The following is a 72,089-nucleotide window of genomic DNA, read 5'->3' on the forward strand; positions in this document are numbered from 1 at the left end:
GGAAATCATTCAAAATGTAACCTTTATGTAAAGCATAAATCAGTCACTGTCTAGACTTGCAGAGGTCATGTGAAGTTGCAACATGAATGCAGAGTTAATAAAAAAGAAAAAATTGTATTAAGTGTTTTGCAACCACAATGGAAGTACAGTATGCCCTAGGTTTGTTAACTGTTTTTAAAAAACAGAACTTTTGTTCTAGATGCACTGACCATCATCTTAATGCTATGTACTGTTGGGTAGCACCTGTGTAACTGCTCTCTGTCTTTTCTTTGGAAATGCAGTACCACAAGTGGATTTTGTGGAACCTCCCCTATTTGCTGCTTCATGCAGTCTGTTCTCTGCACAAGGAAGGTAGAGGAGAAATTATAAAACACCTACAAAATAAAGGCTTTCTCAAAGACAAAAGTATTGTAATTTGCCCGAAGATGGTTAAGATTCTGAGTCAGCCTTATCACTGTATTCAGTAAGCAACACATTTAAAACTGGTGATCTTTCACATGCGTATTACACTAGCATGCCTCAAACCTGAATAAACTTTACACAAATTGAAAACCCTCCAGCAGAATGTAGATTAGAAGGACAAAGCATCTGATGGGTAATTACACCAGAGGGCAAAGATGATTATCAAAAAGCAGCATGTTACATGTTTGCATCCTTTTAGATGAGCTACATCTTCATTGCAACTGAAAATTAAGGAATTCTCAGAAAATAAATACAGAGCCTGCTGGACTTTGTTTGCTATTAGCAAACAAACCGTCCCTTGACTAGAGTAAAGATGCATCTGATAAAGGTAACTCCTGAATAGTTACCTTGAGATAAATTTTCCATATGCCAGAAATGTTTCTCACACAAGCTTCTTGTTCACAAGCTTCTCATCACAGTTCTAAAAATTATGATTGTTTTCACTGAACAATGACATTTTGAGCTTTCTATGGCATATTTAAAAATCACATCTGAGGTCAGAGCAGTTCTTATAGTACAGCTTTGGTCTTTAATAAAAGTCCAAAGGTCAACTGCATAGTTGGGTACTGAATGTTTAAGACTAAGTGCATCATACTCTGTTTAAAAGCCTCCAGTTATCAAGCATTGTCAGATGCATTATATCTAGGATTGGTTTACACATCTAGTATTTTGCGTGTGTTCCGTCATGAAGGATATTAATACACTTGAAATACCAATGTATTTCAGACTAAAGTTCATGCCTAGAGTAAGCATATTGCCTTTGAATATGTTGTCTTTTATCTTGTAACCAGTAGTAATAATAGGGCATTCAGTAAGTGATTTAATTACCAACCACAGCAGAATAAGAAGTACCAGCACAAAGATAAAAGCCTAAAAATATAAAAAGTTGTACGTTTCCATCTTACTCTCTTCTTTGTTTCCCTAGATGGTGTGTTTTTCAGGTTTGTGAATGTAGCAGATTAACAAATCAAATCCTTTACCTCTGTGGGACTAGTGAGAAGTACTTCAAAATGTAATCAGCATCCTCAACAGGCTCTCTGCACTTATTAACGAAACAATTTTGATATCAAATATGAACACCTAGTGCAGAATGCAACACCACGTGACTAGAATTCTGCAGTCAGCACAGTTCTTTGTCCCCAGTCTCCACTCCTACTTGTAGTAAATTGAGACATGGGAGACAGATCTTATTTCAAATGTATTAGAGAATTTTCAGTTGTGCACTACCATAACTCCTACTCATTGCAAGATCAGGGCCAGTACTTGGCTTCGATTCCTAACCTGAATCACCAGATTTTTTTTTCCTCTCTTTCTCTCTCTCTCTCTCTATATATATATACACACACACACACAATATTTATTTTCACAGTTGGCACAAGTGAAAAACAACAAAAAAGAAAACCAACATCAAACCAATCAAACCATTAGTCTTTCTGGGGCCATACTTTTTTTTTTTTTTTTTTTTTTTTTTACACTGTCCAGTTACTACAGTACCTACAGCCAAGCTTTCTGACCACTTGTTCTGTCTGGGTCTTGAATCCCACTGTCACGGAGCAGCACGTGTGGGCTGCTCCACAAGGGAAGGCAAAACAGCAGCTGCCAGTGCCAGTGCCAGCAGGGCAGTGGCATCACTGGTGAGGGTGCAGTCCCACAGTACCTGAACAAGAGCAGGGCAAGTCTGATGATGGTAACCACATTCACACATGTAATCACATGTTCTTGTCCATAATCACTGTACAAGACCACGGTGATGAGGCACGTTGATGTCTTGGGGAAACCAGGAAGTAAAATGTCTGCCTGTTGGTCACTACTGTTGAGTCACAGCTGACTGGTGTTAATCAAATTACCCATGTTAATCAGTATTCCCTGAATCTTCTTTCAGAAGAGCAGCTAATAAACACACAATTCAAGTGAACATTTGATGAGGGTCAGCTACACTTCACATGGGCTGAAGAAGACAGTAAGCAATATAGCCAAACAAGAAATAAAAATTGCTTTCCTTGCATTTTCTTTCCTTCACAAAAAATAGATTTGTTCACTTCAAATCCATACCAGTCCCCCCCCCCCCTTTTTTTTAAAAACAAAACAAAACAAAAAAACTAATTCAAAGTATCCCTGCAGTCCATGTATTAAGGAGACACTATTAGATTGGAAGCTTTAAGGATATTTCCTTGTATACGACAGCCTTCTACAGTCTATAAGCTTTACAGTACTCTAACCAATCTAAAGTTCAGTGAGGAAAATTAGCACCTCTGTGTTTCAGCTTCCTGCTTCTACTTTGATTCCTGATGGGAAAAAATCTTTTGGCTTGGAAAAAAATAATAATAATAGCTTCTACTTATGGTCTAACCTTAAGAGGAAAAAAAAAAACAACCAACAAATTCACAGAGAAACTAACAGTTCTTCAGTGGCCAGGATAATTATTATCAGCAATTCACAATATACCACAACAAGCACAGCAAAACTCCTACTCTAGCTGTATTTAATTTTGTTTATTGAGGCCAACAGAAATCTTTCCCCATATCAGAACCTGAAGGAGAAATTACTAGCAAATTCTGGCACATGGTCACATTCTTTTTAAATACACCATTATACAAAATGAGATTCCTGAAAGTAAAGAACTTCTATAAAATTCAGACCACATCATTCAAAAGGTTTTGTGGAAAGAAAAAAAAAAAAAGGAAAAAAATGGGAAAAAAAGGCAGTACAATTACAGTCAGTTACAAATCAAGAGAAAAAGGAAGTGGGAATATCCCTATCACAACCAGATCCCTACAATGTATATCAGACACTGCATCGTGTAAAAATAGCGTCTGCTCACATTTTTCATTGAGTTAGAAATTCTGTGTTGCTGCCAATTTATTTGTTTAGATAGACTGTTGCTACATGCAGGGTATGAAAGAATATATTTACTGCGTTACAAACAGAGAAAGGAAATAATACAAGGAAATAATAGTATCAAGTTATATACATCTGACAATACTATTCACTTTAACACAACACGTATACTAAATTGGAACTAAATTCCACTGACAGTTGGCTCAAAGGAATTACCTGCACAAGGCCTAAGAAATACATCAACTGAGCAATAATGGACTAAAACCAGCAGAGTTTACATTAGTAATCACTATACCATAAGGATAAATCTAAGTTGTGAAATAGCTATAGTACTGCTTATGAAAATAGATTTCAAAATGAGAGCTAAGTTTTCTCTTTGGAATATAAAAATAGCATGTTTTCCACATGCTAAACACTTCTGAAGACATTTGAGCATAATTATGTACTATTCTAAAATCACACATCTCAGAAGTATTAAGAAAGTCTGTGTGATGTGTAAGACTAGTGAAAATTAACAGGAGATACCTGATTGCCCTACCTGTACTCTGTTCATTTACTTGTATCTCTCAGGACTATCTAGTATAGAGTGAAATCATGTCTCCACAAACATCTGTAAAAAAGGTATCAAAGTTGTCAACAGAGAAAAAATTACACATGTGCTTCAAGTAGCTGTCACTTATAAAAACATGAGTGCATTCAACTTGTCTGTTAGCTTTCTCTTAATTTAGAATTTCTGCCAAAATTACACTGGCCAGAGGCTCACACTTCCACTTTTATTTTGAGGCTATCTAAAGATAGGTTTAAGGACTAACATAAGCCTTAAATGTTTCAAAAATTACTCATTGCATACGGAGGAGAATTCTAGGTATTCTAAAAGAGGACTATGTATTTGACTCAGCTCTGAAAAGCCCCAAAAGAACAGGACAGCTGCAGCAGTTTTATACATATAAACTGATTTTAAAACTAATCTAGAGTGTTTCAGCAGTGCTTTTGCCCTTTTCTCTTTTTCTGAGACTGAGGACCTATGAAAGTAAGCCAGTATGACTTTTTTTTTTCCCCCCCAAGACCAGGCAATTTCATCCTCATATAGCATAAAGGTTTCACAGAAGAGGCATAACAGTTTTGCCAATAGAACTAGGTGAATTAATTAAATTTGTGCAGCCTTTTAACACCTAGGATTGGCTTCTGTTTTTAGGCATGATTTTTTTATTACAAATTTTTTAATCATTGTATAACTCTGTCAAAAACATTTTTATGAAGTGCTCCAAACAATACTGTATGAAGCCTAAAATACATAAGAATTGTTTTGCTACATTTTGTAATTTACTTCAGTAAAAAATAGTCTAGAAAAACAATGTATACAAAGTAAAACCTAACTGAAAATGATGCATGATAAAATTCTTATTAGAGCCTTCCCACCACCACTACTTTAAGTTTTTGGGATCTTCAGCATACAGCCTTTCATAAAAACGTATCTTGTTCTCTTATCCATTTTCATTCACTTCCAGTAATAAGTAGGGTCATCTGGGCGACCTAAAAGACAAACAGTTGTGAGGAGCCAAATAAGACACCAACAACAGCACTGAAAAAAGTCTAATAACAAAAAACAAACAAACAAACCAAAAAACAGTGAAAAGCTACAGTACTCAAACTGCTCATGAAAGACACAAATTAATGAAACGTGCCTGAAAGGCAAGAAATACTTTTCATTACATTTTTCAGTCTTGGTAACATTTTCAGTCTTGTTTTCAGAGTGTTTCCAAAAGTATATCTTCAGATTTATAGGTGTCTCTGAAAAACCTGTCCTAATTGTTAGACGTTTCTGAGCGTATGTTTTACTATCTGAGCAAAACTGTTGACCACATTTATTGTGGATCTTTATTTATATGACTGAAGATGCAGACAGGCATCTACCACAATTTTATAAAGTTTGGAGCCCCTTGTTCCTCTTTCAGAAAAATTTCCTCTGTTTTTCTGTTTGTATTTCTTCTCTTAGTTGTGAATTTCCTTAGATAGTTCAATGGAATTTAGAGACAAAAACAGGCATTAGACAATTTCAATCCAGAAAGAAGGCACAGAATATTTCTTTTACAGTAACACAACAGTAATCTAGAAATTAGATTCATCTAGAAATCTAGTATCTGGATCTAGTAGATAGAAATAGATATCTACTATAGAAATCCAGTATCTGAAGACTGGCTGTCTACCAAACCCACAGATTAACAAGTCAGGAAAACAGATTTAGTCCATTTTACGAACATTTTGCTTAAAAGGCATTTGTTCTAGTCTACCAATCATTTGGCTTGAGGAAATAAATTCAGGTAACTATTGTAAACTTCTCCGAAACCACCCAAAAAAGAAATAGTAGATAGAAATCTAGAAAGGCTAGAAATACTACACATTCTGCAGTATGTAAAGTATTGTTATTTTGATAAGATACACATTTCTGGTGTAATCTACCTTAAAAAGAAGTTAGGGTCTGATGCAGGGTAAGATTTTGTGGTCTTTATTATGTAGGTGATTAAAGTATCATAATGATGCATTCCAGGTTCAGTGATTTATATACTAACTATCCTGGTCAGCATTTGTGCTCTGAACCTTCTGTTATGCAAATCTTAATGCAAGCATTATTGCATCTGCTACTCTCTGTCAGTAAGGGTCATGAGATAGTTTTCAGATATAGATCTAATTTTCAAAATGTTTATAAAAATAATAAACATGGCAGTAAAACAGAAGTATGACACTGAAATATAGTTTTTATATCAGTAAAATCTAGAATGATGATCTTGAGAACTATTAACAAGATACTCAATGTTATTCAAAACAAAAAAAGAAAAAATGTTTATCATGTCTCAGCTAATAACATCATGGTTCTGAGTACCTACAAAGTTTTGTTCTCGTTCAACACCATTGACATTGGTGAAAGTCCTTCAAGTAAAATAATTTCCAGGTCTGGAATGTAAAGAAACTTAAGGAAGTGTTCTTACTGAGAAAAGCTTACATGTCAAAAACAAAGATCTGTCACAATTCCACATAAGGTATTTTAATGCAATTTCAAATGGTTTGGGTTGTAGTGGTATTAAATTGTGAAATATACTTATTTTCTGAATGCTATGTCAAAGAACAAGACAATTAGAAAATCTGTAATTTTTGACTCAACTTATGCAAGGATCAGGTCAAAACATCATATGCACTGGGTACACTAAAGAGTTTGCTGATTCTTACAGAGATTGAAAACTAGGGAAGTGGAAAACTTCTAAAAGCTGACTCTTATGAAAAGCTGCAAACTGTATCAGATTTAAAAACATGCTCTTAACATTTTGATGCCTTTTTTTTTCTGCTGCTCAATCTTTTTTGCGAGTGGGAACAGGACATCAGGCTTTCATTTTCCTTTCATCATACACTTCCTATACAAAAGAGAAGAGTTTTTTACATAACTTAATCTATCGAAAATGCTGAAGTACAAAACTGAAGATAGGGTGATTCCAAAGCACATAAACAGAGGAAATCCCATCAGTTCCATAAACATCCACTTGAGCCAGGCCAATTAAAAAATCACTACAAACCCAAGAAAAGAATGAAATTGTTGAAGATTACATAGATGGATACAATTTTCAATTAGGCTGTTGAGATGCAGATCAGTAACGAGCTAACTACAGTTTTAAGTGTCACCCACTTTCTATGTGACTTAAGTGTTGACATTTTTTTTTCCTGATACAATTTTTACACTTCATGATTTAAAATGGGATTTGTACATAACTGCCTATTTTTTTTTCTTAATGACAGCGATTAAGCAAAGTACCTCTGATTGTTTTAACTGAATGGATATGCAAATGAAAGACATGAGAAGGATATTGTGAACTCGTAAAAAAAAAAAAACAAAACAGAACAGTTTCTTAAAAAACATAAGTAGTGTGTTTTTCATGCTGTAATGCATGAAGAGGGGTTTTTGTTGTACCAATTTATCAATATGATCTGACAATGCTGTTAAAAACTGCATGTGCTCTGTTCTATGTTCCTTTAGTATTATATTAACTTTATTTCAAATTAATTAATTTTATAATTAAGTTTATTACTGAAATTGAATCAAAGTGAAGCCTACCTATTTTTTAACAAAGAATTATAAAGATAAGTCTTTGAATTAGAATTTCGGGAAAGTGAAAAGAAGACTAGTTCTCCTAAGTATTATTTATTGCAGAAGTAAAGCATGACAAGACTCAGATTCTTTCTCTCCTCAGCAATGATGTGGTTCATCCCGCACATTCAACTGAGACAGAACTGCTTAACTAAAAGAGCCAAAAGCAACAGCAGCTTTTGGCTCTAGCAGAAAAGCACTGCATTTTACAGGAAGGTCATTTTGTTTCATTGGCAGGTGATATTTACAATCAGTGATGTCATGTTTCAAACTTTTCAACAGGTTTCAGTAACAATGGTACAACCCTTAAAATTAAGATATAATCTACACAAGACACAAACCACAATTCAGCATAGACATTCCACATGATTCATGGTGTGCAAAGTCTTATAACATAGAAAAGTATAACAAAAGTGTGCAAAACTTGTAGTTTAAGTCTTAAAACTTATATTTACCACATCATTATATATTCCTGACTATACTTCAGAACATCCAGTGTCAATAGCACAAAATAACGTAGGTACACTTAGATGCTACTCTGCTTCAGTTGGTACCTTTAACTTAAATTTTAGTGATTTTGGTCTCATTGTAAGCTTAGACTCAACATGACAAGGAATTAATTAACACCCTAAATAGCCTCAGCTTTGAGTCATTTCCTTTGCAGTCATATGGTTCAGTTACTCTCTAAAGTTTGTAAGAAGAAATTTTCATAGACATAATGATCCCAACAATAACTATCCCACCATCTCAGTTTGCTAGGTCATCACATTTATTCTTTACCGAGGAGGAAGGTGGAATCTTCGCCTCCGGTCTGGATGTCCCATTCTATGTTCTCTACCTGGAGGAAGCAGGAGAAGAATTAAATACTGTTAATTAACATTAAAACAGGAAAACAAGCACTTATTTGGACAGTCTGCAAGAACAAAAATGTATTTATGTTTTGAAAAAAAAGCATGTTCCTCTCCAGTTGGTATGTAATCATGGACAGTATTTTGAGATGTTGAAGGCTAAAGCACATGATGGAATTGCTCTTCTTTTTACATGGTTCCATCAGACAGAGTTCTGGTGTTTACCTTACCACAGGCAGATCAGAAAAACTATAGTCTTGCCAAGTCCCTTGTCTATTTCTAATGTATTAGAGTATTGTCAATTTTAACCATTCATATAGCTATTTCAAGTGGTCCTACAGACACTATCTTTACTATGTCTTTCTCCTGTCTTCAGCTCACTTTTGTGCTTTTCCAGACAGGTTTTCAAATACAAGTATGACAATCATTGCTCAGATTACTGATATGTTTAAATAAAGTTATAGAAGTATATGACAATACACAGATAAGCTTAGACTTTCTTTTGTCTATCTTCTGTATATTGATTTAGACCTAGGTAGTAATTTGTATTATAAGAGAAATAAACGTTTATCAGTTGGACTGCTGAAGAGAGCGACAGAGATACATGGCAATAGTGATTTCCATAGTTCTTAGTGCTCAGTTTATTTTCAGCTATTTACAGAATGAGGTGACAGTGGGATTCAAGACAATATGAGTGGTCTTAACTGCTAATTAATAAAGTTTTATCTAGCAACAGCTAGCACGTGATGGGCTGTTTTAGCCATGAACCTAGAATTTAGACAGTCATTCTTTGTTACAAACATCTCTGGTACCTCAGGGAATACTTTTAAATGCAAAGCACAGAGACTAGCAAGATCTGCAAAGCCAAAATTTTAGACATTTTACTGCTTAATAACAGAAGCCTAACCTTAGCTTTAAGTTAGATACCTAGAACCTGTTTAACAAGCATCATAATATTCAGGCACTCAACAGGATATACAAAACTCAGCACACTCATTGGGAAGTCTTCTAAATTAACAGACAAGAAACACTGTGGATAAAACTTCTACCTCTCTGAAAGGCTTTGGTGTCCTGCTCTGTTACTTGGATGCAATCTCTCAATTTGTGACACATGGCCAATAAATTTATTAAGAGAATGATTGTTTAAAAAAAAGGGCAAAACAAACAAAAAATACAAGCTGAATTCCTTTCTCTCAAAAACAAAAAAGGTAGAGAATTAAATGCTAATTACAACAGATTAAAGGTTAGCATTCAGCACAAAATGAGATAGCTAAATGTGATTCTTTTTCTGCTTGAAGGTATTGAAATCATCATTTCAAAGAAATACTGCTGCTTCTTCGGTTTATACTTTCTGGTTGGAGGCATACTTTCCGCCACTGTTGAAGCTGAGCCATTGCCACAAAGTTCTTAAATGTTAACTGGTAAGAGTAAGCAAGGAATGCCTAATCACTGGGTACTTTTCTGACAGAAGGTATGGGTCCCATGGTTACTGTTCCATTAATTTTTAAGGCATTTTATCCAGTGATTTTTATATTATATGCAACAGCAGCAACTATAGCAGTATAGCATGGGAAGATAAGGGATAGAATTGATAGGTATCAGTAATATTACTAGGAAGTTTTATCACAAGCTATCATGGAACACACTGTCTACTTTTTTGGTCCCTTTTTTTTCCCCTCCTCTCTGTGGTAAGAGGTACACATACTAGAGACAACAGCTACATAATGAAGCAAACCAAATACCTGTTTTAATACTAGCAAACTTATGAAAAAGGGAATTCTCTCAAAATGTCAAAAATCTTGGCAAGTCAGTTTAAAAGGAGCTCTAAAAACACTGCAGGATTCTTTTGTAATGACAAATATATTTTTCTAATAGATCTATTTTATTTACAGCAGAGATATTTAACTGCATTTATGGCATCACGTTTTAAGAGTGTCCTGAGGGTAGTAAATAAGGCTTAATTTTGCCTGTGTAGAGTATGCAATATTTTAATAATGGAATTGAACCATGTTTATAACACAGTTCAGTGCAGTTACTATGGAACATATTTCATGGAATTCATCTAGTGGTGAGATCTCTGGAGGTGATCAGAGTGCCTACAAAAGTGATTCCTGGATTTTTGAGATGGTCACAATAACAGTGATAAGTTCTGTTTTTTGCTTACAGTGAACATGAACACTGTATTTTAGTATTGACAACCTACAAACAATTTTATCTGTGAATCAAAAGACAGTATCTCACTCTCAAGCATACAACAAAAGCAGCTGAAACACATTCAAGACTTTACTGTATTTATTTATTAACACTCCACACTAATTGAATCAATATCCTTTGAAAACTTCATTTAGCAACACAGAAGAAATTTAGGCTCTGAAGACTTCACAAAACTACGTGTCTTTCTTAGACACTTCTCTTCCTTTGGGTTATTTTCTCTAATCTATGTGTATATGCTTTAATTTGTAATAATGAGGAAGTAAAACTGCATTAATATGAGCTCAGTGGTGTTATTCAGTGATGCTTCATTGAAGCATCTGTTCTGTTCAAGAAGTGAGAACGGTGAATGACTCAAGATTAATTTTTGTCAAGACAAAACAGGACTTCATTTCTATTATCTAAGCAATAACCTTGAAGCTGAGACCCTGATATAGAAAATCACTTAAAATGTGTTTAAATTTATTCCCATGCTTAAGTGTTTTATTGAAGTACGAACTAAGATTTGCAACCAAAGACTTTAAACAGACATTTCAGTGCAGCTGTGCTGATTTGTTTTAGACCTGTTACAGCTTTAAACATCATTCAGCTGAGACTAAGCATGGAAAGTTGAAATACCGCAAAGATTTCTTCAGAACATTGTGAGTAAATAAGAACTTCAGATAATAGTGCTACTCTCCACCTTATACAGTTAGTTTCTGCTGATGGTACTACACAACTCTAACTGATAAAAGGTTTGTAACTGAATGCTGCCAGCACAGGGTAACTACATGCATACAAACACAAACTGCATAAAGAGACAGCTGTTACATTGCTGATAGAGGTAATTCCAAATACAAACAAAGTTTTTACCTTGTGGTTGAGGACTTCTCCAGAGGAACCCCCTCATCTGATTATGATATGGAGGAACAAAAGAACTTCTGTGTGCTTGTTGGAACCTGGGATTAAATTCTCTTTGCTGTGCTCCTGAAAAACAGTATTTACTAGCCAACTTTGTATATAAGATTAAATGAAGAATAAAGGAGAGCATATTCTTTTTTGGGAAACAACATTTCTTAGATTTATGCCAAAATACTTATGCTCAATTATTATTTTTCCAAACTGCAGTCAGCCTAATAAGTATGGTTTTGTCCTCATTTCCATCTATGCACATCATGATTACAAGCTGTTAACAAGTGTATTTAGAAACCAGATCAAAATTTTATGACACAGATTTTGAGACAGCAGTCATTAAAACGAAACAGAAATCTGTCCAAATTGGAATCACAAATCATAATTAAAATGGTTAAGTACTGCTCTCCAGCATTAGCAGAGACTAACAAGATTTGGTATCATAAATCACCAACAGATATGAATGTCCAGCACCAGTATGGTGTAGTATCAGATCAGAAATAGACAGAAGTGTTGTTGCAAGATGCAGAGTACTGAACTAGAAGAAAATCATTCTGTCTGTTGCAATTTGCTCAATTAATTTTGAAGGGGTAATTTTTATTCTCACTGACATCATACTTGATCAGGTATTTAGCAGGCAATAAACATAATTCCAGCATAAACACTCCATCACATGATGTTCAGCTAATTCAACCATAATGCAATCATCTGCTCATGGCTGAACCAGATCAAATTTGTAGTGTTAGGTGATTCTGTCATGCATAGATTGATTACTATTGAAAGCAGAACCACACCTCCACCAGTAGACACTGAAACTGTAGAGCAACAACATATACAAATAAGAAGGTCCACAGTTTATCTATCACTTATACAATTAAAAAACTATCAAAAAACCCCTTCCCTTCTCTAAAAAACAAAACAAAAAAAAGCACTCAAGTTTATAAAGTGAAGTTGACATACAAAGGGATACTAGAGGTTCTTCGTGTTCTGTACAAATATTATCAAAAGCTGAGGACATACTTTTGCTTAATAGAAAAGACTAGCAGATTATGCCCACAGTCTTATCTGCATTTCAATAATATACACATTCTATTTAGTAACAACATTTTAAATAGTAATAATCGCATTTTAAGATCTAATAATTACAGAATGATTAATTCAGTGTGATCGAAGTCTCAAAAGCCTCAACAATCAAGTTGATCTGTGAATGATGCTGAAAACACTTTAGATGTTTTTCCACTGAGAGTCAGGCAGATCAGTTGGGAAAACTAATGTCCTTAGTAAACCAAGCCATATGGCTGGAAATAAATAAGCAAGGTCTTAGGCAAAAACCCTTCTCCACGTTGCCCAAGAGCTTGCCTTTGTTTTGAACTGTATCAGTCAATCTTCAATGCCTCACTCAGACCTAAGACTATCATAGCTAAAATAGCTCCCCTGGGGGAAAGGAAGAAAAGACTGAGTCATTCAATTATTCCTATAAAAATAACTTTAGTCACTGAGTAAATAGCAGTGGTTTCTGTTACTGAATAATATTTTATTTACTGCATATATCTCACTAGCTATGTAGCTAGATGAAAATATTTTATCCAAACTTGGGTAATCAAATTCATATGAATTCCAAAAAGCAGGAGATATTTTCTTAAATCCCTTCTTCAGTTTCTTGGAGAAAGACCTTATGATTTATTTAGTTGGACATGCTTCCTAAGTAAACACTGCTGCAGTTAAAGAATGATTGAGCTTATCAATAGTATATTGAGAAAATTAACAATGCCAACCTGCAACAAATCCCCTCCCTCTTGGTCTGCTCTGTATTGTCCTTTTCTTCGCCATGCAAGCCTTGCAAATGAGTGACTTCAGGTTCTGGAAGGGTGTATACAAAGACTCCTGCAGACAACAGGGTTAACATTAATGACTGTTCTGCTTTTCTCTCATCAGGTACAGCACAAATCAATCACAGATCTAACAACCAGAATAATTTTCTAAGTCCACACTCATACATGCACAAGGTCATGTACCAGGTCTTCTAATTCACATTTTTCAGGAAAGAAAATTAAAACATTTCATATTGAAAAAGTGGACTCTTGGAGAGGTGAGTAGGGCTACAGAAAGAATGCTTTTTCCTCTCTTGGTGAAGTTTGTTTTCTCCTCTGCTCACATCCGTAGATTACTTTCTTCCCTATTTTATTACCTTGCATCTGCAAATATACCTAACTAGACTTGGTTAGGTCTATCAACACAATACCTCAGGCAGAGATAATTAAAGGCTCCACATGAAGACTGATGAACTGGTGGAAAAAAATCACCAGTAAAGAAATCAAAGCATTTCATGCATTACAAACAAAACCTAACACAACAGTAACACATCAGCCCTAACTCCAGACAGTTGTTTCCACATAAAATATAATCTAGTCTAAAGAGATATGAAGGAATTAAATAAGTGTTTACCTTGTGAGATGAAAAGTTATGCTGTCCAAAGGACATGCTGAAACTATTTGAAGACCCAATACTAAGAGATGCAAGAGATCTTTAACTTTTACTGGTTTCAGGGAGCATTAAAGAAGTGTCTTAGAAGCGTTAAATCTTAGAATCTTTCATGTGCCCAATACAAATCAATAAGCAAAGAAAAGTTGTGCAGATTGAAAAGAATTACAAAAAGGCAGATTATTCAGTATCATAATTTATTTTCATAAAGCTGAGCTGATTTTTATGAGGATGATAATCCCTTTTTGCAACAAACATGGTGGCTGGGGAGCAGCAAGAATGGGAGAGGGATTACAGGATAAGGTAAAAAGCCAATAGGTGTCAAGACTGGAGCAACTAAAGAGGTTTCTTAAGCAGAGGTAAGAGTCTGAATCCCTGGACCCCCTTGTGAATTTTCCTAGCATATTTTTTGTGCTCTTTAGAGATGGAGCCTCAAACACAGCCCAGAGATGTTTTTTCCCCCCACACAGACTGAGTACAGTCTGCAAAGAACTCCCACTAATGGGAAAATCCTTTCACTGTATTCTTGGGAGAATAAATCCAGAATGTGTTTATGAAGGTTGGATGAAAGACATGATCAAAAAAGGACAAAATATATCACTTAAGATGACCCTGTTAGGTAATTTGTTTTTAATTAAAAAAAAAAAAAAAAAAAAAAAAAAAAAATGATCACAACCATACTCCATTAGTGAGAAGCACAATAAAAAGACTAATGAAGTGATAATATCATTGTCTCAATGCTTTATGAGGCTATTATATCCAATTTTCTGTGTGAATAAACAAACTAATATGATTACTGTTATGAAAAACAGAACTAGCATAATAAGAACTTAGTATATTTAAAAAAACAGGATGGCTATTCATTATTATCAGAAGCTTTCTTTTTTTTTTTTTTTATTTTTAACAATTCCTAAGGCTAGATAGAATTACACAAAAAATGTCACAAATATATTAACTGCATTTAATTTTATTTTTTTTTGGTACAAGAATCTCTATTAAGCAAATGCTACAATGCTCAACATTGTTTGTACACATGTGAGTATTTCTGAAAACTACAGTAGAAATACAGTCTTGGTTAAAAGTTATTAATTATATTTAAACCATCATAATCAAAACAACACCAATTCTGAGATCTCCTGAACTCCCTGAAGTAATCTAACTGTCCAGATCTAATGTACATAGAGAAACCCTAGGAGTTAGTAAACAACCAGAGAACAACAAAAGAAGTAAGTTTTTCCTCTTACTTATCTTTCCAATAACAAAACACCCGCATTGAATAAGTTTTTTTTTTCCTTGTTTTTTTTTTTTTTTTTTTCCCCTTCCCCCCCCCCCTCCTCTGCATACAATGCTGTAGCTATCATCAGGTTAGATTTATGGTGCTCAAGGATAGATTGCTAACAAACAAGTGCTGAAAGATCTTGGCTTCCAGCAGTACATTTAGCTCTGCCAGGAACTACGGACCAATTTTATTTATTAAGTTTAATTTATAATAATAGGAACAACCAATCATATGCACTTGTTGCCTTGCCAGTGTCCCTAACTAAACTGGCATCTCTTGGCAATTCTCCCCAAACCAGATTCTTGCCTCTCAAACTGATAAGCTGCAAAGCTATTTTATTAGTCTGGGAACACTCTCTGCCATATATGTACCATAAAACTGTACCTAAAAAATAAAAGTTATTTAAACTACTCTAAAATTTAATGGGGCTAGACTATTTTTTCTCCATCATGGAACAGTTTATCTAGGGTTTGTTTAAACTAGAGCATCACGCCTTTTAAAAACCTAACTTAGATATTCTAGTTGATTAAGTCAACCTCCAGCTCTGTTCTAGGGATCTAAGCATATTTCTTTATCTCCCTTCAAAAACATGCTAAAATATAACTTCAACATTAGGATTTTCAAATGTTAGATATGTTAGCTAGCACGCTTTAGCTAAGAATGTCTCAGCCAATATCAATTTTATTCAGATTTATGTATTTTAAAACTAAATAATCTGAATTCTTCTCAAATGGAAAGACGTAACAGTTTCATACAGGTTTATGTAGTTTTCCATTTATTCTTCAGACCCTCTACTGTTCTGCAAAAGTTCTACATGAAAAACTGGATGAACCACTGGAACAATCTAAAAACTAGTGAAATCAACGACTGATCAGTGGGAACCACAACGTTTGGATAGAGGCTACAGTCCTAATCATACAATTGACTCCGTATGGAAAGGATTATCATCCTCCTGCTGAAAAAGAAATATATTCCACCCACCCACGTGTTCCACTCATCACTCCAGTTCAGGATGTAATCTAATTAGATACAAAATTGGAAAAGCAAACTAATTATACCACAACTGATATTAAATGTACGAGGTTAATATTACTGAAAAACAAAATCTTTTCTCTGTAATAATTTTTTTTTGAGCCTCAAGTGAGGCTTAAAAGACAGTGTGTAAAGACAGGTAAAAACACTTTAAAGGTAAATCTTTCAGGAATTATTAAATGATATGGATTTTCCAGTTCCGCAATGAAAACAGAGATACAAATTTAAGGTCTTAAGAGCTATCTACACATGCTAATAAAGACCTTCCCAAGCTCCCCTCCACATACTCTGTACTAGTGGGACATGAGCCAGTTCTCATCTAAGGCTTCACTGGTACACTAATGCAGCACGGCACCTGGCCAGGTGGATCCCATGTCTGATCATGGCCACCTTAATGCATCACATATGGCCCGTACCCTGCAAGACTGCTGCTACCTGTCTGCTTTTACCAGTGCAGGCCTGTTTTAAATCCTACCAGTTTTAGGTAACATAGCATGCAAATGCAAATTGTCCAAAACCCCAGCTTCTGAAAAACGGAATTGAGTGTTAAGTACTTAAAGGCACAGGAAATTACTTGGTGGGATTCTATTAAAAATATCTAGATATATACATATGCCTTCCTCTGATCTCCAGTTCCTCATGGAGTTCATCAAATCTTCACCTCATATTTTAAGTTCCCTTAAGTACCTTTGAAGCTATTACTCTTAAATCATACCTACATGTAGTATGCTTCTTTAAAATACATTCATATGATTTTGCATAAACTCTTATAAATAAATAAAAAAAAAATCTCATTAGTATCTCGGTATTAGAAAACTGTTACAGTAATTTTCATTTTTTGAGATTGACAACTATTTTGATACTCCCTTATATTGTTTTCTGAGATTTGGAAACAAAAATAAAGGCAAATTTATAGCTTCCAGCGTAGTACCAATATTTCTATCTTTTTACGTTGTTTGGTGAGAAGGATGAAACAGGAAAAATTAAGAGAGGAAAGATACAAAGGAAGGATACAAAGAAAGTAACAACATTAAGATTTATGTATATAAATATGGACAAATACCTTTTTTCAAAAAAAAAAAAAAATACAGATCTATCTAAGAGAATGTAGTTACTCACATTGCCTTCCAAAAGCTCCTCTACAGAGCAACTTCGGTGTGACCGCTGGTATTTTTCTTGAAAAAGTTTTCCATCAAACACTTTCCAAGGCATCAAGTCATCCATTCTGAATGGAAAGCCACAGGCACTATTGGCCATAAGCAACGTTGTAAGGCCACGAATAAAGACAGCACCAAGATGTACAGCTCTGGAGTCCACTTCCATAAGCTGTTAGCATTAGAAGAAGAGCAAAGAAATAGACTTAAAAAAATCAGGGAATATAAGCAATTTTAACATGACATAACCATGCAAACAGGAGAGCAAATGATAAATAGCCCCCAAACTGTGACAACGATGGTTTCCTATTGCACAGTAGAATTCAAAGGATACTGTATCTAGTTTTATTAAATAAAGTGAAAGAAGTTTGAGATAACAAATACAGCATCATACTTTATTTATTTCTTTTTTAATTAAAGACAGATACATTGAAAATGAAAACCGAAAGACAAAAGAAATAACTATTCTCTATAGCATTTCTCAAACATTAGCAGTTTCCCAGAAGGAATTCTGTTAATGGAATGCAAAGGCATGTGCTGGGAGTATAAAAAAGTGATTTGAACAGTGATCTGTTGCCCTTCTCCAGCTTGATCAACTGGTATATGTCACAGCACTTAGAGATCATTTAAATTATAAAATTTGACAGGATGAAGTTTATTGTGCTCAGGCTTCAGAAATACTTTAAATGTTTTAAAATTTCCTCTGAGTGCAGACTGAAAGCCAAGTTATTTCTCCTCAACATGGATGTCTCTAGAAGAAATACAGGAATGGTATGACAGCATACAGAAAAACACAAAATGAGAAACTCAAAGAGACAATTAAAACTTTTGGCCAAAATAAACTTGATGGGTGAATTTGAAATCCTGTTGGGACAGAGTATAGCAAACTGTAAAAGTCTTGAATCTAGTAAGTGGAAAACTGGGATTTTTATGTATTTTATAGGCTGTACAGGCTCCTCAGTGGGGAATGCCTTTTCTACAGTCTGTACCATAGCAGTCTGTCAGGACAGGAGGGATTCACAACAATGTGGCCATCGATACAGTAATCCACAGCAGCTGTTGTACCCCTAGAGCACAGTTTTCCTTCAGTGCAAGTTCTACCAGGAACAGAACAGCATCCATAACAGCCCAGAACAGAAAGCACAAAGAGGTGGCTCAAATTTGTCTCACCCGTGGCTCCTGAGGAGCTGTGAGAGGTTTGTCTGAAACGCATTGGGTTGGCTCACCATTACCAACCAAAATATCATCTTAAAACTGAAAAGGTTCCCAAGAGACTTACAGGTATGCACACACACTATCACTGCCCTACATACACATATAAACAAAAAGATCATAGCATACAACACAAAATATGGTACTAAAATAGATCAGAACCACAGCCCTGGCACCCAAAGTCCACATAACAAAACCAGAAAACCTTTGCTAACAACACAAAGCCACAAAACATGTTATGAAAGAGCCAAACAGTAAATAGTTTGGAAGAATATAGCTAGAACCTGGTCAAAGACAGAAGCTTTCTATATTATTCAATAAGCTGAAGTCAGTTAAAACACAGACAAGGGGCAGTACAGTTCTGTTAAGCCACCTTGAAGAGAGATGCACCTTTATTAGCTGGTTTGTTTATATTTTTTTCCTACAGTGAAGAAGCAAAAGAGGACTCAGAGGTCCATACAGACAAAAGATACCAGGCAGGGTGTTCTGAGCCCTGCTTATCCAGAACCCTCTTGGAAGAACAGCTGCCTCCAGTGATTTCTGCAGAGACATCAAGCTGACCAGCAGGACACTGGTCCACGGTGACACCCAGTACCTGCAATTCACCCGAGAAAACTGCAGACAATCATGGACAATCAGACAAAGGCAGAAAACAGGAGCTAATTTGAGCAGTCATTTAGAAAATGAAAGGCCCATCCTTCACCTACTGTGATACTTCATACTTCAGTAAGGAAGACCTACTTCTCCTCCCCCATTACTCACTTTAAAATAAAAGCATTTTCAGGATGGGAGGCTGAAACTCATTTTCAGGCTGTGAATTTCAGGAAGTTACTGCCTCCAGCTGTTAGTAATCATCTTCCCAGCTGAGACCAGTAACTACATGCACACTTAAAACTCTCTTGCTCTGGCAAGTAAAGCAGGTTTCTGCAAAGTACTTTGCAGAAATCTGCAATGCTGAAAGGTACTTAAAAAAAGGAATGTGGTTAAGTGAACCAGTATTATTTGTACTAAAGTAGACTGTAAAAGTGCACGCAGACAGTTATTAGGTTGCAGCTGAGAGATGCTTAAATCACACCGACTCAGTCATTTCTGATCACCTGGCCAAATCTCAAGACCTTCAGAAACAAGTTCATGTCAGTCCATGCTTTCAGATAGAAGCTGTTTGGTTTGTGACTGAAGTGAGACTTTATGAGTGCAAATCCAGTGAGGGAGAGCTGCTGGGAATCTTCACAACTCCCTTTTTTATAAACTAATCCAGGCAGGGAGTTCCTTCAGGATGTATGGACCCTGGTCTCCTTTGCAATGCAGCAATAAATTGAACTTCAAATAACTTCAATAAAATGCTTTGACAAATACTAAATAAGTACAAAATAAAGGTTAATTTTTTTTCTGTTTAAGCTATATGGAAAATGGATGTATCAGGCTAAAATTAGCAGCAGAGTCCAAGAACAACAGTTGCACGCTAATCAGCTGAATCAAATTTGGCCAAATTTGTGTTGGTATGACTCATACCACCAATATTCGCTTTAATATAGATACTATAGATATTTATTTTTTATTCCCTGGCACACAAATCTGTATCTTCTGTCATTGGATTATCATTAAGTACTGATAACATCAAAAAAAATAATTGCTGAAAACACACTTTCCAAGACTAGCAAAAGCAGGTATATAAGCTGCTGAAAAGAAAATAGTAAATGCAGCAAGAAATTTCTCATCTTCTAATTTAACATCTGTGTACTGGATGCCTATTAATTCATACCTTTTAACATTTATTAATGAAGATCTGCTCTTACTGTCCATTTTAATCCCACTGGTACCGAGGATGTAAAACAGCTGTTAGGACAGATTACCAGTACTATACATAGATGCTGGATGCCATCTGGACCACAAATCTTTAAGATAAAGATTTCAAATCTTTATTTTATTGTGTTCTGGAAGCTGTAAGCATACACCCAACACAAGTATGTGATTAACCCAACTTTCTTCAGTTATGTTATTCAAATTAATGCAAAACAAATGCATAGATACTTGCAGAACAAGTGTCTAAACAGGAACCTGAAAAAAAAATTGCTTTTGATGGTGACGCACAAAATCATCAAATACAGAAAGGGACTTTGAAGTCCCAGTTTGATTGCCATCTCAAGCTGGAGATCAGTGTAGTACTGCCATTGCTACCAGTTGTTCCTTCTGCCTAAGTGAGTATGAAGCCTGAGCTACCAACACAACCCCAGCTGTACTCTCCAACTACAGCTGAGGCACACAGGTTAAAAAGATAAAAGAAAGTTGCTGGTGACAGCTTTTACAGGTAGTGTTTCACTGTCCAAGGACATCAATCCAGAACTTTTCTTAAACACTAATGTAATGGAAGGACAGGGACGAAGGGAAGGCTTGATTTTTTTTTCATAGAAATCAATATTGGCAAGACCGTGTCAAAAGCTATCAACAGTGATTTCTTTATTTTAATGAGACAGGAAATACATTCACTAAAGGGTAGTTTCTATTTTCTATGTCTGGCAACGAAAAACAAAGAAAATGAAAGCACAGCGAGTCTATAACAATGAGCTCGTGCACATGGCAAACCACAGACTTGCTTTGCCATGGGAATGCTCACAACTGCTTGGTGTCTGCAATGCAAAGACGTCACGATGAGGATAAGTGGAAAATTCCAAAAGAAAAGAAGCCTTGCCTTCCAGGGCATTACACCCTAGAGATTAGTTCTTATTGGAAACTGTGTCTGCTCTTTTTCCTATTTTTATAAACTCAGGACCCCAGTGAATCATGTGAGATACACCCCTGTGATCCTGCTGCTGCTGCTGCTTCTACCACCAGCTGATGACACTTGCACGAGGGAGCCCGGGGGTGCGTGAGAACTGCTCCTCCTGCACCAGCTGCCTCTGCTGTGCTCCTGCTGCTGCTCCTACCACTCAGGGCTGGGGAGACAAAGATTGCTCTTCCAATTTGCACACGTGAAGACTGAGGAGACCACTCCAAGGTCACAGTCCTCTCATAACAGTGCATCAGAGGTTACTGATACCATGCTTTACAAGGCCTGAGACGAACCGGTAACCCAATTTGAAAAGAGACAGAGAAATGTGGTAACCACATCACTAATGTCAACATTTGTTACAACAATTTGAGAAACATCTTTGCTAGAAGAGCCATTGTCAGGGACTGATCTCACACCATGCTTTTTTCTGCTCTGCACAGTGCTTCAGCTTATGGACCACAAGCTTGGGCTATCTCTGTGCTTGCGTGCATCCCCACTGACCACAGAGAGAGGCTCTGCATGCAGGAACCATTTGCTCACAGGAACAGTTTGCAAATCTAGACCAAAACACATTTTCAGGATGTAAAAATACCTTTGTGCTTTAAGGAAGAATTTTTAGCCCCCTGAGTCTTCTTTGTGGATTCACAAATTACTTCTTTGAGAGAGGTATGAACTTGTATGTGCTTCAAAAGCTGCACTTTTGTATGGTAGGAGTATGGCAAAAACAATCAACCAACCAACCTTGCAGTTCTTTCCTCTGGAATGGTAAAACTCTGAAGATTTTTGAGGGTTCACATTCTGTTAAAAGAATGAATAGGCTCTACCACACTTAAAAAGTAAGGGTAAATCTCTGAATATGCCTAAGGTCAGAAGAAACAAATGAAGGCCAGAAGCATAACCAGTGGCAAAGCTATCTCATTATCTTCATTTCTAGAAAACAGGAACAATATAGAGATGGTAATAACTTCACATTTATTTACTTTACACTTCATCTGTACCTCAATGCTCCACATACTACATTTCATTTAAGAACTGGTTCCTTTAGTAAGATTTTTAATAACATTCTGGGGACATACATTCATTATATATATATATATATAAAATATTGAATCTTGGGTTAAAGTTTTTCTTGCACATTTTTCCCTAATCTGTTGCCTTCTTTCTGTGGTTATTTGAATATAGAAGATATGAATATGATTAACATTTTAAAATGTAGATTTTAAAATATGACTTAAAATGGCATACTTCTTTTTCTTTTAGTTTTCCTCAAAAGAATATTTGTTTCTGTTATAAAAAGGAAAACATAGCACTCAAGGACAGGTTAGTACTCACTAATTTCTGCTTAAAATTAATCAATTGAAGAATTATAATTAAAAATCAATGTAACTTGATCCAAGCAATAAACCACTAGAATTCAAATGATGGTGATCAAAATATAAGTACTTTCCTAGTTTAACCACTTCTTTTTAAGCCCACTTGAACTCAGTCAGTATATTATCAGTATATTATTTCATTTATTATTGCTCTCAAACCCACCTGTGTCTTAAAAGATCAAATATTTAACCATAGGCAGTTTATGTTTGAGCAATAAAGGCAGCAGGTAGATCCTATCTCAGGAACCTGTCATTAAACCAGAAAGGCCTAGCTTTGCCTGGGAGAGGCAAGGCATGCTGTGGTTCAAACATGAACTGATGAACTGTCAACTGATGACCACCTCACTGGAGCTGGATTTGTTACAATGGAAGAATCGCCGAGGAAATTTTTTCAGCCTAAAGACAAGGGTCCTTGCTTGAATTCCAGATTTTGCCTTCGGCCCTTGGCATAAATTCCCAGTGCAAGTTGTCCAAAGATAGTATAAATCCCATGCATGGGAACGATATGCTCTGCTCTTGAGCAAAAATAAGCTAAATTGGTGCAACAGTGGTGATTTTAAGGAGTGTTACCCTAGACAGAGAGGCTGGCAAAACTGTGTTTACTTTGCATCAGTCAGCTTTGTGCAATAGGTGGCTGGAAGTGTAGCACTTCACCTGCTTCCTTCACCTGTCAAACTGAGGGAAGAGGGAAGTGCCGGTATTTTGAAAACAAGATTAAGGTTTATTCTGATAAAAGATTATGGCTTAAGTTAAGCTCTTCCTGCTTAAACAAGGTGGGTGCAAAGGAAAAGGGAGGCTGGAAAGAGGAGCAGATCCTGTGAGGGCCTCTGCTGCAAGAGAAACTAGCAAAACCAGTTCTTAAACACTTCTAAGTCTTCACAGTAAATATTGAGCAGTAAACAACCCAATTATTTGGTGTTTATACCTTGAAGAAGGTTTATTTACCGAGTTTTATCAGTAGTTTGATGTAAAGTGATACACTGTTGTTTACAGGAGGCCAAAAACTTCAATGAAGTCAACCTAAACAAAGCTGCAAAATGGCCTTTACCTTTAAGCATCAGATGTAATAATAGCAAAAATACTACTGCTAACCAGTCTACAACCAGATAAAAATCTCCCTTGGTTGCAGAAAGGCTGCTTTTTAATTACCTGTTTCATTTTCAAAAATACCTGTCTTTATCAGAGCTCTGAAGTCCTATCTGCAGCATGGCCTACTTTAACTCAGATTTCTATAATGAGGAATAGTACAGTAGCTAAGAAGCTGAGCCCTTTCAAGTTATTCATACAGATACGTCATGGACAGTGCAATAGTACTTGTAGAAAAAAATTAGAATACAAAACTTTCCTTAATTTAACTACAACTATACAATTGCTAGACTCTGATCTAATGATTACACAGCTAATAGCAGTCTGTAATACGTGTGACATTCACAGAGCATTCAGATAAACTCTGAGTTACAGCCATCAGGCTAACCAACTGATTAACTGCGACCCTGCCAGCAGCCACATCCTTTCCACAGAAATGGATTCACTGGGATTTTAACTTTAAATATGCATTTGTGTTTTTAGTGACTTATCTTTGAACTTCTTCACCTTTCTCTCATACAGATAACATGGGATTTATTAAGTAGCAAAATGTATTTATTTGTTTGGGACTTTGAAAACTCCCATGTTCATTTATTTTTTTTCTTCTTCTTCATACGCTAGTTAAAAATTGTGGAATTGTGAGAAGGATCACTTGTTCCACATGCCTTACAACAAATGAAGTTTGCCCCCATGGGAGGCAAGCTGCTGACGGGATCCTGGTACACCTGCACCAGAAACCAATGGTCTCTCTGAACCTCAGAAAATCTGCAGTGATGTGCTTCTCTCAGAGACTCCTCCATCCCTATCAAACACTCCTGAAAGTAGCCAACATATTCAAAAGTTATTAGGAGACCATTACTAGAGACAACAAACTTAAAGAACTGTACAAAAGGACGCCTTCCTTTCTTAGTTCCAGCAACTTCCCAACGTAAGCCTCCAAAGCCCAAAAGTTTTCCACTCCCTTACTTTCTGACCCTCACTCTATATTTCTGTATTCTACTCTGTGCTGACTAGCTCCTTTAACAAAACCTTTTAAATTAGGGGCTTCATTTACCATCACCTGCCTCTTAACCATACTCGCAATCTAAAAACCTCATCCATTTCTTACCCCAGGCCCTTCCTCTTTGTTTAATCATAGGACTGGTCAATCAAAAAAAGTTTAGAAGTAAAAAATCTGCCACGAACACAGCTGCCCAGCAGAACATACTTGGCTACCTTTGCCACAGCTGCAGACTACACTGGCAAATGCTAACTGGTTTGGTATACAACTCTTCCATGTGCCACAGTCTGGTGTCCTCTCCTGCGGGCTTTTTTCTTAGTGTACTGTGAAACTATTGCTGTGGATTTAGACATCATTGCAACTACATGTACAAAGAAATTTTGATAGGTGGGAGTTTACTGCTAAAACTGCCTAAGGCTTATTAGCCAAGCTAGAACTTATTTTCTCCCTGGAGTCAAAGCAGATGTTCAAGACCTATTTGTCTCAATGTATGACCAATCCCCCTCTAATTTTTGAGTATATACTTTTTAGGAGCCTGATCTGTTTCTGATCAACAGAAAGACTGGTGAACTTCAGCACAATTTAGATCAGGCATTAATTACTTGGTATATCTGAGGCTCTGCACCTTCCAAGAAAGCTTATGACAGCTGTTACTAACGTCACATCTGGTATAAATGAAACTGCCAGTGAACCAAGATGGTTTGTACAGGGAATTCCAGGAGAACAAACACTGTTTGCCAGCACAATAAAGTGTTTTTCTATTTCCCCCTCTGCCCCCCCTCTAATTTCTTTGTATTGTAAAGCAGCTGTAGCACAGGATTAGTTGATACTAAAGTTCACCTTTGGAAGTGATAGGGTCCAAGGTAAACAGTTCTGGCTAACGGATTTTCCAGGTGTTGAGTCCATAGGTTGAGGAAGAAAAGAGCAGGTCTACTCTATTTCAGGACTACCTTCAGGTCCAAGACAAATCAAACCATGGATCAATACAACAGTATCTCAGATGACCTGTGAAAGGACCTGTATCCTATATGCAATAAGTAAGCAGAAAGCTATTGCTACATAGGAAAAGATCCTTAGGCATACATTAACTGCCCTTGCTAAAACCAATACATATATTATTTCTCATTGTGCAGGGAACTGAATGTTGCTTGTTTTGAATGCATCAGATGAATATATAGTGGCATAATTGAATGTAATATACCTTTTTAGTTAATATGCATATGCTTTCTACTAGTGCTGGTGTTACTCTAGACATTCTGGTTAGATTTCTGAGCAATTAAATAAATCTCCCCATAAATTGTATTTAGCTTGCTCATACCTACAAATTTTATTTGGAGGTAACAAAACCACGTTTATAGATCTGGCATTATTTTCTCTGGGTTTTGTTTTCTCACTTAAAATAACAGAATAAAGCTGTCTTAGCAAGTGGTGATATCATGAGGTGCTAAGATACAACACTGGTAAGGAATGTTATAATGTATACTTCAATCTTTCTCTTAAAATAGCTCCACTTTTTTATAAAACGTTCCTTCAACCACATCTCAACTATTGTTCAGTTAGTGTCAAGTGAAATTGTCATGAAAGAAATGTCAAATTAAGGTAAATGGGAGGAGAATATATGTGCAACATCACTCCAATATTACTGTTAAGAACATAGTAAAAAAAAACAAAGCACCTTTGTAGAGCACTTCTGGTTTTTCAACTACTGTTATTGAAATTATTGGTTGCTTGAGTATTTGAAGTAAAAACTAGAAAAGGAAAAAAAAAATAACAATTTGACCAAAGTCATACAGGAAGCAAGAGATAGGAATAAGACTGTGTCTTGACTTTTAACCCCTGGACAATGATGATGTCAATCAAGAATAGACTTGAAAAGAAAGAGAACAAATCGGTTCTTGGTTAGCCTTGCTGTTTCTGATGTCTTCAAGGTGAACATCTCTACCATAGCCATTTGAAAAATTCCAGTACATCCTATGAAGCCCTGTAACCACATGCCGAAAGGCTTGTTTCATCTTCTCTCCCCATCCACCTACATGTGGCTCATTAGATCATTTCAGAAAATCGTTTTTTGCTTCTCCCAAGTTACACTTAGCCATCTGCTTCTCCAGGGCAAGGCCAGGCAGATGCGCAGCCTGCATTCCTGCCCAGGCGTGACAGGGACACGCAGGCAGGTGCAGGCAGCCCGAAGCAGATGACAGGCAGGTGCACGGGTGCCACCGCTTCCTGGTGGCATGCTCCCTTCCCTTCCCAGCTTCAGCCCCTGCCCGTCACCTGCCCTACGGGGAGTCAGGTCAGCCCTTAGATGCAACGGAGAGCAACCCCACCTATGCCATGCAAACACCAGCTCCAGCCCTCAGGTACCACTTCTTCCTTCTAACACAGCATGCAAGGAAGTTTAAACTATTTGTCTTATGAGTAGACCAAGACAAACCTAGCAGGAAAGAATCAGTTGATACCAGAAATTAATATTTCCTGCTCTGTAGTAACTTCTTTCTTTTTTTGAAAGCTGACAGTTTGCTTAATCAATATTTGTGAGATCTTATTATTCCCACAAGCAAAAATTACACTTCATCTTCTGCAGTATTACTGAGCATGGATTAAAAAGTAACAGTAATTTCAGCTGAAATGCCAGATTACCTTTTACCTTAAGGTAACCTTTATGCTATATAAAGCTTGAAAGCAGTTTACAGCCAAAACTCTGCTTCTATTTCCTTACTGTTGAAACCTTGCTAATAAGCTACATGACAGTTAAGGGGAAAAAAAAAAAAAAAAAGGCATAGCAAGCCCATGCGATTATGGAAAAAAATGCAAGATCTCTTCCACAAAAAGAACTATAAATCCTCTGGTTTAAGGCACTTGCTCAATGATTTCCTCCATAAGAAAAGGGCATCCAACTAATTTTATTTATTTATTTATTTATTTTCAGAAGGTAGAAGAGCTGATCTGGTCATGCTGGGGTTTGTATCCGTGCCACTGACACATAACTGAATTCACACAGTTATGTGAATTTTGATACTCGAGATTATGTCAAACGTAAAAAATGTTCAAGGAAGCACACTCTACAAATACTAATGACTATATCCAACTTGCACTCTACAAATACTAATGACTATATCCAACTTGGTAAAGAAGAAAATGGTTGGGGAGCAGGAGAAAACAGCAATCTTGTCTGGAAGTTGAATATGGCAACCTAAAGTTTTTTTCTTGTATGTTTATGAATCAACACCAGCAAAGAAAGGTAGAGATAGCTGTCTGTACAATAGGACCAAGAGAACTTGGATTTCTTCAGAACTTCAAGGGATGATTCTGAAAATACCAACAGATCTACATATTGGACTTGCAAAAAATACTACAAACAGTGAGTAAATTGAGCTCCTGAGATATAATTCTGTTTGCACAGATGTTTAACCTGTGCAAGTTCACAATTCTCTTACTGAGTGTTAAGTATTAGAGCCATACCCACCACTTCACATTTACTAGAGAAAATAAAAAGGTCCTGCAGTGCAAAGGCAGCACGCTGAAGCAGGCATGCAGGCCCAAGAGACCAAATACAGTTAACAGGAAAAAAAATAGAGTATGCAAGCCTGAATACATTCAGACTTAATATATAGATTTAATATAAGCAGGATTCCCAGTGTGAAACTGGTTACTCTCTGAACTTGTTTAGTGGAATGTGAAAGGTTTTCAACAATTTCAGCACAATCAAATCAGGTACTCTCTTGCTGTCTTCATTTGATGCAACTTGCTTTTGATTAACCATGTACATGCTTAAAAACCAAACTAATTTAACTACTTGAAGACTTGAACTCCTGTTATTTGGACTGATTTACTTAAGATTTTGTTGAGGCAATGAGAAAAAGTTTTATTTCTGCAGTTGAACAGGGACTTAACCACTCTCAGCTTGAAATCACATCCTATACTACTGTGCTTCTGTTCCAGATTAGCCCAGAACACTGAGAAAACCTAAGGGCTGCAGAATATGAGAGAATGGGCTCTGAAGCAATGATAGTAAAACACCTCAGCCCACCCTTGCTCCCACCTGACCAGTTACAATCTCACCAATCATCTTAAAAACAGTATTGTCGGATGCAAGTTCTGTGGGAATATGAAGCCCTGATTCAGTAAAGAATTTGGGAATGCATTAAAATTCCTCTTTAGTTAATACCAAAAATATATCATGAAAGCAGATCCTAAGAGAGTTTTAGCTAGGAGACCTTTACAATATTCTTACTCGTATTTTATGTTTTCCTTAATTCAATTAGACTGCAAGTAAATATTTATTATAGGAAACAGTCACACAGGTACAGTAAACATACACAGAAATGGATTTATTTCTCCTGGAGAAATTTTTATTTTATTTTTAAACAATTGTGTTTTGAAAAATGTAGATTGCTTACAAAAGCTGTTTGGAGTCTGTCTGAACAGTATCACATCTAATGGTGTTGACAAATGTAGCCTGGTTTGCCAAATAGGTCAAAGACAAATTCTGGAATATTCAGAGTCAGGGTATTATTTATGCTTTTCTGTTTGGATGGCAGAGGAGAACAAAAATACTGAGTTAAAAATACAGAATAGATTTAGCAATATTCTTCTGAAGTATGAGTTATCCTAACTAAGATACTTGCATGTTACTCTAAAACATACTAATTTATTTGCATGAATGTGGCTAAGTATCCCTAGGAAAACACTTGAGAAAAAAATTAACTTGTGTAATATTGATATCAAACCATTACCAAGGTAATTCTCCTTCTATTGCACCATACAACAGAAAATATTACAACCTTCTACACAACTGCAATTATTGCTAAAGCTATTTCTGCCTGTCAAACTAGTTTGCTGAGATTTTATTTTCCTCACATTATTCCAACATCTAATGAAGTAATGCTTGTTAGTGTGTTTTTTTTTTTTTTTTTTTTTTTTTTTTTGTGTGTGTAAGTCTATTTGCAATCAAATTGCATAGACTCTCTAGAACTTATCATTTAAGACTTAAAATGATTGTCCGCATTTCATATCAGTAATATTTTTCAATTAACTGAATGCACTTGAAAAATTGAAGATATACATTTCAGGCTTGACTTTTTTATATTTCATACACAGCAAAAGAGATTCTTTTATGAGCAGCACAAAAAGATGTAACTAGTCCAAAGTAGATATTGTGGCATAACTGGGTATGTTATGGCGAAGCTATAAAGAGCTTGCAAATGCCATAAATACCAGCAGTAAGTGACGCTTACTGTAGCAGATCCATTATGCATCTGCTACTAACTTTTTCTTCATGTATTATGACATACATTTCATTTTTAAAAGCATTTACAGAACCTAAGTTTCATCTACCAATTTCCAGGCATGGTCTTTAACCAAATTTTCCAAACTGATCTTTGGCTGTGACTTTCAGAAATATGTGATTCACAACTTTCCACCTCTAATACCAGTGTTTACATATTTGAAGAAATCCTAGAAGAAACGTATTACTTCTGTTTGTAACTCACTGTGGCCTCTCCCATTTGGACAGTGTTCTATATGCATTACAGGTGAAAGATGATCTATAATTGCACTTGTAAACAACCATGGGTAGCACAATGTAAGGAACAACACTGCAAGCACGACTGCTGGTGCCTCTTTCTCTCTACAATGGCTGCAGAGTTAGACTGATGGCTCTCTGGGCTTTCTGCCAAAACCGCACACCAGATTAAAATAGAAAGAAGGGAAATAGGCAACCTGGGGTCCAAAACTTAATTCTGACCTTATGTATAAGCTCTATGGGAGGCTTGGGCAAAGCAGAATGTTAATATACCATAAAAGGGGTGTACAAGGAAACTAGATAAAAAATAAAAAGAGAAAAAGAATTTACAAAAGCCCTTGTCTGTCACGTGCACATTTCAGTATTTTGAAACCATTGATCTTGAAAAATAACCAAATCTTCTCATACAAATATTAAGCAGTTACTTTCTGCAACTGGCATCGTGTATTTCAGTTATATGTCCACAGGCCACTTTCTTTCAGCATGAGATAAACTATATTTTTATGGCTTTAACCCATTTTATTCAAACCACAGACATTTGTTAATGAATTTGTGGGCTTATGGATCTCATTAACTATGAAATATGGATCGTATATCAGAAAGCAGATTTGGAATTGAAGGCTGAAAAGATCACCACATGAGAACAGGCTCTATTTACATTTTCTCTCATGTTAACAGTAGAAGTTGTTTTCTTCTACTCAAACATATTTGCTAATGGACTCTTGTGCAGAAACAGAGCAAAACTACTTTGACCAAATCAGTGTTCTTCACAGAATTGTTTATACAGAGTAAATATTAATACAGAATTATTACTTAAAATGTAGAAACAAGTCCAAGATTGCAAATAAGCAAACATTTTCATAAATATCTGTAGATGCTGACTAAGTTTAATGTTAACTTCTTTGAAACTTTATTAAGTTATTCCTAGATATCTTGTTTAACTTTTCAGAGGAGAAGAAAAAGTATGACAAGTACTCTGTTCTTCTGTTTTTCTACTATGAGGCTCGTGTATTTATTAACTGTGTACTAGTGTACTTGTTATAGTGTAATTATTATATTTGGGTCCTCTACTGATTTTAAACATAGAAATTTAAACTATTAAACATCTATCGATAATATGTTTCATACTTATTAAAATAAAGTTATCATCATAATTCAGTTTTGCAGATCTACAAAATAAACATAGAAATGTGTAAAAACATTTTAACTATTCTGAAGTGGATTCTGAAAAAGACTTGCTTAAATTGCAATTCTCAGAATGCTTGCTTTATTGATCTGTATTTATCATCAAAATATTTGTATAAAATATTCTATTAGATTTGTCTCCTGCCCTTCCAAGAGCAACTTCAGAGGATATAACGGAGTTCATCTACACACCACTTTTCAGAAACACAGAAATGAGAAACAGACCATTTTTTACATTTCCAGTCAAGTGAGATTCACCTCATATAGATATTAAAGTCAATCCTACCACAAAATTACAGGTGGTTTAGATATGAAAGAGAGAAGCTTTTTTTATGGCAATACACTCAACATGACATTCTCTCATGATATAACTTGAAAATTCAGGAGATACGCATCAAACTGCCAAAGAGCAACTATTTTCCACTTGGAGATCCAAGTCATCAAAACACAGGAAGGTAGATTAATTCAACTGTAACAAGGGAAAGTTTTCAAACTGTTATTCACCTATTCACATCCTCAGAATAGACACAGGCCAAAATCTTTCCTCATTATTCTCTTTATAGGGATTTATTCTGGCTTGAACATTTACCAAAGGCACCACTATGAATTTCAACAGAAAGCACTAGGAAGTGCTTTATGAATGACAAGAAATAGCCTGATACAAATATTTCAGCTGCATTGCGTGAATCTTTTGTTGTTTTTTAGCACAGCAGAATGCATTAGTGCATGAAGTGCTGATATAAACAGCAGAGTGATTTAACTTTTGAAAGTTAAACCTGCCAATATCAACCATAACTCAATCCCAACATTATACTGTCTGCTTTGGTAGAGTGCATGATACAGCATAACACCAACTTCATGTTTCATGTACTTTTATGCCAGCAGTGGATGAACAGACAATACTTGATCTTCCACAAGCTTTGTAAGTTACAAAATTTTGTGAACAAGGTTCGATTAGCAGAATGACTGCTGATAAGTACATGGTTGGATGCAATACTAAGCATCTCAAACTCAGATTTATAATTCCATAGAACTACAACATGAATGAATGAACAAAGACTTCCAAATCAAAGTGAATAAACTTCCAAGCACTTTACATAATTTAGATTTACATAGATTTATGTAATAGCACCTGTAGGCGCATCTATAACCAATTGTTTCAATACTTCCTAATTACGCTTGGCTGCCTTTATGCTTTTACTGAATGACTGCCATGTCAGACTTGATAAAATAATGATACGCTCAACATTAAGTGCAACATTATGTGTAATAACGTCTTCAAGACAGAAATAAATCCTACATTTTTGCTGTTTTCTGTATTGCCTTCATTTCATTGCTTCCTTTTTGTTACACAGATCTAACACTGATTGTCTAGAGAACAAACGTGTGATAAATTTGGAGGGAAAAAAAAGTATGTCAGACTGAGTCAAATAATGAAACTGGAATCACTCAATTTTTGGGGTTTATTTTTGGTCCCCATGTACTAGAAACCAAGAGACAGTAACAGGAGTGTTTGGTTACCTTAGCATTAACGAAAAGGACTTTTAAAACTCTAACATGGCCTGTTCAAAGAAACAGAGAATTCCCTGGAAATATAAACAAGATTTTCAGAGAGAAGATAGACCTTCCAACCATTTTTAACTCTTCCTTTTTTTTTTTTTTTTTAAGTAAGCCCACAACTCAAATATCCATTGACACATGCAGTCTGTTTTGTACACTGCTAATAATTCACATGCAATCTGAAGTTATGACTTTGAAAATCCTCTTGCATAATCAGGTATACAAGAAAAACTAGTTAGATGACTCCATTTCAATAACTATCTAAGAACCTGCTTTTCCACATGTGAATTTATGAAAATAGGAAAGGGAGAAAACAAATTTGCAAAGTGTATAATTTTTTTAAAAGAACTCTTGAATAATTGACAGTCATGAAATTTAGATCTTAACTGAGATTTCCTACCTGCATCCCTCAAGTCTCATGACTACACAGCTCATGGAAGAGAACACGCTGATCCTCTACAATCACTGTACAGAAAAACACTGGTACAAAGTAGATTTCCTTAACCACTGTCAGTATCTTCAAACTTATTTTCAAAACTTACTACAGCTTGGTCCCAGATCTAAAAGCAGATTCTAGAAGCCCTTGTAAATATTAGGTAATCTTCTCTTTCTGCCTTTATCAATACAGCACTATTACTAACGTATCACAAGAAGATCTTTACTTAATTGACCGCTCATATACATGTATAAAGTCTCTACCTCTCTAGCTGATTTCATAAGCATCCATGATTACATAATTCATATGGTTTCTGCGGTCTTAACTTTTAATTCCCTGCTACACATTAATAAAAAAGAAGTAATAAATAAATACATTATCCTACTGTAAGACTGCACTGGAAAAGTTTGATCCACAAATCAGAAGATCCAAGTGATTAGACTAGACCACACCAACATGGGAAACAAACAAACAAACAAACAAACAAGCAAAACACAGAATAGCTCTCTCTGCAATCCAATATTCTACAGAGTGATTCAATAGGTCTTCACTATAGTGGGCCACATTAGGTAAGAAGGCATTTTTTCTAGCTGGATTTATGTTCAGCCACACAAAGTAGTGCCAAGCTTTATTAAATGTAGTGATTTTCAAACAACAGATGTCCTGAAACTCTGTCCTCCTCAGGAAAAAGGAATGAAGCAATGTATCAAGATGGGATTGACCATTAAAAAATTTCCATCAGCTAGAAATCCAGAAACCAAGTCAGGAAGAAAACTGAGACTAATTCACTCACCCTAGGATCCCAACCACTAGAGAATGTCCCTTCTATCGTTTTTTCTACATGATTAACAAATATAAATATTCAAATTAGCTGTACGACATTAAAAGCCTACTATTTTCTGCAATGCTCAATTCCCGTATTAAAAAAAAAAATAAAATAAAGCAGAATTCTCCCCCAATATTTATTCCTGAGTTACAATGAACATTTCATGTTACTCAATTATTCCAATCAATACCTGCAAACGTTCCAGCTGAGATGCTGACTTTCCTCTGAGGCAGAGAACGAGTGCCACAAATGCATTTAAGTCTTCCAGAGATAGGCTATGGACCTAAAACAGAGATGAAAGTAACATGTTATTTGAAGGCTCTGAAGAGAAACTACTAAAATTGGCCCCTCTTTTTCTCAAACATGTCAAACATTTCTCAAGCACATCAAGACATTGATTTAAATCAATGACCTCATGGAGTTATGACAATCCTGAATGTACTGTCTAGGAAAAGACATTCACATAGAACAAAAAACTTTCACAATTTGAATGAAATGCATAGCTAACCATACCCATGTATAGCGTATCTACATGATTTCCACACATCAAACAAAATGCACACCCTTTACATGTTCCCTTCTCCTATTCCCCTGAAGTTCCTTAATAACAGGAATTTTCTTCATAGCCATAATGCTGAGCATAGTAAAAAACAATCAAACAAAAACAAATAAACAAAACAATAATAGCAACAAAAATTACTCTATAACCAAGTCTCAAAATAAAAACCACCTCAATAAGCCACAGATCTGATGACCATTAGGATTTATTTTAAATGCTTACATAGTTACCTGTTGAAAACTTAAAAAAAAAAAATCTAAACTATTTTAATTACCTTTTTAAGTTAAATTTCAAGTTTTTAAAAAAACATACCTGGATTCTTTCACTAGGTTACATAGTGATGTGAGAAAAACTCAAAACTCTAAGAAAAATGCATCTAAAATGCTTAAGTGAGAAAACATGAAGGAAAATTCTAAATTATTGTAACAGTTCACTCAAATTCTACCAGAAAAGGGAGAATACGGTACATTTACTGATGTGAAGAAGTATTCTGGGATTTTGTAGATGCACATGGTTAACCTCAGAGGAAAGACAGTGCCTCTAGAGCAGCTGGCTGTCTAATTCTGATCATCTGCTTCCTCTGTAAGAACGGTAAATTATACTTGTGCAACAAGACAAAATACAAGTGTTGAGACTACAAAGAGGACTAAGTGAGATCCACAAGGCATTGAAGTTCAGTATCAACTGGAACTTGAGGGAAGGTATCTCTTGCAAAAGTGACGAAGTGTGTAATGTGTAATTACAGTACAGCTAAAAGGCTGCCTACAACTCTGCTTTGTCTGTCTTTTAACAGCTTGATTTTCAGGGAATGTTGTGCATATCCTACTTCAATCTGTTATGAGCTTCTATTAAGGCTATCATTAATTATGAAGTAAGGAAAAAAAAAAAGAATGAAGGAGAGAAAATACAAATATTGATGTAAATGAACAGGAAAAAAACAAACAACAAACAAACACAAAACAATACTAAGAAGCCATCTATGATTACTTCATTCATTTATTTGCTTAAGAGTAGTCTTCAAGATATAAATTACTCAGCCACTATTGAGAGTTGTTGTATTTTGCTTTTCTCATCAGGCCTTGTTGCTTATCCCATAGTAAAATACTTTCCTCTCTATGAAGTTATTAAAACTTGCATAGTGTAAGGGATGTCTTAGAAATTTTAAGTTTCCAATTGCTCCTTGGTATTCATTAACTCCACCTGGCTGCTGAGATCTGATAATGGCCCTACTTCACCCTGTATTTCAAGTCAGTTGTCATCTTTGTGTAGATGGCAACACATCTGCAAATTTTATCCATTGCAGCAACAGAAAAAGTGATTTATATTTACAGAGCAATTCTCAATACTTGCACAATTTTGTCTTAAGAAAAGTAAGTCAAAGTCTTTTTGCAAATACAACAGGAAAAAAAAATGTCCCCAGGAGAGTAGGCCAATAAAAATGTTTACCAATGTCAAAGCATTTCTTTAGAGAAATACTTCATTCAGTATCCCAACTCAGTCAGTTATCATGCTTGCATTGTCAGATTTCTTCAAAAAATGTAGGAGCTTAAAATGTTGTTTCTGTCTCCCCTTTCTTTGGTGGCTCTACAGTTTTATCTCTGAAGTGATTCACTCCTTTCGCCATTTTTAAAGACATTTAAATGTCTTTTTTATTGTCATTTTTTCACTATTTTTCTTTTCAATTAGAGTATATTTGAAAAGTACCCTCGTTGAAAAAATTACACTTTAAATCATGCTTTATATGCTGTTATGGCACACACTTTGAGGAAGCCTGGTTGGTCAGTATGCTGGTTCCTCCAAAAAAAAAAAAAAAAAGTTTCAGGTTGGTTTAAATGATATCTAACAAAATCGTTGAGAAGTTTCTCCCTTGAGACAAAAAGTTGGGAAATTTCTCCCTCATATGACTTAACAGAAATGATGGTAGCGTACCTCAAATGGAAGCCTAATATTAACTTAAATCCCTTGGAGTTAACAATCTCCTTTAACTCTTTAATAAAAATTCAAGAATGAAGTGTAAAGACAAGAATTAGGCCACAGCTAGACAAGCATTGTTTTCTCAGCTACAAAAACAAATGGAGGCAGCATTGTCAGCTCAAAGCATGGCTTCTGACACTTATTCTTGCTCATCCTTTCAAAAACACACCATGAAAACAAATGGACAACATCAGAGAACAACAACAACAACAACAACAAAAAAGAGTTAAAAACAACTAAGCAATGAAAAACATTTTGATCCAAATCAATTTGCTAGTCTGGTTCACAGGGTAGATTGTATTTATGCTTCTCTGAGGGCAGAAGAGAATCAGGAAAATGGAACAGGTGTTGAGAAACTGGTACTGCCATGAAAAACCTTCCATCAAGCTAAGCCCTTTTAACATGATCTCTCAGCTAGTCTTCTTGCTGAAATTACAAGCTGCAAAGCTGCTTTTCCTCTTTGTTTTCAATGTTAGCCACTGGATAATAAATTCTGAAGATCATATTCCTAAACAGGTTTTTTTTTTTTTTTTTTTTTTCCATTTTATTAATATGCTGTGATTAATCCATACATCTGTAGGATGTTGAGTAACATGATGTTACTCAACTTCTTAATGCCACTAAAGAAACCTTTCTCAAATAATTTGGTAATCATGCTACAAAGGGGTACATAGAGTAGCATGATAAATGAATGCAACAGTGAAAACATATCCAAATACAAAAAAAACACGTAAAGTATGTTTTTAAAGCTAAGTATACAATTCTTATCTTGTTGAATTGAAACTGTAAGGCATGAAATGTTGTTTCTTGACTTTGATCTTCAAAAAACTTTCCATTAATATTTTGCTACGCAAAGATTAAAGAAAAAAGGAGCTATATGGATCATTTGTATAATTCCCATACATACTGCCTCAATGCGTCATCTAAGTTTAAGCAAACATATACGAAGGAAAAAGAACAGAAAAGCCATGGAGATCCTGTTTTCATGCATCATACAACACTATAATTGTCATTGAGGCAAGTGAAGTATGAAAAAGCAAAACAAGAGACGAAACACAGTTCAGTGTAAGTAAAAGTGCAACAAAGCTTATCAGATTAGATAAAGACATTCTAATTTTCTCATCCTCAGAGAGGAAAATCTACTTGTGAGATCACCATTTGAAGGGTGGCAAGTACAGGCAACATATTAAATACCTAGGAGAAATATAAATAATAAAGTGTTATTGCATTTAATCTTGCATTCCTTTTCATTACAATTAAGGTAGTCTGCAGGCTGCCAAGCATTTGGAATTATAGCAAAACTACTACCTAATGACCCCCTATTACTCAGACTTTAATGAGAAGAACCATGTCCTCAATTCTGGCTTGAAATGGAATAGATTGACAAAGTAGTGTGAAAAAATAGTGAGAGCTGACTAAATATTTATACTGCCTGTTTGCCCAGCCTGCATAGTCACCTGAGAGGATGTCTCCTTTTGATGACACTAAGGAAACACTAAGAAAAGCTCTAATTTGCAAACGGGTCCCCAAAAGGGTGGGAAATCCCTCAGTTTACACTCTCTCTGTTAAACTGCCCAAGGGGTTTTGTCATGGGCATGTGAGAGTTATTATGAACTACTAAAAAAAAAAGTGTTTCTTAAACAGGATGATGCATGTTAAATGAAGTAATTAAAATACTGTAATGCAGTACTATTATATTTGACCAACTATGCCTACAGTAAAGATTATGAGAAAAATTGACTGCAGGCCAACAAAAAAGAGTTTACCAGTCAATCACACCTATAAGGGATGACAGCTGAAGAAAGAGTAACTGTCCCAGTTACCTGCAGCATTAGATAGGCCAGCAAGCAGCAGAATCCTGCAACAGGTGCTTCTAGAGCTTGGAGCTCTTCCATCAAATCCTGAAGATGAAAGCATGCCAGAAATGTACTGTACCGTTGCTTTTCCACTTCAGGTCCCTTGGCAAACCACAGTGTTTTCAAATTAGGTGTTCCACCTACAAAAGAAATCCATTATTTTATCTTGGCAGCATCAAGATAAAACATGCCTTCCTAAGTAAAATTTGAAAGGAAACAACTGATCTGCTCTTGGCACTTGCAAGGACCACAGAGCGACAGTAAAATGAATTTGACACAACTTGGCATTTGAAAGAAACACAAAATATTAAGGCCTCTAATTTAAACAAATTGTATCAAATACAGCAACATGTAAGCAGAGTGGGCTGAATTCAACTGTTACAACAACACATACAACCTCCAGACAACAGACATTTAGCGTTTGCAAGAACAATGTTTCCCTGGAAGGGTGTGCTTTTCCTTGGTGACCCAGAACTTTAAATGAGGTAAGTTTCACAATGAAAAAATGATTCATAGGATACAACCACATCTTTCTTCTCTCTCCTAGCAACAGTGCATCAGATCCCCTCAGGGTGCTAGAATTGCTTTTCTCACAGCCACCTGCTTTAGGGAACAAACTGGCCACCTACACCATTTGCTGGCATGCACTCTCCACATAACGCTGGTGGCACGATTCTTCTGCACTAGGTTCACTAGAAAGTTTGGGGAAGAAAAAAAAATCAAGGCTATCTGGCACCTTATGCTCTCTAGTCTACTGTATGAAACATGACAACAAACACATGCAAAAGAGCAGTCATCATTTATGTATATGTTTTCAGGCTTTTCTATAGTACCATTCACTACAGTGTCTAAATGCTTAATATTTATTCCATGTTGCCATCTCCCAACTTGTGACGTGTGAACTAATGTAAAATTTGCTCCCCATTTAAATTACATTTAGTCCATTATCAAAATAAACACCAATGCATGTGAAATAACAGACCAGCTAACTGGTTATGCCTAAGAATCCCAATTAAAGACAGAGCCCTACCATAAAACACTGTTGCTGCTTCTGTAGTTAAATAAAAAGGTGTGAATTTTAAATGTGGACCAATTAAGCTGCATTTGGTAACACCTTTTTTTTTTTTTTTTTTTTTTTGGGGGGGGGGACATGCAGCAGCTGTAGTCCAGTTAGGAACACTTGGTGATAATAAATGGTTAAAGTGACAAGGTGCTGAATCTTACATAGATGCTGTTTATTTAGCCAAGAAAACTCATTAACCAAATGGCATTAATTCTTCAGAGAGGGTGAAACTAGAAAGTTCTCGGTATTTTCTTTCTTCATCTCCCTGGTGTATGTTTGTCGTACTATTTTTAAGACCAACTTTCTGTTCAAAAGTTTTAACTTATGTAAAGAGCTATCATTGCACAATCCATAAGTTTCTAACTTTACTTGTAAACATATGTATTACATAAAAAATACCAACAGCTTGATTTGGGTTAGAAATGCGGTTTGCAGTATCACAAACACTGTCAGTGACAGGACCAGTATAGACAGCACCATCAGAGACTCAGACTGCTGTTTTTGATAGTGATAATTGTTGCATTGAGAAAGAAAAGATAAAATAATAATAATAACAATAACAACAACAACAACAATAATAATCATAATAAAGAACAGCACAGTGGCTTCAAGAAGAAGTAGATGTGCAATGATAACATGCATAAAACTAAAACAAAGCCAACTTTCCCAATCAAGGCTAACCAACTGTAAGGAGCGAGATAATTTTTAGGTAGGTAAACTCAAAGAGTTTCGATGGCTTCTGCTTTCCCAAAGGTTCACTTTCAGCCACATATGGAGAAAGACTCTAAGAATCAGTTAAAGTAAAGTACTCTTTCCATCTGTACTTTTAAAAAATGAATTGCATCCAAGGGTATACCTAATAATAGAAATTTTTCTTCCTTCAGAGTAAAACCATGAACTACATCAATAATCAAGGCTACATATCTATATTGAGAGAGCTCAACAAAAAATTCAAGACATCTTTTCCATAAACAGTTCGTTATACTTTCAGAAGTGACATCAACTTGCGCCTGGGAAAAAGAGGTACTGATGAATTATGAGTTATTTACTCTGGGGAAGAAAACTTGACACTACCTCCTTTTGGAACATACCTGCCAAAAACATTATTTTTATGAAGGGGTCTCAATGCATTCAAGAAATAATTAAATCCATGTCATAACCAAGAGAGAGAGAGACATTTATTAACCGTCAGATGAAAGATCAGTAAAAATGAACAAATATTTTGAAGTTTAATGACTTTCCCATGACCAAATGTACAGCCAACAACAGACCTAAATTCATACACAGCAGACCCCCCAAAACAGTCTTCTGCTCTAGTTACAACCTCACTACATACTTTACAGCAATTAGAAAACATTTCTGAAAGAGATAAATTTACTTGTAAAGGAATGAGAAATATTTTGCTTACTGAACACATCTAAATATTTACTAAATTAACTTAAAAAATGACAATAACAACAAACCTGAAAATCAAAAGGGAGCGAAGCAGAACAAACCATGCTTAAAAGTATAACAGATACATCTTTACAGTAAAGATTAGTCAGGAGAAAACTATCTATCCTATTTGGGTCATAGGAACCATAAGGTGCTATGTGCACGTGAAAGTTGTGGAAGGCATTAACAATATGGTATCATTGAACTTTGGGCTTATACAGAGGTGACTCCTCACATTCATACCAACTTATGTCATCATTCTGTATATGGATATAAATGTATATTATTTACTGTTCAAGTCTGTTTGAAGTAATAACTATTGAAATTATTGAAACATTCAGAATATTAAAACATTCAGAAGACGGTAATTGGAACTTGAGCATACTCACGATATACTCCTTTAAGATGTAATGATTAGAAGACTGAAAGTATATCCAGACTCCTGAAGTATAAAGTAGTCTACATGCACAACCAGCTAAAATATCCTACGTTTTCAAAAATAAAATGGAATGCAGAATTCATACTTTCCCAGTAAAGATTTTTAAATCTCCTGTTCCATAACAAACTGAACACACATCGAATAGATCAGCTACATTCACAAGATATGGATGTTAAACAGTAATGTCTTAGATCTCTGACCTTCTAATAAAATTCATTTCTCAGAGACAAATTTTGTTTTTGTTTTATCAATTTAAGTAGTGTTTTGTCAATGTGTGGGAAACATCACAACCACATTTACTCAAATGAAAGGAAACATTCCAGAAGGGAGATAGACAGAGGATATGAACAAGCGCAGATGATAATTCAGAGGATTATCTCTCTAGAGAAATACATACACATAATAAACACTGTACTTTAAACATATTTTAAACTGCCAGCTTACAGCCTTTAGGATTCAATGTTTCATTAAAAAACCTTACATTCTTACATGTGATACATTACCTACAAGCTTTTTAGATGTTCAGTTAACAGTTCTGCTGTTTTATAAACAAAAAAAACATATTTATCGTGGGAATTTCTTTAAGACCAATATGAAATTTATACTTAGTGATATACATTACAGTTCAAAATTAATATCAAATAATACTTGTTCAGACTTTTTAATCTAAATCAAACACAACAGAGTCAAGATTTCACATATATTCTCAGCATATTACTAAACAATGAACTACTGAAGTACTTGTGATGATGAGGCTATTGTTTTTTCTCAAAAAGATGAAACAAGGAACTTTCCCACTTTGACTGCACCTGTAATTTTTCGAATAGTTTCTATTAAGGTTTCTTTCCTTTTTTTTTTTTTTTTTTTTTTTGAGTAACCTGATCTTGATTGACAGCTTTGAACTCCAACTTCTTTTAACTTCTTTAAGTGCACTCTAAATACAATCCCTGTCTGAAAAATGTGATGCGCTGTTGAGAACCTTATTTGGTGAATTAGAAAGTCATGCTGTGGAAAATAAAAGATGCATGAGCGAATGTAAGGCATACAAATATGGACTGCAAAAATTTTAGAAAAATATTTGTTCGCTGAAGGAATGACAACAGAGCACTAAAAATAAACACCAGAAGTCCTCCTCCCCTTTTTTAATAGTTTGCTAGAACAGTCTTTCATTGCTGATTTAGTAAAGATTATGTCTCCGAAGATGCTGTTTTTACAAACTCCTGATATGCAGTTGTTGCACACAAACATAGTAATTTGAAATCCTATTTACTGTCAACATGAAAGTGGATTCTGCGTGTAGTATGTTGCAGGGCAGTTGAAACAGAGCACTTTCCTCTCCAGGAAAGGAGGAAGGCACTATACTATCTGGGAAAGAAAATTTCACAACAATGAATACAGTATATCTGCCATGCAAACAGAAATGTAACGACATAGGTATCATTTATACTTTGTTGAGTTTTTGTTTGTTTTTAAAAATGCATGCTCCCACACCATTACATGCTGAAATAAAACAGTTCTACAGGACAGACAAATCAACTTTTACTGTGCATATTCATATCCATTTGGAAAATTTCACAGCAATTTCATGCTATCATCAAGTCAATTAGATAATCACTCTTCTAATAGCATATCAGTGCTACTGGACAGTGAAACTACTGTATATCAAATGAAGGTTTGTTTGTACTTTGTCTATATAACTCAATTCTTTCCAAACATTTTTTTTCAAAAGGATTTTGATAAGGCTGCTATCTAAGATCAGCTGGTTTTCCTTCATCCTTGAATTTGAAGACTCGTATTAAATATTACAACTTTTAATCATGAAGATAAACATACCATCTTAGGATACTTTGAGACAGTTTACTGTAACTGCAGAAAATTAAAAGCCGGTAGTTTCTAAAGCTCCCCCCCCAAAAGAAAAAAAAAAAAAAGAGAATGCTCCAGCTTGATGTTTATGTTCACTACAAAGAAGTGAAGGCATTTTCCTCAACAAGGTATCAGTGATATATCAGTGGAACTAATATATTTCATATAAAAACTAAAAATCTCCCAGCTTCTGATCCACATGCTAGTGGTTGAATAGAGAGAGACAGCTGTGAGAATAAAGGTAGAGGGGTTACAAGTACAACAGCATTATCAAATTAACAATTAGAACAATTTTCCTTCTAAAATAACAAAAATAATACACTACTGTTTATTTCCTATGCTGAACTTGTACAGCATCATACCATTTAGTGATAACAAGGTAAGTGACATACACCAAGCCCAATCTTTTAACTGCTGTGTACTTCCTCATAAATACATTCCTAATAATACTGATTTCACAGAGTGTTCAAGAATCTGTACATAATCAAAGGAAAAAAAAGGAAAAAAAATATGAACACACAAAACACTTGATGTTTAAGACAGTAAAAGACACTACACAGAAACAGTTGATAACAAATAACTACTTTTTTTTTTTTTTTTTAAATTTGAAACTGGATTCTCTCTTCTGGGTTGTCTCAAGTGATCTAAAATGACCCTTTTTTATATTCTCCACCAACCTCATTAACACATTCTCTCAAACAGCTCAATAGGAGTATTTTCATAGGGCCCTACACACCACTTATACTGGCCTCAGAGCAGCATTTAGAACCTTTAAGGAATTGTTTGCATTTTAGAATGGATGTTTGAATTAGCACCGGGTTTAACAAGACACAGTAATAAAATGTAGCTCAAAGCGGAATCCTAGTATAATTACATAGGGCAATTAAAAGCAATTACAGGCATGCAGCATTTCTAATTTAGCTCCTTGTTCTCCACAATCATTTTGGATACCATATCAAATGTCTGATGATATATTTTCCAACCTGATTTTAGTGATGTCATTATTTGAGATTTAAACACATTTTTATTCTACCTGGAAGAGGAGGCTGGACAGGTTGTATCACCTCTGGCTGCTGCAGAGGATTTCCAAAATAGACAAACCACTCTTTCACAGAAGGACAGGCTCCACCTAAACAAAGACAGAACTGGGTGAGTAAGTTGAGTACAAGCGTTGACACTTGCATAAAAGTTGGAAGCAGTGGTGGTCAGGGTTCTAAGTAATAGGAAGTACTTCATAACAACTTGTTTGCTCAACTTCTTTGAAATAAAAGCACAAAAGATTAGTTTTAGGATCTTTATGACAAATCATCAGAAAAAGTGAAGAGAGTTTGAATTATGTACCATAAACATGAGTTTAGAGTTGGGAATTGCAGCCAAAAATATAAGTACAAAAGTCTGTGGACAGCATTCGAAAGCATCTTTCAGCCAATTTTAGGCCCTCCCATTCCAAGGCAGTTCAGGCAGGGTTGAGGCATCTGGTGTAGTTTAGGGACCTGCATGAACTACCTCAGCCTCCTGGGGCCACAAACGCAGACAGTCCTTAATATGGTCCTCCTGCCAGCTTGCCCTGACAATTCCTGTATTAGGGCTTACAACAAAATCGTTACAGGAGGCCTTGATGGCTATCTATTGAAAGCTGACAGCAATGGAGTCACCCCAGTCAGATGCAGAGCTTTTAGAGACCATTGTTCCAGATCTTTTATCCGGTATAAAGGGATTGTTTATGCCTAATAGCTCAAGTGGCTTCCTAGCCCTCCAAACCCCAACTGCACCCCCTGCTCCATGTACAGATTAAGGCGTCTCTTAACTTAAAAGTTTCACTACTTGAGCCACACACTTCCCACCCCATACTGGCTTTAAAGCTGAGCTCACATTAAAATCCAAGGGAAGCTGGTACCTTACTTCTCTGCATCACTCAGAACTTATCTGCCGTAGGAGTGCTGGGGTGAGGAGGACAGAACAGTCACCTACCAGTTTTGATTTCTGTTGTACAAAGCTGACCTGACCAAGGTCAGTTACCACATTCACAGAATTGCATCTCTAAATCCATTCATCTCTCACTCACTGTTTTTGAGTCACAGGGGTTTCAGTGGTACTAACAACAAATGCCTGCCTTTTGTCATTAATTCCCATCACTGTGCATTTTAATGCACATAGATTTCTAATGCTGCAATCTGAGCCCCCAAAAAATCTTTACCTTGCATAAAACATCAAAGACACACAAACAACAACCAACTCTCCAACACTCTCCTCCTCTTGTCTCCGCCATCTCAAGAACTTTGGTCATTAGTTTGGTCATTAGTTTCCTGTCCTTGTCCATAGTTCAGTGCAGAAAATGGCTGCTGGCTTGAATGAGCAATAGCATGCCATGGTACAGGGGAAGAAACACCTCAGATGGGCTGCTAGTTCAGCGATAAGAGAAGGGGAAAAGAACACGACAAAATCTGTTTTACTGTCCTGCTTCTTCTACCTTCTTTAAGCATGGACCCGCAGCACAAACTCCCAAATACAGGCGAGGGACTGAAGAGTCAGTAACTGGACTGCAAGGAATAGCACTACACCTGTGCTTGCCATGCTTTGTTCTTTGAAAGCTGCTGATGTGAAGAATAAAATGAAAAATGCCTAGGCTGGGGAAAAACAAACAAAAAACCACATTCAACTGCATATTCCAGTAGCTGAAGAGTCTCAATTCTTCATTATAAATCATTGCCAATGATAATGTTTTTCCATTAAGAAAACCTTCTAATTTAATAACCCAAAGTCACTTTCAGAAAGCATTTTCATGTTTTAGCACTGTTTGAAGCCATTACGTAAATGACTCTGCTTTATTCAATCCATTCAACCTCCTAAATTTTAGCCTGGCTTCTTAAGGAAGCAAGGCTTATATAATTAGGATGTCTGTCTTTTAACTAATTGTTGGACCCACTGCTCTTTTTCAACTAAATCTGAAAGAGCACAAAAGATTTCAGCTGTATGAAACAGCAAAACATTGCACGAAATTGGTGACTCAGCTGACAGATCCTATTAGGGCACCAACTGAAAGAAAGGCAGGAAAGTCAAGTTACCTGCTCTATCTGAATGCACTGGATGGCCAAGCAATAAACCAATAGCTATGGAAGACACAGAGTTGAGTAAAAAATAAAAAATAAAAAAAATACATGGGATTTGGGTAGAGCAACAAACAAGAGGGGACATACTTGAGAACACAATATATTGCAGAAGGTCCTGCAAATTCACAGCCCATTAACCTAGCAAGAGCTGAATTGAAAGGTGATTACTAAAAGCCAAGTGCCCTGGCAGGGAATTATCTCTGGGGAAAAAAGGTAGCCTAATTTTTGAAACATTTTTTCCCCCCAATACACCTAAAGAATATCAACAGTGAAATTCAAAAACACCAGTTCCTTTGCTAAAATAGACCCTGTACAACCTGTGAGAGCATTGCCTAGCAGCTGAAGGAAAATTTCAGCTACGTGCAAAACACTGAACTAAGAGACTGCTGGAAACGGTGTGCTCCTCTGCACCTGCACCAACGCCAACCCTACTGAGTGGTCGGTCACTGGTGATAACTGGCAAAAATTCTACTAATGGCCTGTTTTTGACAGTGTCAAAAGCATGGTCAGCCTGGGCTGCTAATCTTAGAACTGGGAGTGATGCCAGGACTTCCAGGAGCTGGCCACATGTTTAGGCCACATTACATAACCTTGCAACTGGTGCAGGTATTTCCATGGCCTGAGTTAGTGCCAAAACCTGTCGGCTTTGTTCTGAACTCTTTGTGTACAAAAGAAAGAGCTTGGCTGGCATCTCAGCCTGCACTATTTACTGTTATTTTTCCCTCCTCCTCAGTTTTTTTCTAACAGTACAGTTGTTCTAGGAACAATGCTAAAAGTTGACAACTTATGTATCACTATAAAGCAATATTCCAACTAGTACTGCTCAGAAGAACCTCTGGTAATAAGAATTATATTTTTTAAAAACACAAGCAACAAGTGCTGTATGATCAAGATCATCTGCCTTCCCCCCCCCCCTTTTTTTTTTTGGTGGGGTGAAAATAAGTCTCTGATTCTAGTAATACTTTGGTAAGTAAAGGTATGCACGTGCTTACCATACATCAAATTACAGCCAAAGAGACAGCTTCATGACCATTGATTTGCTCACTCCCACTCCCTGCTGTTCCCTCAGGTTGTTTCACCACAACTGTTTGTGACTACAAAGAGTCAGATGGGGAAACAGAACCAGGTTAGTTACCTGACTGCAAGAAAGTCAAGGAAAAGAGAAAGGGGCTATTTTCAATTTCTCAATATAGGTCACCGTGAAGCTGCTCAAACAGCTGCACCAGCACAACTGAGAGGTTGCACAGGGACTGAAAGGAATGGCTGTGCAAGAAAATTGTACCGGCAGTGGCAGCAAAATAAATGCTGGTGAAGTGGCTTGGTCTATGCAGGTGATTTCAAAGGATATGATGACATCCAGCTCCTATTGATTCTTAAGTATCTTTGGCATCTGAAAATCTTAACCTAAATAAACAAAGCCCAAGAGGTTCTTGTTTCAGGGTTGATGGAGCTGTTTATGTTATTTTTAACATGTTCTTAACTAAAACTGCAATCACTGCTTTTACAAAATGTTGGCTGTTTTGTTATCCTTATTTAACAGTAAATGAGAAGATTTGCAAACTGCAAAGAGGTTAGTATCCAAACGAGGAATCTTATAATTGAGGGATCTTAAGGAATAAAAGCGGGTATACATACGTCTCCACTGCAAACTGGAACATTGTGTAGTTAGCCAACTTGATTTTACAAGAGCTACACTGGCAATTGTTTCTCCACGGCAGCAGGCTCCAGACTAATTTAATTGGTTGCCTCCTTCCAGTAAGCTCTTCTTTTTAATGCTAATCCAAAGTAATTCTACATTATATGACAATCTACATACAGTGTTGTTTACATCTCTCCTTACTACCCCTCACTGAACTACAAAAAAGTCAGACTTTATCCGAATGAAACTGGTAAAGGATTCTACTTACTTTGAAGAGAACACTATTGCCTTGTAGCTCTACAAGGAAATTCATTAAAAAATAATGCTGACATTCACTTACAAATTTCCATGCAGAATCTTGTTAATGGTCTACACTCTTGACCTGAAAGCAACTATACACTGGAGTAAATACCAACCAACCAACCCATGAACGACTAGGAAGTGACACAGTTAAAGCAGATAGAGGTAGATACAAGCAATAAAAATGCAGATTTATTACAGTAGCCACGCAGACAAGCTCTACCTACCTTTTTGGAAAGGTTAAGGATTGGGGGTGTTCAACAAGATTTACTTTAAAAAACTGTTTCTGGATTTGAACCATGAACTGAGAGCAAGTAAAACATGTTATCCATGGTTTTATTATAAAATGACTTTCTTAAAAGAAGATCTCTTTCAAGTCCAAATTTCATTTTTATTACAATTCTAAATTATTGTTTCTGTATTTCAATTCTAATCTTCTTCATCTGACCACTACAAACACTAACACAATCGCAAATCTGCCTACTACCCTGCCATCCATTAACAATTGTTAATTAGAAGTTTTGGTACTGGGTGTTTCTGAAAACATCAGTGAATATCCTGCTGTGTAGAGGAACAAACAAAACCCAATGAAGTTATAATTGTCTACAAAATTTAGAGGCAATAGGCTGAAAAATGAAAGATGACAGATGTGCATGACTACTGCTGAGCTTTTTGTAATTCTCTCTAAAGGACTATGTAAACTCTGATTCATTTTTTCCTCCTTTTTTTTCCTATTATGGTATGACTTCAATCTCTAGTTGGTGAAGGAAGTCAGGTACTTCATTTATATGGCCTTTCTAAGCACATAGTTTGAATACTAAGTTGATGGTGGGGCACTTTCATCAATACAAATGTAAAGTGATTGACAAAGAGAAAACAGCATATTAAAGAGAATAAAGGTGCGTTTTTTCAAGTTACTGCCTAAAAGCCACTGGGAGCATGAAATAAAAGCCACCATAGCTAAAAATAACATTTAAGTAAACTCTTAAGAGTGCAAAATTTGTACAAGGATGCACATAAATTTTGTGTCTTAAAGTAGAATAGAAGCACAGACACATACCTACTGCAGTATCTGTTTATACAACTGGATAAAGAAATTTTACCTTCTTCCACCTTGATGAAAGAATTAATAATCACTGGCATGACTGCTTGTGTATTACTGCAATAACTGTATTTGCCTATCAGATGTTCTTAAAATCATAGACTTAAAATCAACAGAGGGTAAAATGGTAACTGTTTTGTAGAAGTGTATTATAGCTGACATTAATTCATCGGGAGATACTTAGTAAAACAAAATAAGGCTTTATATCCTCTCAAACTCTTAAAATATTCTAAATGTCTTAGTTTTGCTCAATCTTTTGATGATTAACAGCTTTCAAAACTACAATTTAATTGTCAAGTTTTCTTTAGATTCCTTACAAAATACATTTCAGTTGCCCACAGTTTTTATCCTAAATGCCATGTAGAAGTAGCCACTGAAACAACAAATTCAAGATTTCCTATTTCAGAATTTAAAGTACACTTGAATAATGGTGTAAGTAGCCTCACCCTTACCTTTTCCAGATTCCAACAAGACAGAATAAACATGCTGACGAACAGGGCGAAAGATGAGTGCTTGTCCAGGAATCTCTGTATCACGATCATCTTCCAAAGAGTTGCTGCACTCAATCACTCCATTACACAGGATATTGAAGACTACATAATTTTCAGATTGGATGTGCTGTTCCTTAGCTAACTGTTCAAAGAAAGAAGAAAGTGTTATCTCCAAAATTAAGAATGATGAAAAAGTAACAAAACCTATCAATTGTTAGAGGAATCGGTACAAGTGGACAGAGTGGTCAGGAAAGGAACAAGCACTTTTTCAAAAAAAAACAAAACAGGAGTATACTGTGTTTTCAGACACCTATCTTTTTATAGACAGGAATTCCCAGGAAACTTCCCATCATTGCCCTTCTCTTAATTGCCCCTTGAATTCTTAAATCTTGAAGGTTTTTTTTTCACAACACCTTTTTAGAGAGTAATCATTTTTAGAATGAGTTCCGAATTCAGACATGAAAAAATGAGCTGTCCTCCATTAGCCACTCTTCTTAAAGAGTTCTTCCCTTTCTAAAAAGTGTATATACACATCAAAAAAACACAAAAAGTACAACACTTGAGTGAAGGCATGACAAAACCCAAACCTTTCATTTTATTGTAAGACAAGCTATACAAGACATCCCCTTTTCTTTCCTGAGAGAAGCTGAATTTGTGTAGTTTACATAGTGATGAAATTAGAATACTGAAACTTCATCACGCTTTTACTTTGTGATAGTTTTTTTCCCCCGAGGAAAGAAATACAGTCTACTCCAGTGAGGAAACAAGGTCTCCAGCCTTGCTGAAAAGCAGAATCGCAGCATCAGGCTGCAGGTTGGCCACCACCAGATTCAGGAACATCAAATGCCTACAGGCAGCCTGGGTACCTACGGGGACAGCTGGTCTGGACCATCTTACAAACAAAGCTGCTCTCAGGCACCGCACACTAACTAACCGGGACTGGCCAAGTCCAGAGCCAGCCATAATTTCTACTTAAAAACTTAAAACCCAAACTACAGGGGTGTAATTTTCCTGGACCCATGCTTTATGGCACATAGGCAGAGAAGTTTCTCTGCTTAGCATTCCCTGCATGTGTCACGCTATCCATATTATTTGGGTTGTGCCATCTACACAGCTACCCCAGTCCTTTTTGCAGGGAATTACCAGACCACTGGCCAAAGAAACTCATCATCTCTGCAGGATCTTGGTACCTACAAGCCTAGGGACTCAGGAGTTCAAAGCTGCAATCAAACACTGGCCATTACTGATCAAAACTAATTCTACAGAAAGATCATACTTTCCAAATAACTGCTCACATGAGCATACAGTGAATGATAGGCTTCTGTATAGATTGCCAATCAACGGAGCATTTTCTTATAGCAATAAATTACTGGTTGCCTGGGAAGAAATACTTCATGTACTGAAAGAATCTCCCAAATCCACTTTTGTATAAAACAAAACCAAAGGGTTTTCTGAGCATGATTTGAATGAAGCATCACAGAACTATTTCAGACAAACTTTCACAAATATGAGATCATTTGAAAATGCTAGTTTCTTGTCATTTGCAAATAGCATACACATTCTAATGTACTGGAAAAAAAAGCAAAAAAAAAAACACGATGATTTTAATAGTAAAGTTGTTTTCAATGCTGTATCTTGAAAAATATTTCTAATTTACACATGCAGACAGCTATAAAGGTATGTTCTTTCCTGAAGGAATCAGGAACATGAGGCTATGTCCCTGAGGTTGGAACTGAGCTGTGTATGCCACTTATGTGCATTTTAGATAATGTGCAAGGCAAGTAGAATTACATTGTGGATTTCAAAATATGAAACAAAGCACACACATACCATATATAAATATTTAAACACCCATAACAGAAAAGCAGAAGACAACATGTCTTCAACTTTGACTGTAATTTCCTTGGCTCAGGTATGAGCTTAACGTGGGATTTATGCAGTGAGAGTGAGGCTTTCTTGAATGGAGCTTCTAAACGTTATTATTTCTGTACAGCAGTAGCTCAGCATGATGCTGGAGAACTGCAACACTATAAATGAAAGATTAAACCAAGAAATAATGACCACTTGTCATAAAGACCATATGGTACATTCTCTTAAAGAGTAAGGATATTAATACTATTGTCCTGGCTGTAATCCAACCTAGATAATTACATTCTGCCTAATTTTTCCTTGCACTTCAAGCATAAACAGTATTTTTCAACACTTCATTAGGATGTAGTGTTGTTGTTTTTCTAATGATGTCCTTTATTTAACTTGTACAGTCAAAAATTACATGTATTGTATCTACATGTGGTTAACATCAAACCCAAAGACGTCTGCAGTTTAGCTGAAATGAGCATTGCATAGGTTTTAATTTAATTTTAATTTTAAATGTTTCAGAGTCTTTTTGAAAAGGAAAATGTAAATTATATAATCAGAGCAATATAATGAGGAAACAAAAATAGTCTTAAAGCAAAGATGCAGGATAAGTAAGAGACAGACAAAATAGGGAGTAGTAGATGACTAATACAGGGTACAAAAGCCACTACCTCCTGTAGCCTTTTTTTTTTTTTTTTTTTTTTTTCCAATTAAAGCTCAATATATTCTCTGAATTGCCATGAATTTACAGAGTTCAGCTCTAGGCTTACTGCTGTTGTATGAACTCCAATGCAAGGCAGCTCAGTTGGTATAAAGGTCAGTCCATGTCTTGGCAGCAGAGTTTTCTATTAGCCAGGCAGGCTACCTGAGCTAACACATCCAATCTGCTAGAGCGAGCCAGTCTGACTGTGCAGCTTCTCACCCCATTGGCAGTGAATCTCTGCCCCCGTGGGAAGCCACATGTGAAACCTTAGTGCAGCCCTGCCCTTTAAGGATTAACAGGCCACTGCACTGTTCATTCAAGGACAGTGCGTCTGAATGGTAAGTCCTAAAAGCTTGAAATATAGATTTATTGGAAGCTTTCCTGTCTCCTCCACAACAGCAATTTTAACTCCTGTGTTCTTAGCACAGCTCCCCTTTGGTACCTTGACTACACGTGCCAGCACAGCCCAGCAGACCACTAACCAGCTGCATCCGACTTGTGGGCTCTCAAAGCAAAAAGCAAGTTATTCCATGGTGCAATACAAGGAAAGCAATCTCTGTGCCCAGCTACCAGCCCAGACACGTGCTGCTCCCTGTTATTTGACCTGACACTTCAGGAAGAAGTTAACTAAAATGTGCTGTATCTGCCCTTAGCATGATGCATATAATACCCCTAATCACAACTGCTCTTAGCAAGCAAAAGATTTTGTTCAAGCAAATTTAAATAAATAGGTGCAGTGTACTCATTACCAACTTTCACTACGTAGTCATGACAATAAAGAGACCACTGAGCTTTAGAAGACAAGGTACCTGAAAGATTTCCTTATCTTGACACATGGCTGTTTCTTCTACACCTGAGAACGTTTTGAGATGTTCTGCAGTGGGAGGAATCCATGGAGACTGCTGCCCAGGCAAAAGATAGGACTCCATTCCTCTGAGAAGTAATGTCTTGTCTGATCCCAAAGGCAACATCTCTTCCAAGTGTTTCAGGCTGCTGTACGAGCACGGAACTCTCGAGATGTAGTTTGCTACAGCCAGAAGTACATTTGTTCTTCTGTTGTAGCTCTTGTTCCTGGGCGGACAGGTGGCTAAACATTTACTCCAAAAGCCTTCCAACAAGCTTTCTGGAACAACATCATTGCCAAGCAAGCAAGCAAAGAGAGGGAGGTGTGTCAAACTAAGACCCAATGCACGGCAAAGAGCTTCTCTGCAGTACATAACAGTGACAAGCTTGTCCAAGCAGAGCTTCTCAATGGAAAAATAGGGAGATGTATTATAGATGAGGTAGTCACTGTCTTGCCCAAGAATTCCTATGCAGTTATGCTGCAAACCGTACGCAGCCACCTCAAAGTCTGCCTCCTTCAACGTGCACACTGTTTTTTGACCGAGTGACTTCAGGGCGTACCGTGTAAAAGTAGGCAACGCTGAGGGAAGAACGAACATTCCTCTCCCTGGTTGCTTCCTGTGAGTCTTGACAAACTGAAACAGCGCAGCTATTTCCTTGTAATTCTGCCACCTCCGTTTGATCCACTCATCTCTCTTCTTCTCTTCTACCACTCCATCGAAGTAAAACACCAGTGTGATACCGGCTGCTGTAAAAGCTTTAATGAAAGCCTCTAAATTGGCCAGGTACTCCCGCCACTGGCCACCGCACACCCAGGATTCCGGCGTGTACCAGTGCCTAACGCAACTCATGGCATCTACTACGATAACAGGTGGGATATCTGGGTGATCGATGCGATGCTTTTCCGCCACCTCTTTCAGATCTACCGTTCTGCAGGCGTCAGGGCAAACTCTTGTCACAAACCCCTGCAAGCCTTTAATGCCCATGGTTGACCTCTGAAACTCACAGCAGCCTGAAAGAAGAAACATAAAAACAGAATTCCAAAATGCAGTACTAAGAAATATAATAAATTGCTAGTTTGTTAAACAGAAAAATAAACAAAAGAACATTTAGAAACTGAACTGCTATTTCTCTGCTTTTGCTAATTGCTTTTATTTTATTATTAATCTTGGCCTTTACGCTGTCTGACCCAGTTTTCATCCCATCATCAAACTGGACATAAAGCCCATTTGCTTTGCTTTCCATCTCTGTTTTTTGTATCAGTGAAAACTGTAATAATCAAAACATTTTCATCTGTGTGACTTGAAACATTTCCGATGAAGTATTAAAAAGTATACATTGCTAGAAAAACAAATACAGGTGTAATTAAAAGCTTTATATCATCTCAGCTGACAATGTGCAACACAGGAATTAATGGCTTGCTTTTCACACTAAAGGTGTATGAACATCTTGTATTTAGATGAAAAAAATACTGTTCTGAGTAACTTTGGAAACTGGTCTTGTACCTTGAGTGTTCAAATCGCTCAGCTGCCGTCACAGTTTACAGGCAGCACTCCATCAGTGTGGTACCACTCACATGCAAGACCGACTTCCCCAACATTATTGGCACTGTCAGTTTGCTCTGAATCAGAAACTGAATCCACTTTACCATGCTGGCATTTGAAGACATAGTTAAGTTTCAAGACATGTTTAAAGGATTACAGGCTTACCTATACTCGATAAATCTACAAATTTGACTATCATTAATAGTGAAGTTACTTTATTAGGTGGGATTTCTAACATGCACAGCAATTTTGAACAAATCTATTTTAAAAGACATACACGCCAACCTTAGCTAGAAAATAAAAAATTAAAAATCAAATGTCTATTTTTTGTTTACGAACACCAAAAAATTGAAGCATAGCCTCCAAATTCTGTGGCAGAACTTTATTTGGCATCCTGAATGAACCAATATATGTGTTCCACAAAAAGAGAGTCATGGGATAAAATTAAAACCATAGATGACCTCTGTTTTTGTTTCTAGAAATCTCAATGCAAATTAGTTTGGCAAAGCTTTGACATTAGATGTGCTCTTTCCTCTATGACAACACCAATTTCCATTACCACACCACCATTTCAAAGGACCTTCCAATGAAAACTGGAAGTGACAACGCTGACTTTCTCATCACTTTGTTTTGATCTTTATTCTCAGAAAATCTGTTTTGCTTTTATTTTTACTTTATTTGAAAGTCAAATCCTTTCTCAGTTACACAGTGAAGACACTCATGTTTTAATTAATCAGGTACATTTTTTTGTTGTTGTTTCTCACACTGCTGGTTTCTGACATTTCAGTTACAGACTGTCCCAGGGGTGTTACAATAAACATGCTTCTGATATATACAAAAAAAAAGTTGAATTCAAACAAATACTGCGAATTGACAACTTTTAAAGGTATTTCAGTTCTTCTTCCTTGGAGTTTTAAATATTTAATACCCTTCAGATACAGTTTCTGAATACCATCCTCTTTAATACAATATGAAATACACGAATGTAAGGCACAGGTACGCAAGGTAGGGCATTGTGTTCTCAAAAACATTACTTCCAGTGATACCTGGGTGCCTTTAACACTCCAGCCATTTGCTTTTCCAGGACAGCTCCACCTCTGATCGCAAACAGTTTGAGCGCTGGCAGGTTACCTATCACTTTCCATGGAGATCTAGCAGTGAGTGTGAAGATCTTCACCTTTCAGGCTCTAACGTGTGCTCTCAGACTAAATGATAGGAGTTCACTACACAGATGCAGTGTGTCATTGCAGGTCTTACTGCTGCAGAAACGTGCTGTGCCCAAGCGTTACTTATAATTCAGTACAGATTCTGGCCTTAGTGGCTGCACACCTAGAGCAAAAAGTGAGGTAGAACAACTTACTAGCTGTACCATGTTATATTAAGTTCAAAGTGTCTTTTCCCTTCACCTTCAGACTCTTATATCTGAAGCATTCCTCTTGCATAACAGTTTATGCAAGTCTGTGACACTGACATTATCAGAAAAATCTCCACAACCAGTACCAGCTTGGCCTAATCAACAGAAAGTTAACAGCCAAGCACGTAGGCAAGACTCGTCGGTGGTGTTACCATTTTAACATTATCACAAACATCTGCAGAAAACATAATATTAATAACAAGATTGTACATTCTTTCACCCATCCTGTTTTTCTTTTTTTTTATCCAGGAGCCTCAATGTAATGGGAAACCCTCTTCGTATATATTCTGATACTGTGGTGGGTTTCACCACGGTATCAGAAAACATAACAAGATCTACTGCCTTGAGAAGAAGGTCAATAATGGTAGAAAAAGGACTGAAGTGCTGGATGTTGGAACATTGTTTCATAAGAGTGGCAAACCTGTGAGCTTTGTGCAACAGATGAACTGTTTAAAGCCGGATACTTATTTTTTTGTGAAACTGAGACCTCAGGTTTACACGGGATCTCAGCTGCAAGGCTAAAAAACGTTCTTTATTCTCAGAAAATACAATCTGCAGGAAAAAGAAAAAAAATAAAATAAAAAGGAAAGAAAATCCTCCACCACCCCAGCAATCAGGGGTGTCTTCCTTCCTTCCGATGTTTACACAAGCACCAGGATCCAGGGGACACCCCAGGAACTTTCGGCAGGCCGCACACCGCTGACTTTATGTCGCCAGCACCCCCCACACACCACCACAGGGATTTTATCGTCCCCCCAGCGATTTTATCGTCCCCCCGCGAGGCGCAGCGCTGCTGCCGGCACCCCCAGCCGCCCTCGCAGAACACCCTGGGGCCGAGGAGGGACAAGGGGCAAGGGGCAAGGTTCCCCCGCTCCCTTCCCGGCCCCAAGGGGCCGAGCCCCCCTCGGGGCCATGCTGCGAGCGGGGCTCCCCTCACATCACCCCCGCCCACCCGCCTCGGCCGTTAAACGGCACCCCCGGCACTGACCCGAGCCTGCGCTTCCGCTTCCCCGCGGGCGGGGCTGCGCATGCGCGCAGCGGCCGGGCCGGGCCGCGCTGAGGGGCCGCGGGCAGCGCCATGGCGGCCGGTGGGGGTGGCGTGGGGGAACGGGGCCGCCCGCGGCTCGGTGCCCCCCGGCATCGTGCGGGCACCGTGGGGCTGAGGGGCTCGGTGTGGCCCGGAACGAACCCGGGCAAAACGAGGGAGGGGGATGTGGAAGAGGCACGCGCAGTGAAGCAGTTTAAAAAAAATAATAATTAAAAAAAAAAAGTCAGCAAAACACCCACTGAGGCGGTTTGAAAAATAAAAAATGCCAACAAAACACCCCCTGAAGCAGTTTAAAAAAAAAAAAAAAAAAAAAACACGAACAAAAGTACAACAAAAAACACGGAACCCCAAGCCACCCATCCAAGGTTTATGTCACCTTTTGGCCGCGCAACCTATTGACTGACACATTGGGGGAAAAACAGGGGGATTTGGTCAACAAAGCGGCCCCTGGGACCTCGAGGACAAAATCTGGGGGGGTCGAGGGCAAAATTGGGGGGCCAGATTGGGTCTCCTGGGCTTTGTGGTGAGCGGGGAGCCCTGCGGCAGGCCCACCTCCGCCCTGCAGGCAACAGGTGGGGGCCTGGATAACTCCACATGTTTTCAGGGGGGAAGGAGGGGGCCGGGGAGCCGATGGAGGGCTGAGATCAGATGTTGCTGCCGGTGAAAAATTAAACAGAGCGGTGCTCTGGGGAGCACAGATTAATATATTTGGTGACTCCGCGCGCACAAAGCCTCGCCATTGTGGCCGTGTCTGAATGCCTGTGAATAGGACGGAGCATATGTGGCCTGTCACCGCAGGTGCCCACATCTGTTCGTCTCCGGGCAGATGCTCTCAGAAAAGGGGAGAGCATTTCCAAAAGCACGGGCCCGCCCCATCCATACCCATCCTCTGCCTCGTAATCACCTTCTGCGGAGCAGTTTCTGCCCCCCTCCCCGTGCATACGAAGCCGCAGAGAGATGCGGAAAGAAATGGAAATAACGCAAATTGGAAGTGGCTCGGAAAGCCCTGAAAACATACGACCAGACCGCTGCCACCCCCCAAAGTTTATTAGCAGCAGGTTTTGCGCTGCAGCCAGCACACAATACACAAGATGTGCGCACCGTGCAAGGGGGGTTGCGGGCCACAGGGGAGCAGAAAACCCCTTCATGCATGAAACGCGGTACAGTACAGCGGCACGCTGTGCTGACTGTCACAGGCAAGGAGCTCCTTGGAGTAGCAGTTTGCAGATACTCTTTGGAGTTCTGGCTTAAGACGATGATAAATAAAGCCAGGGGAAAAAGAAGAGGGGGGTTCCCCATGAGAAATGGTGAACGCGGTGAATATTGCTACTGAGGTTGGTAGCAGAGGGGAATATTTCCAGCCATCCCATGAAATCTCATTGCCAGAGTGCAATACATTTTTCTAAGAAGTGCTATAACTTTTTTTTTTTTTTTTTTTTTTCCCTGTGTGCATGATTTGAGCCAGCTCATGGCCTGTCCCCCCTGCTCCAGGACACTGACACTGACGCATGCCAGGCCACGGCTCCGCAGGGGCCTACGCTGGCCTTGCCTGATGGGGCAGGTGGTGTGCTTGGGATCGCAGGGTGTTTTGGGTTGGTTGGTGGTCAGCACAGGAACTGTGGTTTCTAGGATGCTTAAGGTCGCAAGCCTGGGGTTAAAAGGGGCAAACTTCTGTAGCTGTAGGGCTGAGCTGCACCCAAACAGGGCACGGAAGGTGCGGTAACTTAAGTACCACACCTCTTCTGCTGCTGAGGTAAAGAAACAGGGTGGAAGGTTTGGGCAGTTTCAACAGATTGGAGGTCAAGGGAGTGAGCGGGCCTTCATCCAGCCTAGGGACAGCCAGGGGAAGGCGCCTTCCCTGGTTGGGGTGAGCCCAAGGGCCTGGAGGATGGCAGGGAGCGAGGAGTGGGGGAGCCTCTCCCACGGCCAGCCCGCAGCAGGGATGTGCAGCCCACCGCAACCCTTCCCCTTTTGGGAGTGTGCTCGCACACACACGAGTGGCCAATTTTATCCCTCACAGTTTCCCACAAGCAAAATCGCGTCGGAAACGAGCCAGGGAGAAAACCCAAACAAACAAGTAGCGCAGGGGAGCGGGGGCGGCGGGGGGGGGGGGCTCGCTTTCTCCTCGTGTGCCATCAGAAAAACACATATAGGGGCCACTTTGGGATTTGCCCGGGGAAGGGTTGGAGAGCAGCTGGCTGCGGTAATCTCATCGGGAGACAAAGGAATGCCCCGCCGGTCCTAGGATCACAGGTAAACACACAGCCATTGTCATGAAAATGAGGGGCTAGGATAGGGCTGGAGCAGATGATTTGCGATTTGAAAAAAGGGGGCTGGGGGGGGGGGGGGAAGGGAGGGAAGGCCCGGAGCTGCTTATCTATCATCTGGCCTCTCTGTGTGCCAGCTGAGCCACGCGACTGCCCTTTCTTATTCTAATCAGCACATGCCTTTGCAACTTTGGGCTAACCTACATGCGCAACTTGGTAATCCCCCTCCCCGCACACGGCAAGCGCGGCCCGGCGCCCCCGGGGGACCGCTGGCGGGGGTCGGGGACCGGGGGCGGGGGGCTCGGCGCCCCCGGGGAGGGGGTGAGGGGGGGTAGGGGGGACACGGGCAGCACGGCGGGCACCGCGCCGAGCCCCGGCCGCCGGGGACGCGGCTCCCGGTTCCCCCGCCGGCCCCGGGGACACCTGACGGGGGGCTGCGGCGGAGGGGCTCCCGCATGCCTCCGGAGGGGCTAGGGGGCTAATTAAAATATTATGCACACTCGGCTACACATAGCTCCACACGGAACGGCGGCGCACCGTTCGCCATATGCCCGCAGCCCCCCGGCCCGGGCGAGGGAGGCTCGCAGGGCGGTGAATTCAGCGCCTCGCCCTCATTAGCAGCCCCCCCCCCCCCCCCCCCCCCCCCCCCCTTTTGGAAGTGACTTTTCCCATAATCTGGCTTGTTTGGAAATAGCGGCCGATGGGATGCTCTCGGCTTGCAAAGCCTCGCCGGGGAGCGGGGGCATCGAGCGGGACCCCCGGGGTGGGAGCCGCTCCCCGAGGGCAGAGCCGGGCCAAACCGAGCTGGGCCAAACCGAGCCGGGCCAAACCGAGCCGGGCCGGGCCAAACCGAGCCGGGCCGGTGGAGGCGGGCAGCATCGCGGGGGGAGCGCGGTGCGGAGACACGCGGTTGGGAGCGAAAAAGCGCCATTTGGTTAGGAGCAGATGGCTGGCTAGGGGGCTGATCGCGTCTAAAGGCGTGTCATCCCCCTTCAGCGAGAATCCCTAAGGGCTCCCCTTGTCTTCAAAATCAATGAAAATTAAAGTGCAGAGAATGGATGAATAGTTAGACCTCGAGTCCCTCCTTTGTTCGCCTCAGCTACTGGTGGGCAGGAGTTAAACTACAACAGCCTCCTATAGAAACACTTAAGTTAAACAGTCTCCCCGTTAGCCCAGCATCTGAAAGAGAGAGGGAGAGGGGGGAAAAAAGCAGAAAAAGGAGCTTTCTGCTTGATTTCCCCAATACAGAATCGCGTGGCATAAATTAAGCCGGAGAAGAATGAGCGCCGTGGGCAGGATCCTGCCGGCTCTCACGGCGCCTTTCAGTCACGCTCAGCAGCGGTAATCGAGAAATCTGTGCCACGTCAATTTAACAAATACCCGGTACCGAAGGGGGGTTGTTAAGGATTTGGGGGCAAGGTTTTTTTTTTTTTTTCCGGGGCTTTTTTTTTTTTTTTTTTTTTTTCGCTAGGTTAAAGCCCTCGCGCGTGTAACTTTTTATTTCCACTTTTTTAAGCAAGGGGATGCTACTGGACCAACTTTCTACCTCTCGTTGATTAAAAGATCCCTGGTGATACACCACGTCTCACCGACGTGTCACCTCCAAATTTCAAGAGATATTCCCCCCCCCAATCCACTTGCTTAGTGGGGCGATCCTTTTTTTTTTTTTTTTTTTTTTTTTTTCTTTTTTTCCCTCCCCACTCTCTTCCTTTCCTGGGAATAACCCTGCAGCCAAGTTCGCGAAGCAGCGGCGAAGCCACTCGAAAAGATGTTGTCGCTAGGTGGCAAAAGTAATTTACGGTTCGTGCCGCCGGGGCTGCCGGGTGCGCGGCGCCCGCCCGCTGCCCGCTGCCCCCTGCCCGCTTCGGGGGTCGCTTTCCCCGTTTCGCCCCCCGTCCCCGGGCGAGAGCATCCTCGCTTCTGCCTGCCCAGAGCCTCGGCACGGCGCTGCCCGGCCGCGGGTGCGGGGGAAAAGCAAACATTCCTGCACATTTCAGCTTTCTCTGGAGGGTCGGGGGCAGGGAGGGGGGCGAAGAGCCTTCTCCTCCTCTACCTGTGTACAGAGCGCTCCGTGGGCCCCGACTGGGTTTAAGGGAGGTAGAGGGGCTGGCTGCTTGATAAAGTACCTGCCTAGGTTTGGGGTGGGTGCCGCAAACACCCCGCAGATGAATGTGGGCAGCCGCAGTCCTGGAGCAGTCGAGAAGAGCTGGGCTGAATGAACTCATTAGTGATTTTCTTTTAATTGGTATTACCCAGTGCTTTTACTTTAAGAAGTCTTTAAGATTTTTTTTTTTGTTTTCCTAGCGCATTGTAAGATAATTTGTGATCAAGACATCTGCTTCAATGAAAGTCACATTTTGCCATGCAAATGCACGTTTCAACCCAATAAAGTCGCCATAATAAGGCTTTTAGCACGGCATACCTACAGTGAGGTTATTGTAGCCAAATCCTCTCCTTTCGCACACAAGCTTAATCTGTGCTGAAATGATCTGTTACAATTAAAATGACATTTACAGAGACAGTTACACCTTGCATCCTAATGAATCCGCCTGCGCCTACCGAAGGTGTTTAACAGAGGGCCCCAACAAAGTGGAAAACCCCGCTTCGAGTGACATGCCAGAGTCGCCCTCAAACTTTTATCCCCCGCTCCCATCCGTCATTAAGAAGCTGCTCAAAGGGTAATCATCCCTGCTCCTCTTTCACCGCCCCAGTAAACTCCTTTTCGATGTTTTTAAGGTCAAAACAAAAGTTCTAGTGTCTGATGGATATGTAAAAAAATAATAAGGTGACGGTTGGTGTGTAAAGTCTTTTTTTTTTTTTTTTTTTTTTTTTTTAACGGAGGGGGGAAGTGCTGGAAGGGATTTCTTTAAAAAATGTGCGGACATTGTTGTAGAGGCAGTAGCGTGCGCCGAGGGGAGCTCTTTCTCTCCCTCGCATTGTGCAGGGAGCAGGTGCTGTCTACATTACCATACAGCTGAGAGCACAAAGAGCTAACTGATTCAGCCCTCACACAATAACAAACGGCCTTAATGACAGCCACGCGAACGACACACACCAAACTCACTTTTTACTAAGCTGAAGCAGGAAAAAAAAAAAAAAAAAAAAGAGAGAGAGAGAGAGAGAGGGAGAGAGGTTGCTGGTGATGATGATAATAATCATACAGGGGTGTAGGACCCGGCAGGAGCGGGGAGCTCTTTCCGCCAGCGGTGGTCGTGGGGACGGGACCCGCAGCGCCCCGCTCCCGGGACCCCCCCGGGGGCGGCGGGCAGCCGGTTCCCCCGAGCCCCTCGGCTCCTCCGAGCCCCCCGGACCCCTGAAGCCCCCCAGACCCTCCGAGCCCCCCGTGCCCGTGCGGGCGGGACGGGTGCTGCGAGCGGAGCCCGGGGCAGGGCGAGCCGGGGCTGGGTTCGCTCGCATCCCCCCCCCTCCGCTCCCAATTATCCCGCTTATACCGGGGGCAATGCGGTGTGAGTTTAAAGGGATCGGATTTCCCTCGCTGCCGCCCGCCTCCCCCGTTCCCTTTAAAGCCCCTCGGAAGGGGGCACGGTCTCCGGGCGACTTTCGGGGGGCACGGCGGCGCTGCCCGCGGCCCCGGGGGCTCGTTCTCCCGGTGCGGAGGGGGTGCTGCCCTCTGCCCGGAGCAGGAGGGGGATTCTCGCGGTTACCAAATTTGCAGGAATGTAAATGAGCACGTTTTGTGAGCGCGGAGGGGAGAGGGGGAGGAGGGTTGCACATTTTACAGCTCACTGACCATTTGGCGATCCATTGAGAGGAGGGTTTGGAAAAGTGGCTCCTTTGTGACAGCTCTAGCCAGATTGGGGGGCTGCTCATTTGCATCTCATTAGGCATGCAGGCGGCCGGCGGGATATAAGGGAGGCAGGCGCCCAAGGAGAGGCAGATCCTTAGCGCTTCACCCTCGGAGAGAGCCGCCGAGCCGCGGCGCAGAGCAGGCACCCCCTGCCCCCCCGCAGGAGCACCCCCGGACACTGCTGCTGCTGCCGCCGCCGCCGTCGAGACACGAGCTTGTTGTAGTTGGCCGGGATTCCTCTAAAACACAAAAGGAAGCCCACGACGACGAACGAGAGCTTCGCTTCTTTCGCAAAAAAAAAAAAAAAAAAAAAAAGAATAATAATAATAATAAAAAAAAAAAAAAGAAAGGGGGGGGGATCAAGGCTCCGACGTGACCCGCAAGCCGCCGCTCGCCGCCTCCCAGCCCCGACGTGCGCAGGGCGAGCGCAGCCGCGCAGAGCCAGAGCCGCTCCCGCACCGCGCCGCACCGGGAACTACCGCGCTGCCGCCTCGGCAGGGATTTCCACAGCGCCGACTCTTTTTTTTTTTTTGTCTGTTTTTTTTTTTGTTTTTAAATCTTCCTCGGCAAGCCTTTTCTCTGCCTCAGTTGGGAATTAAGTTGCTTTTCATTTTTTTTTTTTTAATTTTTTTTTTCCTGGCGAAAAGGAGGAGCACCGTGGATTGGGAAAGAAAGAGAGTTTAGCAGATCAATCGTAAACTTTTTTTTTCCTTCTTATTTTTTTTTTTCTATTTTTGCCATCCGAAAGAGCTGTCAGTCGGCGACAGGCTACACCCAGAGGTGTCAGCAGAGGGAGAAAAAAAAAAAAAAGTCAGAGCCGCTCCTGAAAGAAGGAGACCGTGACAGTAACTCTTCCAGCTCCGCTGGGGCGAGCGGCTTTGGCCGCTTCGTGCTTATTATTATTTTTTTGATTTCCCCCGAGAGACACTTTCCCCTTTCCCCCCCCCGCAGACAAGACAAGGGGGAGGAACGCGAGGGCACCAGAGCTGCCCCTCCACCATGGGAGGCCGGTTCCTGCTGGCGCTCGCCCTCCTCTCAGTGCTGCCCTGCCGCCGCCAGGTACGTGAGGGGGGACGAGGGGACGGGGGGACGGGGGGACGGGGACCCGGACGCCCCCTCGGGGGGTTCCCACGGCGGCTGGGGGGGGGGGAGGCAGCGGGCAGGGGGCAGCCGTCGGGGCACGGGGCCGCTCCGGGGACTGACGGCCCCTGTCCCCGTCCCCGTCCCCGCCAGGTGTCCGGCTCCGGGGTGTTCGAGCTGAAGCTGCAGGAGTTCGTCAACAAGAAGGGGCTCCTCAGCAACCGCAACTGCTGCCGGGGGGGCGGCCCCGGCGGCGCCGGGCTGCAGCAGTGCGACTGCAAGACCTTCTTCCGCGTCTGCCTCAAGCACTACCAGGCCAGCGTGTCCCCCGAGCCGCCCTGCACCTACGGCAGCGCCATCACCCCCGTGCTCGGCGCCAACTCCTTCAGCGTCCCCGACGGGGCGGGCGGCGCCGACCCCGCCTTCAGCAACCCCATCCGCTTCCCCTTCGGCTTCACCTGGCCCGTAAGTGAGGGGAGGCGAAGGGGGGGTGGCAAGGAGGGCGACCCCGGGGTGGGGGCTGGCGGTGCTGCCCACCCACGGCACTGGCTGTGCTCACGCCGTCGCGGCGGGTTGTCTCTGCCCCTTGTCTCTGCAGGGCACCTTCTCGCTCATCATCGAGGCTCTCCACACGGACTCGCCCGACGACCTCACCACAGGTACCTTGTCTCCCACGGACCCCTCCCCAGGGCCACCCTCTCTCCAGGGAGGCACGCAGCCCCCCTCGCCCCATCTCCGCGGTCCCCATCCCACCAGACACCCCCCTGTGAGCATCCCCCTGCCCGCTCTGGGCACCCTGATCACGCTTCTCGTCTCCCCGCAGAAAACCCCGAGCGCCTCATCAGCCGCCTGGCCACCCAGAGGCACTTGGCGGTGGGCGAGGAGTGGTCCCAGGACCTGCACAGCAGTGGCCGCACCGACCTCAAGTACTCGTATCGCTTCGTCTGCGACGAGCACTACTACGGGGAAGGCTGCTCCGTCTTCTGCCGCCCCCGGGACGATGCCTTCGGTCACTTCACTTGCGGAGAGCGTGGCGAGAAAGTCTGCAACCCGGGCTGGAAGGGCCAGTACTGCACTGAGCGTGAGTGTCCACCTTCGTGTCTCCCCGTGAGCTCTCTGGGAGGTGTTTCCCTGACATCAGGCCCCGTGGGAGAGGGGGAACCGGGCTGGAGCGCATGGAGGGCCGGTGCTGCGTGCAGGCTTTACTGGTGTGGGGGACAGGGTGCCCTCAGGCTTACCACAGAAAGTTAGCTCAGGCAGCTTCACCTTGAGCTCATAAAATGTCAGTGCCAACATCACACTCTTGCTCATTCACTGTAGTTGTCAAATCTGGAGGCAAAATGCTCAGCAGTTGCTTGAGGATGTGTTTAAATGCATCAGGAGTCCCTTTTACACCTAGCCACCCCTTCAACCTCGGTACACTGATACCATCATTATGGGGTACGGGGCTCCAGGAAAGGAAGCTAGGCCTCGGCAACATCCGTGTGGCAGGCCTAATGGTAGGCTTGTTGCTGTCTGCTGTCTTGCCACCTTGCATTGAAAAAAGTAGTGGGAGGGCTGAGATATGCCCTGTGGCCTGTAGGATTTCTCATTTGGGGTACTCACACACTGCCACTGACAGAGGCTTTTCACCTGGAGCCACAGGTCAGCTTCCTCCCCATGGCTCTCCTGTGACATTGCTGGGTTCATTGCTACTGACAGAACAGGACAAGGGACACGAGTTTTAAAGTGAGCCTGATCCTGAAACTGTTCAGGAATGCAGTGTACTGATACAGCAGGAAAAGCTGGGCTAGTAAGTAGATGACAGAGAGGACAGATAGCCAGAAATGTCAGGTACCACCGGTTTTTATGAGGTTACCCCCCTTCGTAGACACATAGCAGCATACAGGCAAACATACAGACACAGAGCTCCTGCTGCGGTGTGTGATGGCATTCTCTGTTTGTGTGCACACATATGTCTGAAGTACACTGGCAGATGATGCACTGAGTGCTCCCCTGCAGCCATCAGAGGGCCAGGTGGGCTGAGAGAAAGCAGCTATAGTCTGTAAAGCAGCCTCTCTGTTTTCTGTACTTTTTTTTTTTTTAAAGCCCACCTACACTGTGGTCTCAGCTGAGCTGCTATCGAATGATCTCAGATTGGTTATTCACACCGTCAGTGGCTGCTGAGATGCTTTTAGCAGTTCATGGCACGATGTTGCACAACAAACAGCAGGCAAAGGGGCTTGCATTTCCTTTGATAGCATTTTAAATAGGATCTACAACCTTTCCCATGATCAAAAGTGCCTATCCCGGTTATGTCAAGGGGTGGGGAAAAAGGAAGCATTTTGATAATGAGCTCTTTCGGGGCTGTCAGCACTTTCGGATGCCTGTGCACTGCCGCTCTTCCCCCAGCAAAGCAGAACGCTGTCCATCTTTCTCGACTTGTTGTGCTGTGCGTGCTGCTCTGCTTTCCGTCTCAGAAAACACAGCACAGCAGCAGCGCAAACCCGCTAGGCGCTGGAGCTGTGTTTATGTGTGCATGCGAAAAGAATGTTTTCCTGTTAGCAAGCCGAGCTCCCAGTGGCAGATTGCTTCCCGTCTACTTGCCCTCGGCTCCATTCTTTCCAACTTTGAGGCGATCCGATTATCAGCACTGATTCTTTCTCCCCTCCACCCCCCTTCCCCTCGCATGCCATTGTCTCCGGCTGGCTTTGTTGAATTAAAACTTTGCAGTGCCTGCTTAATGAGTTCCATAACCAGGCGAAGTAATGAGCAGAAGTCCCTTTTCCCCTCCCCTCATCCTCCCTCCCGCTGGCCCGCTTACCTCTTTACCATGCCCGGACCCACCCGCCCCTGCTCCGAGCGGGGCGGGGAGGGGGGGGAGGAGGGAGGAAGAACTTTAGACTTATTTATTTGAATAAGAAAAAAAGTTTTTGCAGCGAAATCACGCGCGTGCCATAGATTAGCTGTGGGCAGGGATAGGCTGCCCGGCCGCCGGCACCGGCCCCATTGGCTCCGGGGCCGGGGGTATTGTTGCAGTGGGGCAGCTGCTGGGAGAGAATAGACAATAGAGCAGCTGTCTTGCACTGGCACCCTGCACACCAGCTGTCCACTCTTATCTGCACACACACTTTCGGGGGATATTAAGAGGTGGAGCTGTGTGCATAGAATTGGAAAAAAGGACTTCTGACCCTCGCTGGGAAGGGAAGGGGGGCGAGGGGCTGCGGGGAAGGCAGCAATTGTGAGCCCTCTTTTGTCTGTGTGCAACTGTATTAAGAAGAATGCTCATCCCTGGCGATAAGTAAAGTGCCCAGCTACCAGGCGAGATCAATACTCCTGCAGGCTCCAGAGATTAACTCAGCTGCTATTAACTGCCCGGACCTAGCAAAAGGGGCTGGCTCCCCACCCACAAGGTGCTCTCAGGAGGGGACTTTGAAAAGGGAGGCGTTCGGCCCTGGAGCTTATGCTTCTTCCTTCTTGGTCTGTTTACAGCGATTTGTTTGCCTGGATGTGACGAGCAGCATGGCTTTTGCGACAAACCTGGGGAATGCAAGTAAGTTTTCCACTACCCCCCCCCCCCCGCCTTGTCTTTAACTTCAATGCTCTGGTGCTAAACAAGCCACCGGTCCTTCGAGGGGCAGTTTAAATGCCTTTCTTCATATTAGATGGTAATTCGAGAAATCCAGGTGATGCCAGATCAAAGTATTAATCCACAAGTCAAACATCAGTGCCATTTATATTAACCTAACAAGTTTACAGTGCTGTGTGTAAGGTTTAGCTGTTTGTTATTAGAGTAAACAAATTAACTACCTGCAACTGGGGCTCTGTCTAAGGAAGTGGAAGAAATAGCTGGGACTGATGAAAGCTGATGCTATGGTTGGACTCGGTGACTTTCTCAGATGAAGGATCACTGAAGGCTTTTAGGAAACTTGATCCTTGGCATCAGTGTGTTTGCAGAGTTTGAGATAGGGTTTCCAAATGTGAGAAGTCTAAATCTGATGAGACTTTGTTGTCAACTTTTTTTTTTTTTTTTTTTTTTTTTCAGATGCAGAGTGGGTTGGCAGGGGCGATATTGTGATGAGTGCATCCGATACCCAGGCTGCCTTCATGGTACCTGTCAGCAGCCGTGGCAGTGCAACTGCCAGGAAGGCTGGGGTGGCCTTTTCTGCAACCAGGGTAAGTTCTCAGTCCTTGCCTGAGGACCTGTCTTAAAATGCAGAAAGCAGGCTGCTATTTCCAGCTCATCTGTGCTAGCCTAACCTTGCAAAGGAGCAAGTATCTTGACAGATTTCTCTCTCTTTTTTTTTTTTTTTTTTCCCCAATGTTTTACAGACCTGAACTACTGCACCCACCACAAGCCGTGCAAGAATGGTGCCACGTGCACGAACACTGGTCAGGGGAGCTACACTTGTTCTTGCCGGCCTGGGTACACAGGCTCCAACTGCGAGATTGAAATCAATGAATGTGATGCCAACCCTTGCAAGAACGGTGGAAGCTGCACTGTAAGTCTCAGTCACTTGTGCTGTATGAAACCCCAAGGGGCGAGTTAATGGCAGTTCTTCTGATTTTCAGAATCCATTTCTGGATCTCAGAGCAAGTTCAGGTAAATATTTTGAACGTTTCTTGTGTCTTTTCCCCAGGATCTCGAGAACAGCTATTCTTGTACCTGCCCACCGGGCTTCTATGGTAAAAACTGCGAGCTGAGTGCCATGACCTGTGCTGATGGACCGTGCTTCAACGGTGGGCGATGCACCGACAACCCCGACGGGGGATACAGCTGCCGCTGCCCGCTGGGTTATTCTGGGTTCAACTGTGAAAAGAAAATTGATTACTGCAGTTCCAGCCCTTGTGCTAATGGTAAGGCCAAATATAATACAGTGACCTTCTGAAAAGAGATCATCCAGTTGCTTTGGCTACTGGTCTGGAGTGAATAATAAGGCCCAGTGATAAACCACGGGCTATGTCATATCAATGGTTGACTTGGTGGAGGAAGTGTGCTTAAAAGTAATGGTGTGGCATGGGTCACTGCTACAGATAATGTTTTCTTAAGGGGTCACTGTGGCGGGGTAACTTTGCCTGAAGCTTCATGCATTAAACTGTGGAGGATTATACTTCTAAATGATGGATAGCACTCTCTGGCATCTATGGATATGAAATGCCATACTAATACTAAGTATTATTATTACTTATAATCCAACAATAGTAATCTTCTTCCTTTGACTAATGTAGTAAAGATTTTCTTAAATGCGGTCCTTCTTATTCAGTGCCACTTTACCTCTGTAATGTGAGATTGTGGTGTGAACCTGATCTGGACTAGCTTCATTGTCCCAGCTAAGTGAAATGTCAAAAAGGGAATAGAATGGTGAATAAAAAATAGATCTGATTAAGAAATACCTTCCTTTAAAAAAAACACATACTTTTATGGTGGCTCATACTTGGCAAAGATTGGGCTAACCTCTCAAAAGGGAAGTTTTCCTCAGCTGTGGTTTGTCACGATGACCCTGAGAGCAGCACTCAGGGCACACTTCAGGGAGGGTGTGACTACAGCCCTCTCAGCCTTCGTGCCCTTAATGCCTTGCAGGAGCCCAGTGCGTTGATCTGGGGAACTCGTACATATGCCAGTGCCAGGCTGGCTTCACTGGGAGACACTGTGATGACAACGTGGACGACTGCGCCTCCTTCCCCTGCGTCAATGGAGGGACCTGCCAGGACGGGGTGAATGACTATTCCTGCACCTGCCCCCCCGGATACAATGGGAAGAACTGCAGCACCCCAGTGAGCAGATGCGAGCACAACCCCTGCCACAACGGGGCCACCTGCCACGAGAGAAGCAACCGCTACGTGTGTGAGTGTGCTCGGGGCTACGGTGGGCTCAACTGCCAGTTCTTGCTCCCCGAGCCACCTCAGGGACCGGTGATCGTTGACTTCACTGAGAAGTACACGGAGGGCCAGAACGGCCAGTTCCCCTGGATCGCGGTGTGTGCCGGGATTATTCTGGTCCTCATGCTGCTGCTGGGGTGCTCCGCCGTGGTCGTCTGCGTCAGGCTTAAGGTGCAGAAGAGGCACCACCAGCCAGACGCCTGCAGGAGCGAAACAGAGACCATGAACAACCTGGCAAACTGCCAGCGTGAGAAGGACATTTCCATAAGTGTCATTGGTGCCACTCAGATTAAAAACACAAATAAGAAAGTAGACTTTCACAGTGATAACTCTGATAAAAATGGCTACAAAGTTAGATACCCATCCGTGGATTACAATTTGGTGCATGAACTCAAGAATGAGGACTCTGTTAAAGAGGAGCATGGCAAATGCGAAGCCAAGTGTGAAACGTATGATTCAGAGGCAGAGGAGAAAAGTGCAGTACAGCTAAAAAGGTATCGTTCATACTCGAGTGCTGGGGGTGGCTTTATTCTGAAGGGTGTGCGTGTCTTAGAGGTAGCGTTAAGCAACAGCCATCTCACCTATGTTGTCTGTCTTTGTCTTCAGTAGTGACACTTCTGAAAGAAAACGGCCAGATTCAGTATATTCCACTTCAAAGGACACAAAGTACCAGTCGGTGTACGTCATATCAGAAGAGAAAGATGAGTGCATCATAGCAACTGAGGTTAGTATCCCACCTGGCAGTTGGACAAGAGTTGGTGTGCGATCTCCTTCCAATGCATGTTGGGGCAGCCAAACTGTTCTCTGTGCGGCCACTGTGATTTGAACCTGTTGAAATCTGGCTGCCTTGAGTTTATAGTACTGCAGATGTTGCAAAAACTTGCACTGGATTAAGATAAGCCCCAGCGGGTGTTAGAGGACGGTGACTTTTTCAGGCAAGGGGACAGCTACAGTGTGGTTGTGGTCTACTGACTCACCCCTTTGTATCCTTCATGCAGAGCCTGTTCTTGCTTGGAATGAAGGTGAAGTCCTGAACTTCTTCAGCCTTACTGTCCTCTTCTTACTGTTTATTAACCTCTTCTGGTCTCTGTGTTTTCTCCCAACAGGTGTAAAACAGACATGATATGGCAAAGATGTTGTTCAGAACAATTTCAAAGGAGACGTGCCCCAATGAATGCTGCTGAAAGAGGAATGGGAGATAGATTCCTTCACTGACTGCTGCTGAGAAACTAAATTCAGGCTTGAGCTGGTTCTCTACTGAAGTTAGCAAAGTGACTGCAAAATAAAGAAACAAGATGGACACCAGGCAAGGGTCTGTGTTCAAGGATTACTGTTGCACTGCCTTTTATGAATTTTATCATTGCACTATGGTCAGTTGCTTTTCTATATATATTTAAATGAATGGACTTAATTACTACATAAGAAGCATGCACTGCCTGAAGTGTATATTTTGGATTCTTATGAGCCAGTCTTTTCTTGAATTAGAGACACAAACACTGCCTTTATTGTCTTTTTTGATACTAAAATGTGTTTTTA

General features: G+C 40.0%; 2 protein-coding genes across 5 annotated transcripts in view; one reads left to right on the top strand and one right to left on the bottom strand.

Annotated features, from left to right (window-relative positions):
- Positions 1 to 4,400: 4,400 nt before the first annotated feature.
- FAM120B (family with sequence similarity 120 member B) lies at positions 4,401 to 57,514 on the bottom strand. 4 transcript variants are annotated; one of them, XM_084515761.1, is made up of 12 exons: positions 57,480 to 57,514; positions 56,124 to 56,406; positions 53,500 to 54,545; positions 50,092 to 50,272; positions 44,522 to 44,617; positions 38,657 to 38,829; positions 34,491 to 34,583; positions 17,297 to 17,503; positions 13,161 to 13,269; positions 11,347 to 11,460; positions 8,216 to 8,273; positions 4,401 to 4,833 (listed from the first exon to the last, which is right to left on the bottom strand). In XM_084515761.1, the coding sequence occupies exons 3-12, from the start codon at positions 54,517 to 54,519 to the stop codon at positions 4,821 to 4,823; spliced, it is 2,064 nt and encodes a 687-aa protein (XP_084371887.1). In that variant the 5' UTR covers positions 54,520 to 54,545; positions 56,124 to 56,406; positions 57,480 to 57,514; the 3' UTR covers positions 4,401 to 4,820. The 4 variants fall into 4 exon arrangements, with proteins under 4 accessions (XP_084371887.1, XP_084371888.1, XP_084371886.1 ...); XM_084515762.1 differs by lacking the exon at positions 56,124 to 56,406 and having other exon boundaries at positions 57,480 to 57,509; XM_084515760.1 differs by lacking the exon at positions 57,480 to 57,514 and having other exon boundaries at positions 56,124 to 57,232.
- A 5,929-nt stretch (positions 57,515 to 63,443) lies between these two features.
- Positions 63,444 to 72,089, top strand: part of DLL1 (delta like canonical Notch ligand 1) — an 8,922-nt gene continuing 276 nt past the window's right edge. Inside the window, exons 1-11 of the mRNA XM_084513136.1 lie at positions 63,444 to 64,673; positions 64,848 to 65,159; positions 65,293 to 65,353; positions 65,518 to 65,775; positions 68,166 to 68,226; positions 68,719 to 68,849; positions 69,006 to 69,175; positions 69,314 to 69,530; positions 70,255 to 71,047; positions 71,160 to 71,277; positions 71,660 to 72,089. The exon at positions 71,660 to 72,089 is cut by the window's right edge and continues 276 nt beyond it. Coding sequence (XP_084369262.1) covers positions 64,614 to 64,673; positions 64,848 to 65,159; positions 65,293 to 65,353; positions 65,518 to 65,775; positions 68,166 to 68,226; positions 68,719 to 68,849; positions 69,006 to 69,175; positions 69,314 to 69,530; positions 70,255 to 71,047; positions 71,160 to 71,277; positions 71,660 to 71,665 — 2,187 coding nt within the window. The 5' untranslated portion in view covers positions 63,444 to 64,613 and the 3' untranslated portion in view covers positions 71,666 to 72,089. The remainder of the gene's footprint in view (positions 64,674 to 64,847; positions 65,160 to 65,292; positions 65,354 to 65,517; positions 65,776 to 68,165; positions 68,227 to 68,718; positions 68,850 to 69,005; positions 69,176 to 69,313; positions 69,531 to 70,254; positions 71,048 to 71,159; positions 71,278 to 71,659) is intronic.

The sequence above is a fragment of the Aythya ferina genome (assembly GCF_964211825.1).
Source record: "Aythya ferina genome assembly, chromosome: 3".
Taxonomy (NCBI): Eukaryota; Metazoa; Chordata; class Aves; order Anseriformes; family Anatidae; genus Aythya; species Aythya ferina.

What these genes read in the sequence shown, in the direction of transcription:
- FAM120B (XM_084515761.1), bottom strand. Translation starts at nt 54,519, where the DNA reads ATGGGCATTAAAGGCTTGCAGGGGTTTGTGACAAGAGTTTGCCCTGAC. An exon ending in AAGATAAGGAAATCTTTCAG is followed by an intron (nt 50,273 to 53,499) that starts GTACCTTGTCTT and finishes TTCTTTGAACAG; the next exon opens with TTAGCTAAGGAACAGCACAT. An exon ending in TGGCCTATCTAATGCTGCAG is followed by an intron (nt 34,584 to 38,656) that starts GTAACTGGGACA and finishes TCTCTGTTTTAG; the next exon opens with GTCCATAGCCTATCTCTGGA.